Source organism: Pinus tabuliformis, chromosome 1_2 (assembly GCF_031772625.1).
Source record: "Pinus tabuliformis cultivar Carrire ecotype Pingquan chromosome 1_2, CPIR1, whole genome shotgun sequence".
Taxonomy (NCBI): Eukaryota; Viridiplantae; Streptophyta; class Pinopsida; order Pinales; family Pinaceae; genus Pinus; species Pinus tabuliformis.
The window spans coordinates 1,223,902,531-1,223,974,619 of NC_142298.1; positions in this window are offsets into that span (position 1 = coordinate 1,223,902,531).

Below are 72,089 nucleotides of genomic sequence, written 5' to 3' on the forward strand. Positions count from 1 at the left end.
CTATCAAATCAATTTGAACATGAAAAGCCTTTTTAATCATCAACAATGACCTAGGTAACCAAGCAAGATTTTAATCTACCTAGCATAAAATATTTTATGAAGATGTCTAAAAGACATATAACAGAACACAGAGGAGGCCCTGGCACTTGGGTTGGGCCCAACCCCAAGAGCTACAAGCTCCTAAGAAGAAGCTCAGAACTGATGCCAAATGAAATTGATTTCCATTACTAAAAAATAACCATGTCACAAAGAAAGTTTTACAGCAAAAGCTCCAAAATGAGCTGAGAAAACTAAGCAGCACTAAAGTGCGAAAGTACAAATGTTCCAAAATTAAAATACGAAGGCTGGAAGCCTTCCTATTTATGTACTACGAGGACCTCCAATAGTCCTCCTTGATTCAAGGGGCTTGGCTGCTCAAAACTGCTAGTACTCAGCCACTTCACAAAAGCTGTTCGGTTGCCCTTGGGAATCAACATTGGTGGGCTGCTGAACTCCGAGCTGATGATGGAGAACCCGAGGAAGAGGCAATTTAGTGCAGGAGGCACCGTCCCTATGAATCCTCAGCCTTGTCCCCTCGTATTTGGCTGTCAAATGGCTCATAAATGCTTGACCTTGGTCCAAAAGTTGTCCAAAAATCTGCAATAAACATGTATTAGTCTTCATGGTTAAGTGACTATTCTCATCCATTCAATTAACATAAATATACTTCAAAATCATGCATAAACTATGAATAATGGTGTATTAATGGATAACAATAGGCAAAATGAGCCCAATAAGTTACCCATTTTTGGGGCTCATCAAGAACCTCCTGTAGAATTTCCTATGAGTGATTTTTCGAAGTCTGATCGCAATGGAAGTCTTCAGAAGGGTACTAGGGGCTTCTTAGGACCTCTCCACAACTTCCTCACCATCTGAAAAATCCAACTCCATCTTCCTTTGCAAGTAAACATCTGCAAAGTCACAACCAGTCAATGCATAATAATTCCTCATAATGATACTCGAAAGTGCAAAAATATGATTTCTTCTCATTTCTCTTCATAAGTAGCTTGAATAAGTGCAATTGACCTTTTTAGTAGTCAATGGCACCCATTTCATTAGTTTCCATCTCTTTTCTTGCAAAAGTAGGGTTAGTGGGTAAATTAGAGTTTTCTAGGGTTTGCGTTTGATTTCAGTTTTCCTTCTCTTTTTGCAAGTAGAATAGCCCCTATAGAGTTAGTTTCCTTTCATCACAGTCAAAAGCTTCTTTTGAGAACTCATAGAATTTGGCTTAAGCACCTAGCAAAATTGCTCCAGCTGATCAAGTGACAACCTACAGTAAGAGCTACTACTTGTGCATACAACACCATCGCTTCCAAGTTTGTTACGAACTACCGGGTTGATAAAAGTAAAGAAGGAAGCCCTAGGTGTTGCAGCATTATTGCTGCAATACTGGAGCTCACGAAACCTATCCTTTTCAAGTGCTCCCTTCATTCATCCCATTTGTCATCACGCCATGTTTGTTAGTGTACTTATCCCTACTTTCACTCATGACGAGACAACATCAAATCCAAAAATCTCCTAGTCTACCATGAAACATGATCATTTCGGATGCGGGTGACCAGGACAGGAAGAAAAGTTTTGAGGTGGGATGATGGCTATGGGAACTACTAATGAAAACTACAATAGTCACTGGGTGATGGAGATGAGAAATCCATGCCGACAGTGATTGTCCATGAGGTTTGGCTCAATTAGAAGGAAAAATTGTACAAGTTTTGGGAGGGACAGTCTGGGCTATAGGAAGGCAAGGTAGACATAATCTGTGCATTTTTTGGAATGAGTGGGCAACAATAGCTTGCTAACAAAATTTGCGCAATTTTTTGGAGGAACAGGCTGGGCTATATGGGGGATCAACGGGAAGAAATTACACATTTTTTTGGTGGAACTGGCCACGAAACTAGCAGCCAAAGCTATGTGATTCCTGGAGGGAACTGGAAGCTATTTTTTGGGTGATTCGTAGTAAGCTACGCAATTTCCAAGGGGAACTGGCAGTTAGCTTCCGGTAGCTTGGTAGGAGAAACTGCATAATTCCTGGAGGGAACTATCAGTCTGCTTCTGGGAGCTGAGCTGCTGGTGATAGAAACTACACTGAGGCTGGGAGGCCGACCTGCTGATCATCTTTGTGAAATTTCTAAGTTGAGCAGACTGTTGGGCAGCAAAAGGCCTGCTCATGAAAACTTTACAATTTTGTACATGATCAGTTGGTTGACTGTAGGGAGGACTGACTCGGAAAACTGCACAATTTTCTGAGGGAGGCAGGGATGGGCACTAGGTGTCTGTTTGGCATATCTTCATAATTTCCTTAGTCAGTAGAGTGGGCAAGGTCAACAACCTCTACGCAAATTTTGAGGGGAGTCAGTCCTCAGGTGGCTACTGGGTCCAACTCTCCGGGTGTCCAACATGAAGGCTGATTGAATTTCTTGTGAGCAGCACAACTTTAAAAGACTTTCTTGGTGCTTTTGCACTGTTCTAGGTGAGAATCAATCAAGTTGGTGGCGGGGTGATGGTCCAAATGTCAGATAGAATTCTAGTTGTCAAAGCTTCAACAAAATGACTCAGTGTATGAATGAGTGAAAGATGCAAATGTGATCTTACAAACACACACCAACATGACTTGATGACGAGATGACTCAAACCAACCCAACACACATGTTCAACATGACTGATCGATGGTGAAAGCAACAAGCGTGACACTCGTGATTGATTGTTGATCAACCGTGATGAGGCTTGTGCGATAGTGGATGTGACTTTGTGTGTGAGTGTGACAAATGCTTTCATAGAGAACATAACAAATACACACGAAGAGAGGATTTTGGGCATAACCAGAACATGATCGCAAGCATGAATTTGAGATCAACATGAAAGACTTGGTGAAATGAACAAGCAAGGCGAATGCTAAAACTCACATGAGTTCATGGAGTGAACCCAAGTGTGTGTAGTCATCAAGTGAAACTCTTAATGGAGGCTCCGAAATTGAGTGCAAGCCAAAATTTTGGAGGGTGGTTGTAGCCGCTACAACACCAGACAAATAACTTGCAAATCAACCAACTCACCATCAAGGGTAAAGAGTGCCCAAGCTATGGAAGAAAAGTTCTGTGTGTTATGACAGGCACCATCAGCAAAACCAACATAATGATTTGATGACATCTGCAAACCGAGTGGAACACAAGGTAAGCAAAGAAACTAATCACACCAAAAATCAAAAAGTGCACACTAATGAATTCACACAATAATGTACAAAAATAATATTTACATGGATAACCATGTATAAAAATTTCATATGGAGCCCATGTTCAGACTTAGGTAATTGAACAACAGAGAATAAAACCAAAGTTTCACCATTGGCATGACATGTAAGCATCAAATCAACCAAATAATGGAGTAAAAATCATAAAATGCTATGCCGCCATGCCCTCCTGGTGAGTGAGGGTTATGAGTCATAGGATGAAAACCCCATTGCAATAATGGGCAAATAGTAGAGACTCGGTGAAAAAAATATCATGAAAGGAGGCAAGAAACAATTAATCTCATGACAAGGAAAATATGCCCCTAGTTGAAAGATTTTAAAAATTTTAGGTTGAACTAAAATGTCAAAAGGCAAAGTGGTTGTAAGATTCCCCATATTACCTTCAGATAAGACTCCATGCACTAAAACAGGCGTTTTAAGTGGATGCATCGAGTTATGGGAAATGAAATCTTCAAGACATGAATGAATCTCACTTAGGCTTGGAAGAAACAAAGAATGATGATGAATATAGTTCCAAGGAGTTTCGTCAAGAGACATAACCTCAACAATACTCTCGCTGGAGGGGAATGTTTCGTTCAAAGGATCCAGGGAATCCTAAGAACCAAACCAAGGAAATTGCACATAAATATCCACGTTCATACTGAAAACAACATGACTTTTTGAAGTAGCCATTGAATCCGAGACAATATATTGATAAGCTTGTTCCAACGGACATAACGACATAGAATCATCAAACGAATCAATTTGATCCGGAGAAGGAATAATCCTAGGATCTACAAAAACGAAGATCATATTTATCAAAGGGATATTCGGAGGTGGGAGAGAAAAAGTACCCATTAAAGAAAATTCTTTAAAAATACCTGCCCACATGCTCTCATATGGAACTTTGGTATTTCCCACATATGGGACATTGTTTTTTGATGCATCGGAGGAGAAAAAAGTCAATTGGTCAATGGTGACAATTTTTCCTTCATGAGGAAAATGAAGCACCCAGAACAAAGAAGAAACCACAGAGAACATTGCATGGGTCTAACTTTTCCTGAGAAGAAGGTTTTAATTGAGATTCACATCTACAATTTCCACTTCTAGCACAATGGTATTTCCTTCCAATGTGATAGGAAAATTTGTGAGAATACCATATGGATGGGAGCCTTTTCCATCAAAAGCCTCCAAAGTGTTCGGGGACTATTTAAGGGGAGGAGAGCCAATGGCCTTCCAACACGAAACACACATGATTCAGGTGGAAGCACCTTCATCAATGACAGTCCAATGGATCATCTTTCCCTTTATAATAACTTGAATCAGGAAAGCAATATGATGAGGAAGACGAGGAACATGGTTTTCAAGATCGAAAGTAATTAAACTAGAATTAGCAGGATCAATGGCTCCTATAGAAGAAGACAATGATTTTTGCTATGTTGGACATGTTTGGAGAACTTCCAATGTAGACATCACTGAAGGTGCTTGACCTAAATCTTTAACTATATTATAATTCTGTGTAGCTCTTGCATTCACATTATAGGATGATTTCCATAGCACCCCTTTTGGAGGTATTCAGATTGCAGATTCGTTATTAGATTGCTCAATATGGAGCAGACCAGAACTCGCGGGGAGTGGAAGTAGAAGGTGTTATCGTTCTGTGATTTCAAAGATTGGCAAGACAAAAGTCACAAAATATACATCAAACCACTTATAAGGCTAGGACCTAGCCTTCTTGGACTCAAAGAGGGATATCTCTATGTAATTATGATTTAACTTTGTTTTTAGTGCTATAATGTTTTAGGCTAGATATTAAGAGTAAAAAGATTGTTTGTTTGTTTGTTTATTTGGTTGGAGAAAGATCATTTTTTAATATTTTCCATTGGGCTATGGAGTCACAGGTTAGCTGGTAACATAAATCTTACAAAGCGTTTACAGGGCAAGCTAACTGTTCCTACTAAATCTTTAGAACAGAGTGACAAATGGAATGATAGAAAAATGATATCAGTCAGGATTAAAAATCATTTAAGTATTTTTTAATCGTACTTTAGAGGAAAATATATACATTGTAAACACAGATAGCAGTAAGGTGCTCCAACAGAATATCTATAATTTATGCTTTACAATAAGAATTAAAGATGCATGGATGGATAAACAGAAATACATTAAACATAGAAAGAAAAAAATCACCAAGTCAAAACGGATCAAGTATCATGTAAACTGTCCTTTCTATTGATGCTCCAGCTCAAAATTATAATGCTCCAAATAGAAAAATTGTTCCAATGACTAGGGTTCAACCCATAATACTCCCAATGAATGGAGTATTTAAACAAAAAATACAATGATTTGCCTTGTACACTTGGAAATTTATTATTTATTACAATGAAGGGAAAAATTGACTAATGTAGCCAAGGAGTGAACACACTGAGAAAATTAGGCATGTGTCCCTCTCTTCTGGGATGTTGTTGCTTGAAGTATTAATTTGACTAGAGTGGTTCTACTGACATGGTTGGTGTTGATTCATGCCTATATGGTCACTCTAGTCATCGTTGTCTCATTCTTCTTGGTAGTCTAAGTCACTCCACACTTCCCCCTCTGGGATCTTGATCTTGGTTAATGTTCGATAAACCTCATCAGCATCAGTGTATTTGGAAAATGATGGCTTGACAAAAAACACATGCTTCAGCTCATGTTCAATGTAAATTTGATCGTTGATTTCTTCTAGTAAAGCCTTTCCTGTTATGCTACCTTTGATGTTGGACAAAATTGCAGCATCTGTGGCTATGCCCTGTAATTTCTTGACATAATCCCCTTTGTCCATGAGTTTGTAATTTATAACAAGCTGAGAGGGAAGGCATTTTTGATGCAGAGGTTGCATTATGTTGAAAAACCTGTTGACTGTCAGCTCTAGAACTTGGCATATTTCTTGAAGCTAAACATTTAAACTCTTCTTTGTCATCATATTTTTGACTTGTAGTATGGTCTCTATCCTTTCTGCTACTCCCAATTCTTCCAGCTCATATTTGTTTCTTTCATTTAGAAATTTGATAATTCTGTTTGTTGTTGCTCGCATATCTCCCAACTCTATATTGGTGGCTGAAATGGCTTCTTTGGCTTTCTCTACTAACTCTTTTTGCTAAAAAATAATTTAGATTCTAGGCCAAATTTATTCATACCATCTATTATATTGTGCCAAATGATCTCCTTAACCATCCTTAGAGTATTTCCAATGGAGGATTCTTTTTCTAACTTCAGAACCTTCTCTATCAATGCCTTTTCTCTCTACATCTCGACCAAGTGATTGTTTTAAGCTCTTTTAATATGATCTTGTAGCACACCAACTTGGGATTCCATCCTCTTGATTTATTCATTCTGCAGATTCATTCCTTCCATAGATCTTGTCAATTGTTTTTCACTCCTTCCTACTGCTGTGGCTGCACCTGCTAGAGTAGTTATAGGTAGGGTTGTTAGAGGAAGGGTCTCCACTATTGTGCTAGCCATCGGTGCTGCTTTTTTTTCTCCTACACCATCTTTTCCATCTCTACCTCCATCTGTTTTATTTGGATGGACTTCTCCACTATTAGTTTCATCATGTCAACCTTTATGCTCTATGTTTCCTCAATTTCCTTGGTCAGTGGGTCATGTGTAGTAGGCATCTTGAGCTGCTTCTTTAGAGCTCCAATGTCTAACTCTTTCTTCTTTATTACTTCTTCAGCTGCTTTTGTATCTGAGGGATCATATCCAATTTTTATTACTAAGTCTTCCAAAGACTTAATCCTAGTGTCGTTTGAAAATGATGAAAACCTATCCATATTCAATTGAGACTCAACATTTGAGAGGCCACCTGCATTTTGAAAAAAATCATAGAAGTGCTGGTTAAAGTAGATGAAATCATTGCCCCTGTTTTCTTGTGCATATCAAGCTAATTAATTGGATGGACATTCTTGACATCAAACTAAAAGGAAGTTTTCTTGTAGTCTGTTAGAGTTTGGGGCTCTGATGTTTGTGCCTCTGAAAATGCTATATGCATTTTGCCCTTCTCTGAGTCAAAGGTAGAGAGAATTCTACCTTGTACAGTTTCACTCTGCTTCCAAAACCGAGCATAGGTGCTCTTCTTTAGTATTTCATTTTTTATTTTGATTTTTCTTAAGGTATCAAAAATTGTCTCTTATTTCTCTTCAGTCACATTTCAATAGGAGGAAACTTGAAGAGATTGTTGTTGTTCTAAAATCAGAGTAAAAGGAAATGATTGTCCTCTGGCTGGGGAGGAATCTGGAATATCAATTATGTTGATCACCGTCTATTGTGGTGACCCTTTATATATGTCCATGTGTTTTATAGCTTTCTTCTTGTACTTCAACCTGAATTCTTTCATGGAAATATCAGTTCCTCATGACTGATCTTCTTTGGACCTTTTCCCTGTTATCCCTTGCTCTTGTTCTTTTCCATTTTCGGACCTTTCTTCAATAATTTATTTCTCTTGCTACCGTGAAGTTTGTGCACTGGAAGAGGAAATTACTTGCTCCTCGGCCTCTTGAAATGTATCTGGCCTCCAGTCTATTTGATTCTTATATTTATCGATTTCAAGCCTTTGAGTGTGGATATAGGTAGTGGACTTGTTTTCCACCCTCTTCTTAGAAATAATGCCCCATGGTTCATAAGACCATGTGAGGCTATGGGTGCAATTCATCTCTCTTAATCTTTTGTCTACCTCCTCTCCTACAACTCTATTGTTGCAAATGAAGGGACCAATTTGGGACTTGATCCTGAATTGGGATTTCTTATTGGCTAATACAAAATGCATCTCATATGCATTAATCATTTGTCTAATGTACTCCAATGCAAAGATCCTCATGGGGAGGAAAATTGGCAGCTTGTAGGGGGCCAACTCATAGCCATACAATCTTATTTCAGTGTAGTTTTGGTACAAGTACCAATCACTAGTTCTAGCTTGATCAGAAAATTAGATAATTCTATTTATATCTTCATTTATCCTTGGTTCTGTAGTCTCACTGAGGAGGCTCATTGCTGGGTAGAAAAACATTTCCACAAACGTCTTGTAGCTAAAGTATTTTTGATATTTCATTACCAATGTTGTCCAAAATATTTCTGATTGAGGTTGACCTTCCTCATTCATTTTACTTAATGAAAATTGGAACATGTCTGCCTGAAAATACAAAAACATGTAAACCAACACTAGGGAGTAATGCAAAACTTCATTTGTGAAAAAATTGACAAGTTGTTCATGGATTGCATCTACTAGAAACTGTCTAAAGTTGAAAAGGACAGAAGGCTTGGATTCAATTGATAGGATAGATAGGAAAGTTATAATAGCTTCATCAAGCCATTGGTCAGAATACCAAGTAGATAGGAAATAACTGTGGAAATATGTCTAGTTCTGTCAGGGAAAAGAGAGGAGGAATAAGGAGGGTTTTTTCTTGGCAGAGGTGTGTTCTCAGCCATGAAAAGTTCTAATGTTTTAGCTCTCTTGGAATAATCAAGTTTTTGGTATATTTCAATCAGAACTTCATGTGAAAAAGGAACAACTCCTTCAATAACCAGGGCCTGCATCATCTGCATGATGGATTGAGCATAAATTGTGAATAAAATATGTCCTGTTGGGGACATCACTACCCTTTACTGTGGGTTGTAACATGAATGACACTTATTGGTCAGTTCTAGGAAACTATGTGTTTTAGGGAAGATATAAAAAGGTAGATTGGTGTCCCAAAGGCCTATGTCACCCATTTCCTCCATGAATTTGTCCTCCCATCAGCAATATATATTAAACAGATCAAATTCTGAGAGGGTTTCATGGACCTTGATATCCATGTCAGCCAATGGTAAATGATCTAAATCTAGTGGTGGGTGCACCATCGGGTTGAATACTTCTGGTTCTTACTTCTAGTTCTTTCTTCTTTGGTGCCATTGTTTTTTTCTCTGAGCTTTCCTCTGAAAATTATCCTATGCTAAACCTGTAACAGAAAGAGATAAAAGAAGTGCGATTTTAGTGAGGGGGAAAGAATAAGGATTTAAACAGAAATTGGATTCAAGAGTGGGAAATGATGATTGATGCAAGAAATTGAGTAATCCTGCACTGTATTATTGTGCTTTGGCTTCAATGTGCATTCTTGGTAATGGCTGAAAGGAGTGGAAAGATGCCTGCAAGTGAACAAAAACAATTAAAATTCAAAATTGGTGTGAATTGGTGGTTTTATGATTTGTAATTGTGTTGTTGGATTGGCCTGATTTGTCATGAGTCCATTGGCTAACGGCCCAACCTATTTATTGCCCAATGATGAGAATGGAAGTCATTAGGTGTGTTATTCTCCTATACCAATAGGTGTCATATTTCATGATTGACTTGATGAGCTTTGTAATATGTTCATACCTTTCCTTGTTGCAAAAGGTTTTCCATATTGTCAAAAAATCAAAAAATTTTAAAAAAAATGTAAAGAGGGTATACCCTAAAAGAAAAATCAAAGGGTGAAAAGAATAAAATGGTCAAAAAAGTGAAAGAAATGAACCCCAAACAAAGAATAGACCAGGAAAGTGTGCAAGTCTAAATGCAACTACTTTTTCATTTTCTGTAATAATCCGATTGTGTGCAGCTTGTTAACTCATGACGTGATTGATGAAGAGTCAAACTGTTTAAACTTGGCTCATTCATTTTTCAATTTCATGTTGTAGAATAAAGAATAAAATCTGACCAAACTGTTTAATCTTGGTAGATGAGTAGATAGGTAGAGTAAATAAAAAGGAGCTCAACAGTTTAATCTGAGCCCTTGGATGTGATAAGTGCAGACTTAGGTAGGCTTACTATGCAAAGAAAAGGAAAGTTGATAAGGGTTTTCCAGTCTAAGTACACCCAAATAAAGAAGAAAAAATGCTAGGCCAAAGTAGGCAGGGTAGGTAGATGGTGTTGCAGAATGATACTTGTGATATATTGTGTCTCTAAATGTGTTAATCTTTATCTCTTTCACAAGGTGCAAGGCAGACATTATACCTGATGCAGCTCAAGTAGGACAAGATTCACATAACTAAATCCCCTTCATACTTTTCTCTAATCATTCACTAATTTCCTCAAAGTATTAAGATCTGTACTTAATATCCCTCATAAACCACTCATTCTATTTCAGAACATTTGCCTGAGTAAAACCCTATTGTACTTAGGAAAATGTCCACATTTCTCCAAAAAACCCCTTTTTCACCCTTTAGCTTGAGTTTTAATGTAAACTTTTCAAACATTTTTGCTTAGTGTTGTTTACATTACATAGTCATATTAATTTTTTAACATATAGTATATAAATCCCATATAAACGTTAAACCTTCCCCTATTATTTAATTACATAAAAAACCCCAAAAATATTAATATCCCCTCCCCAGTTGAAATACAACCATAGGAGTTTAAAGCGGGTATTAATAAATTTAACCAAAGTTTATTAAAAACCATTTCCCCATCGCACGACGAACTATGGGATTAATTAACCATTGGACTAATTAATAACCAACCCCCTAACCAATGAAAACACCCCCGATGCGATTAAGCACTGTTAATTACATCGGGCCTGCCATGCGTAACTCCCCTCCATCTTCGATACCCATCCACCGTCCGATCATCCCCCGCTCATTCGACGGTCTATATCCATTTCACGACCCCCTGTTGACCGCGCTTTAACTCGCGATCACCAAGCAGCTTTTCGTCGTACCCTTTCCATGTGTCACCCATTCCATATGATCACTCGCCCTTTGCCCGAAACTGCCCAGCCCCAAAAGCGGTGCGAGCAAACCACTTACCGCCCTCTGCTGACATCAGGTCTGGTACTGCTCACGTCATCCGCCCGATAAAGCCAAAAACACCCGCCAACCTTTGTTTTGTCAAATAAATGATAAAAATCCATTTTTGTTGTAATGCTCTGTGCCCCGCACTCTCCTGCAAACAACGATCAGTTCTAGTTCCTCAATCGTTGCCTGACCATGAAGACTTCAGCAATGAGTCCACAGTTTCTCAGTGTACCGTTTTCTTCCTTAATGCAGGTATTTATCCGGTCAACCAATGAACCCTGTAATTTATGTTTCCTGGTGAAGATTCTACAGGAGTCGGCAAAAATTCCGGCCTTTTCCCCCACTATGTCGCCATGAAGAGTTCCAAAGCCAGTAGAGATCGAGGTCAGCTTATGACATTTGGGAAGCCAAAGGTTCAACTACCTCAAAATACAACTGATCAATCAGGACGAATCCAGAAAATCTTGGCAAAGGATATTGCTCCTTTGGATTAAAGTGAGCTTCACAAAGCAGACTGCCGACTGGAGAAATGGTTTATTTTACCCCAACCAGTAAAACATTGACAGCTCACAGGCTACACAATTCTTCAGATAAATCTACTGCCCAGCTAAATGTGGAGAAAGCCTCTTCCTCGGCTAAAGATAACAGAATAAAATCATTTAGAAGAAATTAGTATTGGATTGGGACATGGTCCCAAAGATGTTAGAAGTTTTATAGATTTACCCTTGGAAAAAGGGAAATTTTGAGTTATTTACCATACAAAGGTGGACAGAGGTAAAAGGGTCAAAGTGTATCAAATCAGTATTAAAGAGTATCAGTCAAAACAGGGTAGCTAGCATAGAGTTACTGAAGAATGACAGCTGCAAACCAACTCACCAGGGCCTTCCTCCAGCACAATCAACAAAAACAGGGCCAACACAACATCAGTTTATCTTTTTCCTATTTTTGGGACTAGCTGTTTCTATTTTCTTGTAAACTATTATTAGTCATCCTAGATATTATCTCACTGAGATATTTGTTGTATAATTTTCTACATAAATACCCCCTCAAATGGAGTATTGGGGGGTGGATTCCTAGACTTTGTTGTAATATTGATTATTTGGAATAAAGAGCTGTTGGAATCAATTGTTGCATGGCTTACTAGATGAAGAATTGAAGCAGGGGACTTGTCACAAACTTCATGAATAAACAATCGGATCAATAAGTCCTCTATATCTTGTGTTTTAAAGTTTTCTTGGTTTATTATATCATCTATGTTTCACAATCTGAATGATAAAAAAGAGATTAGTTCAGAATATGCTTGATTGTACTCTGTTTTCAGTCATTATTGTTCTCTGTGCTTTCTTCAGAATTAGGATAAGCAGTGAAATTTGACCATCTTGCTCTGTGAAACCATCCTCTGTTAAGAACCGAATCCATAAAGCCAACTTCTTTGACTCCATTATCCCAATGGCCTGAATTACTCAGTCTTACCTCTTTGCTTTATTGAATCTCACCACCCAAACTCAAACAAACTCCTAAACTTCATAACTGGCCTAACACCTTTCAAAACAAAGCTAAATCATAAAGAGGGAGCCCTTTCTCGATACAGATTGGCTAGATTCTATTTCTAAAAGATTGGTTTGTGGTTACCTCAGCCTCCTTTCCCCTTCTTACAACTTTTGGGAAAACCTAAGTGATAACAGCGTGGATGGGATGGTTTGGCACCATGAGGTGCCAGGTGTCCAACGTCAAATAGGTGAGAGGTTTGGATGGTACCTAATAAAACTTTTCAAGGGGCCTGGGGAGCACTAGTTGGTATGTGGGGGGGGGGGGGGGTGCAAACTCACAAGGACATGACACGTATGGGGACAAAAACCGTCGAATTCAGACCCCACCCCCACGAGCTTAACTTTCGGAGGGTTAGGGAGGGCCAGAAAGGACGTGGGCTGTTAGATCGGGCGGAGTGAGAGGAGATGGGGTGAAAGATGGTAGGTTGATTAGCCATGATATGATGGGTGAGTACAGTAGTGGAGTCGAGAGATAAATGGGGGTGAACTATAGAGACAAATGGGTAAATAAATAAGGTTTAAGGGGGAATGCTTATTAATGGGATATAAGACCCCTTCCTTATAAATTTCCTTATTCGGACCTTAGAAAAGATTGGAATTTTCTTCTAACCTGAGGAAAATAGTGGAAATTGACTTCTAACTTTTAAAAATTTCTTTTGATATCCCTTCTCTTTTCTTTGAATATACTTACCCTTATTCCATATCCTAGCATTTTTTGTTCTCTTCCATTTGCAGGGTGCACTTAGATTTGCAAACCCTTTCATCTCTTTTTTTTCTTTTTCTTTTTTAACATCTTTTTTTTTTTAAATCTAAGCTACTCTATCAATTATTTCTCCCCTTTGGTCCAGATTAAACGGTTGGAACAAATCCAATTTCTACCTAGCTATTGATTTTCCAAGGTTAAACTATTTGGAAGATCTTTATTTTCTAACATATGAACATAAATTGAAATTTGTTCAATCATGCTTAAACTATATGATTTGAACAACATTAGGGGTTCTCTTTTATTCTTTTTCTTTTTCTTCTTTTTATATACCCTCTTTTCATTTCTTTTCTCTTTTTTCTCTTTTTAATGAAATCAATTGAAAATTGAAATCTTATGAACAATTTGAAACCTACAAACTGTATAATGCTTAATCATCTTGAGATCCTATAAATTATAGGACCCTAACAGTGGCTCCAGCTGGGGATGGCACTTCTTAGCTTGAAGTGTTAAGAAACACATGGCCTCCTTCAAATCTGATTTCTTCTTCTTCTTCTTTTTCTTTTTTTATCCACTAACCAACTAAACCTAAAAACTGTGATATTTACGGAGGAGAGGGGAAATCTTTGTGCTTATGAAAAATAATTTTTCAGCATCCTGCCATTGACAAGACCTCATGATAATTCTGTTCCATCCAATTCTTTGATAAAAAATGCATTATTCCCTCTGAAGGCTGAAATGATATATGGACCCTTCTAAAGATTCTCAAATTTGCCATGTTTTCCTTTGTCTTCTCTTCTTGAGTCACACTTTAACACTTTCTCCCCCATTTTGAAATCATCAGCCTTGGTTCTTTTGTCAAAAAAATTCTTTATATTTTCTTGGACAACTTGAGTTCTGTTGTATACTTCTTCTATGGATTACTGCAATTGAATAGTCTAATATATCCTCCTTTGTATATCATTAAGCTCACTTTGTATCTCCTAGATAATCTTCATAACTGGTACTCCCATGGAAGAAGGAAATACTACATCTATACCATAAACCAACTGAAATGGGGACATGCCAATTGATTTCTTTGTAGTCAATCTATCAGCCCATAATGCATAGATCAATTTGTTGTGCCATGACTTCTTATTGTCCTCCAATATATTCTTAATAATGTTTACTAAACTTTTACTGGAAGATTCAACCAACCCATTACCTTGAGGCTAATAAGCTGTTGAATATCCCAAAGAGATATGATATTTGTGACAAAAATCCACCATTTTTTTGACTTGAAAGCTACAGCATTATCAGTGATTAGTTTCCTAGGATAGCCAAATATAGAAAGGATATTGGTTTCAAGGAACTTTATTATGACAGAATGAGTAGTAGCTCTTGAAGGAGTGGCCTCTATCCATTTGGTGAATTAATCTATGGTAGTTAGGATTCATTTATGCTGGGCAGAGGATGGAGGATGAATTTCACCAATGAAATCCAATCCCCATTATTGGAAAGGGCTTTCAATAGAGATGGGTTTCAAGGGTAGGGGTAGTAATTTTCTCTTTCCTTCAAAGGGTTGGCACTTGTGTGTTGTGGGGAAAAGTATCCGACTCGGATGACCCTATCCCTACTCTAAAGGTGACAGTCTTTAGCAACAACTGAAAGTAAAGCTTTGATATTTTCCTTTATGAAAGTACAGAGAGAAGGAAGAAAAGATTAACCAACCGGTGTCTTTCGCTTTTGTCGATCCTTATCCTCTCTCTTCGTCTCTTGTTCCCAGCTCCTTGCTCCCTTTGCCGGTCCAGCTACACACAGATCCTGCACAAACAAGAGAGGAAACTACAAGATACATGTACTCATAACTGATGCATGGATTAGAGTGAATCAAATATACATGTAAATACAATACATCAATGCAATACAAGTATATAGGAGAACATGCAAAGCTTTATTGATAAAAAGTAACAGGGTTCTGAGAAGGTTACAACCATCAATGGCTCCAATCCAGCAGCACCTCCCCAGCAGCAAGAAGTCTCCTCTTCACCTCTAGTAAAACAATCACCCAATAGCTCTAACTGTAAACCAACAGCACCTCCTTGCTTTACACAAAATTCCAGCCTCCTTAGACCTCATAGAAGAGCTCTATATATAGGAGAAATGGAGAAAGGATGAGTCAGCTTGAGGCTGGCATAAAGCTGACTAGTGTCCTCTCCCACTTTAGTTAATCTTCAGTTCTTGTGTCCACTTGGAGATCCTTGCTTACACATGGTGATCAAGTACCTCTTACTCATCACAGGGCGAATCTCATGAACCAAGTGTCAGTTTGGAAGCTTCCTGGGCAATTGACACCTTGCAGAATGACTGTGCCACTTGGCCAATCTCGCCTAGCGCAGGTAGCCTTCATTAGATTTGACTCTCAGCGCAGGTACAAGGAGGAGCAGTTGCATTCCAGCGCAGATGCTCAGTGGAGCAGCTGACATGATCCAAAATTAGCCTGTTTTGAAGTGTTTTCAGGTGGAGAACTGATTGGAAGTGCTGTGGTTTGATGACCTTGTTCTTTTAGGGGTAAGAACAACATGTTTAGGGATTAAGGATCCCTGTGATTATTGACATTTCATGCTCCATGTCACGAGGCACAAAAATGTCTATAACAGTTGCCCCCTAAAGTATGAGGCCGTTTATCGGGTGAAATGCTTTATCTAGAGGGTCCGAAGTTCATTCCAGTGCTGAGGAGGTGCCCTGTAATACAATACAATACAATACATTATTTTTCATTCTATTTTCATGATCTAGCTGAGGCGGGCATTCCCATGCTCAGCTTTTATAAATACATTTTGGTACATATGACAGACGATCGTCTGAAGGTAGACTGATAATTTTCTGCTTGAAATTATCATCCTTTGAATAGGATGATCATCTGCTGCAATGATGTACATGGCAAATGCTTTTATATTTCCTGAATATATATCGCAGCCCGGATGGATGAAACTAGATCCGGGGTCTTCAAACTCGTTCGATCTTCACTCTAAGTACAAGTCGATCCATGTGAGAATTTCCCTGAAGTCGAACATGGAAAGACATCGCTTGATTACCGGTCAATAATGAAAACCGTTAACAAGCACGAGAGGAATCACCAATAATGACAATGACCCTCAAGGTACTGCAGTACAATTCACGTGGCGTGAATAAAGGACTTGGCGTCGAACTCCACGCAAAATCTTCTGGTCGAAGGTCATTGATGTATACCTGTCGCCGGAAGTGAGAAACTTGCCATTGAGGCATGCAAGCTTCAAAGTACTGATGGGGGTGTTCCTAGATCAACTTCTTGGATAATGAGCTGAAGTCGACAAGAAGCGATCCGTCAAAGGAGGGCCTTAATGAATCCCACATCAATGACACGGAACGGAGCTAATGATTTTAGTGGAGGTGAAAACAAACTGTGACATATGATTCAGGGTGGCGATCATGAATGGATGAAGGATAATGTATGGCAGTGGATGGGACACGGTTGACACTTTCAGAATGACCCCTCTTGAACATATAACGACACTGATGCGATGGATCGGTAGCATTACCCCAAATGTGGATGGTTTGGCGAGGACCATGGTGATGAGACCGGTGAATGAAACAACCCAACCCGATGTGGTACGGAGGAAAAGTGTCATGTTCAAGAGTGACTTGCTACCATTAAACTTTGATGTTCTCCCAATTTTTCCCCAGTCATTTCTGACCAGTACCTCTTTATTTTTGTCAAGCTTGAGGAGGATAACATATGCTTGTTCTATAACCTGCCCTTCGGGCAAGCCCATCGCTATGATTTAACGAGCCTAGCGATAGGGAAACTCGTTCTCGTCTAAAGACAAGTTTGTCGCTATTTAATCATTTTAACGAGTCTAACGACAAGGAAAACTCGGTCCTTTTCATTTTTAGAGAGTCTGAAAAGGTACAGAAAGTCAACTCCATAATTCCTTTTTCGTCAGCTAATCCCTTAAGTCCGAAAAAGTATAAAACAATACAGAAGGGATGGCTGTTCGGTGCTTTTAACGAGCCGAACAAGACAAGCGCTCGATCCTTTTGTGCAATAATCCCTCGGGTCCAAAAAGATTAAAATTTAGAGGAGGGATAGCGTTCCGGTCATTTAACGAGCTGGAAGGCCAAAACTCGGCAAACGTTTCATATTTTACGAGTCAGTGAAAAGAGCTCAAAGAAGACTCGTCTTTTGAGGAACGAGTGATAAACAGGGGTAGCAACAGATTCCAGGTACAGGTTGGAATTTTCCAATCACGGCAGTGTCACAAGGATGGCTAGGTGAAATCACTCTTCGCAGCTGTTTCTCAAAAGAGGTAAACACACAAATGGAGGTGAATGATCGGCCAAATGAACAGTGGAGGTGATGGATGAAAACACGACCAAGGCTTTTATGGCTGATTAATTTACGATCTCAAAAGGTTATTTACCGGGATGGGTTCATTTTTTCCATGAGCTTGAACTCTGGTGGAAACTTTTGCTCACACTTTTCTATTTTTTAACGAGCATAAATTCAGTCATAAAACTGCTCGAACTTGCGTTTATTTTTTAACGAGCATGAACTATATGCTAAAACTGCTCGATATACCAGTCATAATAAGAACGCCTCCTATGAGATAACTATTTTTTAAGGAGCTTTATCTCACAAAGCTATGCTCCAATTTTGGAAAATTTTACTTTTGCCCCACAGGCTTTCTTCATGCAAGGTCGGAAACGGCTAATCCTACGAGTCTAAAGGGTTAGACCTACAGGTTTAAAGGGAGGACCTAAAAATTTAAAAAATAAATAGTCGTCCCTTGCTTGCATTCCAAAAGTTTGCATGCCCCCAGGTATAGGATAGAATTTCGAGGCTGCCCCTCCTCTCCCCTACCTTTGCTTTTCTTTGGGTGTTCACAGTTACTTGTCATCTTGCCAATCTAATGTTAACAATACTTGTCTTCTCGTTATTTTAAGGGGTCTTACGCAGTACTCAGGCTTCCCGTCGGCCCACTTTTAACAAACAGCTATTTGTGACAATAGAAGAACACTACTCAAAGATAAAACATTGGTATTATTGAGGGAGGCTTGCCTCTTTCTTATTATCCGAAGAGGGTTCTATTCGCTGCCGCAAATCAATCTCTTTCTTCGGCGATGTCTAACGTTGGGTTACTAAGGATGGTGACCACCTGTTGTAGCAATAGAACCTCTTTGAAGGCTGCCCCTGCTTATCCTTCAAAACATTTGTTTTAATGGGCGAGGCTTGGATTCAAAGACGGTTACTACTTGTTACCGCAAACGGTCTTCATCTTCGGTATCCCTATTACCTAGACAAGGGGAGCGAGAAGCCAATTATCTCACTCACATAACTTTGAAAAAATATTATTATTCCAGAACAACCCTACTTCCTTCCACGGACGGGGTACGGACTAGTCATATTCTTCTGTGGAAATTCTTCCTTATATCCGGGGTTTCTTCTGCCCGAAGCAGACCAGGGTGCATGCCCCCTGGGTCCTAGTCTTTCTTTCCGAATCACTCGCATTCATCGGGAAGGAGGACTGGGGGTGGAGGCGTATCTTGAGTGAACAGACCATTTAGGATTGGTATTTGACTATTTGCGATGCGAGATCCCGAAAATGAAAGTTGGTCTACGAGCTTGACCATTCTTCCTTCGTGTGGAAAACACATTACTCTAAAGAGTGAGGAGACTATCGCTCCCATGCAATAAATATAGTCGCGTCCGAGGAGTAGGTTATAATCCAAGGGTCCTTGGACGACCAACACGTTCATATTAACGGTCTTCCCTTTCAATGTAACAGGTACATTGGGGAGGATCCCTAATGGTCGACTGGTTCCTTTATCAAAACCTGAGAGATTTCTAAACTCAGGTAAAAGCAATGGGGAACCCAGTGCTTTCCAAGCAATAGAGGAAAGGATACTCACAGACGCCCCTTCATCAATGATAGTACCAGCCATAATCATTCTATAGATCTGGACAATGATTCTGAATGGTATACTGGCTGGTAACCGGGGTCTGCCTAGTTGATTCCAATCAAAGGATACAACCAGGTTGCTTGGTGGTGGGACCGAATACACGGACGGATATGACCCTGATGATGTTCCTTCCTGCGATAAAGGAATGGGCGCATTGCCCTGACGCTCATCAGAGTCGGTGCTGATGAAAAGAACCTGGATGGTGTCATCCTTATTCTCTTCAGTGAGGGTGTCGCATGAAGATGACTCTTCGGCGACGGTGTCATTTGAAGACGGATCTTCAATGACGGAGTCATTGGACGATGAATCCTCTGAAGGAAGAACCGGGTCAACTGCCGTTTCGACCTTTAGACTTTCGTCTGGTCTAGATTCAGTAGGTTCATTCTCAATGACCGACACTTCAGCTAACCACTTAATCGGGTCAACTGGATTTTCAACTATCGAGGGATTAGGCGCAAGTTTTTGGTATCCAGGAGGAAGTCGCAACGGTGAAACCGGGCGATATTCCAAAACTCTCTTTGCCTCATCTAAGAATGGACATTTGTGGATAGCATGATTGCCTTCACACAATAGACAGGGTGATCTTGGCCCCCTTCTTCGTCCTTCACTCTCGTTAGTTGACGGACTGCAATCAACATGACAACCAGAGGTTGATGCTACCGGATTGTGCAACCTTGGGGACCAGTCCCTTAGTATCCGGGGAATACAAGGACAATCACGATGGAAGTGGATCCCTTTGCAAATGACACATGGCGATTTAGGCCCGGTCGGTGCAGTGTGTGGGTCTTTGTCAGCTTTCTTCTGCTTGCCCCCAGTCGCCTTCGCCAGAGGCTCCTTCTGCTTCTTTTCTCTCTTCTTCTTTTCCTTCTTCTCCTTGGGAGGCTGACTTTTGCCAGCTCTACCTCGCGAAGATGAAGGATCAGAGGAAGTATCGTAAGAAGTGGAAGGCTGGTGGGTAGTTCTAGATTGTTCTGACTGTTGATTCGACTGCTCAGGATTAGTGGCGATCTGGACTACATTAGTTGAAAAGAGCCATACAGGGAGGCCGATTGTCAATCCTGGAAGTGACAATGTTGCCATATGAGGTGCACCAACATCTCCCCAAGAGGAGAAGGGATTTGGACTTCCGCAAAGGTTACTTCCTTGGTTGGTGGGCTCCATACTTTTCAACTGAAAGATCAACGTGGGAATAACAGGTGATTATGTTCCGCTTAAAATAAATTTTATTAACGACGCTTTTAGACACAAACTTGCTTTTTCATGTTTTAAGAGTCGAGAAAAAGCTAAAGATGACTCTAGTCGCCTTCGATGTATTAACGAGCCCGAAGTGACAAATGCTCGGTTGGACTTTTTCAGTTATAGAGTTTGAAAAAGGCCAAAAGAAACTGCTCTGGAGATCTAGGCAGAGGGTGTGCCAAACCTTTCGCGAAACCACAGAATACGTTTTACGGTACGGGTGGTCGATCTTCGTGAATGCTGTGTTCACTGCATCGCGATCAGTAGGGCGGCCGACACGGTTTCCTAAGGATAAAGGATAAAAGCCTATAGGGGTCTCCCAATATATGCGACGGTACGCGGGAGCACAAGTCCGTGTTAGTGCCACCGACTCTCAGGAGGAATCACCCACCTTCGTAGAGATCGACAGTCACTATGTTTAACGACGCCGGAACACGTCTCTACCTAGACCTCTAGATGTTTGCGTTATGTTACAAAGCGTTGTTATGTAAATTGAGTTTATTTTAATGTTGATCTTGCTTAACAGTTTGCCTTTAAGGATCGCCACGAGATGTATATATACAACTTCCTGAATGCAATCTAAGATGAGAAGCAAATCTTTTCAATCTTTCAACTTTGAAAACCTTAATCTACTGAGGGAAAAGAAAGACACAACTTTTTCCACAGATCATAGAACACACACTAAAATGCACATTTTCCTAAATCGTCAAGCACACAGTCAAATGCAAAATGCACAATGCATGTATTTCTTTTCGTTATCCTTAATGTTGATGTAAGACAGAAAGGAAACTGTTGTATAATTTTGAATCTAATTTCAAGTAGAAATAAACAAGCTTGTCCAAAATCAAAAAGACACCTTATGATCGACTTGTTTAGACACTAGAAATGTATAGATTCAAACCATAAAATGAAAAGCAAACAAACTCAAACAGCCATGAACAGTAATAAAACTAGCTCATAAGATCACAAAAACACTTTTACAGTTCAGGATCTAAGAGGCCACAGCTATACTGGTTCGCTTTTCACAATGGGAAACTGTAACTGAAACAAGAAATACTGAAAGAACATTCACAGTTTCATCACACAACTGAGGCGGAATAATGTCAAGGAGAATGGTTTACAGCAAGTACAATGACCAGCAAGCAATCAGCAAAAAATCAGTGAAAACAGGGCTCAGACACAAAGGGAAACCTCAGCAAGACACTGGCTAACTGGACCAGCGCAGGCTCTGGTCTGTCAGTTTGATTCTCAGCGCAGTTCCCGAAGGGAGAACCTGGGCTGAAATGCAGACTGCCTGTGGACAGCCTGCACTGGGACACGAGAGTTGCGTTTACAAGGAATTCCGGGTCATAAAAAGCTCAAAAATGCACTGTTTTTGCTGAAATAAAAAGCTATAGGTCAAGTACAGGCTAAGGGATGATCAAGAGGATGAAAAGCTATCACAAAGAGTAAAGAGTCTTTTGTAGATCAGCTCTTCAAATCTTGAATTTGCTCAGCAAATGAGCAAGAGTAGCAGTCCCTCTACTTCGCTTTTGATATAGTCAAAAGCTTTTCGATTTGGTACTCTTTTCTTCAAGAAATGAATAGCAAAATACTACAAACACCAACAAGATACTAGGCTCCCCAGCGGAGTCGCCAGTTTGTTGTGGGGAAAAGTATCCGACTCGGATGACCCTATCCCTACTCTAAAGGTGACAGTCTTTAGCAACAATTGAAAGTAAAGCTTTGATATTTTCCTTTATGAAAGTACAGAGAGAAGGAAGAAAAGATTAACCAACCGGTGTCTTTCGCTTTTGTCGATCCTTATCCTCTCTCTTCGTCTCTTGTTCCCAGCTCCTTGCTCCCTTTGCCGGTCCAGCTACACACAGATCCTGCACAAACAAGAGAGGAAACTACAAGATACATGTACTCATAACTGATGCATGGATTAGAGTGAATCAAATATACATGTAAATACAATACATCAATGCAATACAAGTATATAGGAGAACATGCAAAGCTTTATTGATAAAAAGTAACAGGGTTCTGAGAAGGTTACAACCATCAATGGCTCCAATCCAGCAGCACCTCCCCAGCAGCAAGAAGTCTCCTCTTCACCTCTAGTAAAACAATCACCCAATAGCTCTAACTGTAAACCAACAGCACCTCCTTGCTTTACACAAAATTCCAGCCTCCTTAGACCTCATAGAAGAGCTCTATATATAGGAGAAATGGAGAAAGGATGAGTCAGCTTGAGGCTGGCATAAAGCTAACTAGTGTCCTCTCCCACTTTAGTTAATCTTCAGTTCTTGTGTCCACTTGGAGATCCTTGCTTACACATGGTGATCAAGTACCTCTTACTCATCACAGGGCGAATCTCATGAACCAAGTGTCAGTTTGGAAGCTTCCTGGGCAATTGACACCTTGCAGAATGACTGTGCCACTTGGCCAATCTCGCCCAGCGCAGGTAGCCTTCATTAGATTTGACTCTCAGCGCAGGTACAAGGAGGAGCAGTTGCATTCCAGCGCAGATGCTCAGTGGAGCAGCTGACATGATCCAAAATTAGCCTGTTTTGAAGTGTTTTCAGGTGGAGAACTGATTGGAAGTGCTGTGGTTTGATGACCTTGTTCTTTTAGGGGTAAGAACAACATGTTTAGGGACTAAGGATCCCTGTGATTATTGACATTTCATGCTCCATGTCGCGAGGCACAAAAATGTCTATAACATTGTGGCAAGCAGTTACCATCTTATCGATGCCTGGGAATAATGTAGGCCAATAATAACCAACTCTAAGGATTTTATTAGCAATTGTCTTCTAATAAATATGGCCTCCACAGTCACCTTCATGGAATTCCTGCATAACTTTGTCGGCATCATCCTTTAACAAACATCTCAGTAGAACACCTCCAACATCTTTCCAATACAATATACCATCAACAATACAAAATTTGACAGCTTTTAATTTGAGATATCTAACTTTTGTTTTGCATAATATAGGAGGAGAATTTAAATTAAAAATAACATATAAAAGGTCCGCATACCAGGGAGAATTTAAATATGCCTCATCTATTGGTGGAGTCGCCAATTCCTCAAGATCATCCAAAGAAAACACCATGTTGATGTTTAAAGCATTGAAATTTTATTCAACCATCAATTTGGCTAATCCCTGTACTTTGATCAACTTGGTGGGCTTGATTTCTATATCATATTCCAATATCACAACTATCCATTTTCCTCTCTTCCCATCTAGTCCATTTTGAGTAAGAATACCTTTGACCACTACATTGGGCACATAAGAAATGATATGAGAATGTAAAACATAAAACCTGAATTCTTTGATTGCTTTAACTAAAGAAAATGCTTGTTTTTCCATGATATTGTACTTCAAAGAAGCATCTCTCATATCTTTTCTAAAAACTACTATTGGTTGGTCATGTCCATCATTTTTTTTCTGCAATAACACAATAGTAATAGTATGTTCAGATGAAAAAGAAAATATTATGAAATCCTTAGTGAAATTTGGGTTGATTAAAATTGGAGCTTGTGTTAATGCATGTTTGAATAGGTCAAAATATTGCTTGGCTTCTACATTCCATTTGAGTTTTGTGTCCTTTTTTAGCATGTTTGCTATATTCCTTAGTAATTTAGCCAGATTTTGTATGAATCTTCTCAAAAATTTTGATTTTTCCAATAAAAGATTGAAGTTTTTTCATGTTTCTTGGATGACTGATTTTAAGGATGCCTTCAATCCTACTAGGGTCAATCCTGATTCCATCTTTAGAGATGATATGGCCTAAAAGCTTTCCTTCTTCAAGACCAAACAATGATTTCTTAGGATTGAGTGAAATACCAAACTTTCTGCACTTTTCAAATACTTTTCTTAGATGTGCTAAGTGTTCTTCATCAGTTTTTTAAAACAATGTGATGTCATCGAGATAAATCACAATGAAATATCCAATCTCTTCTGAAAAAGAAATGTCCATTTCTCTCTGAAAAGTAGCACCTGCATTCATTAATCCAAAAGGCATTTTAACATACATGAAATTTCCCCAAGGGGTAGTGAAAGTAGTTTTATCTTGATCATCAGGATGTACTAAAACTTGATTGTATCCTGAGAAACCATCTAACAAGGAAATCCTACTAGAACCTACTACCCTTTGCAATATGTGATCCATTTTTGGTAAGGGATAGTTGTCCTTAAGAGAAACCTTGTTTAAACTTCTAAATTCAATGCATATCCTTATGTCAACACTTTTATTTCTTTTAGGCACAATGTTGGATACCCATTTAGAATATATAATTGGGACTATGATCTTAGCATCATACATATTTTTTATTTCTTTTTCTACCAGAGGCATTAGGACAGAGTTTATCCTGCGTAATTTCTGTTTGAATGGATTTTGATCTTCTTTGATTGGAATCTTATGTTGTATAATGCTAGTATCATATGCTTTTAAATCCTCATAACTCCAGGAAAATACATCTATGAATTCTTTGAATAGAGCTATATATTTTCTTTTAGCCATGAGAGGTAGTGATTTTGACAATTTTATGATTTTGGGGTTTTGTTCACTACCTATGTTGCATTCCTCTATGTTTGTTCCTATTGGTTCCATTTTTGGTTTTCTAGCAACATCATTAAAATCAAATAATTCCTCTAAAGGAGCAAGTCCTCTAGCAAGAACATTATCTTTGAGCTGCAATACTTTGAATTCTTCCTTTTCTGGATCTTTAAGTATTTCAGTTTTTTGTACAGTTTTATTTACAGGAAATTTCTCCTCATAAATAGCAGTTTGATCTAAGTTGTTACGGAGGTAAATCCTCTCTGCGGACAGAGACGATCCCTACTAGCCCATACCGGGTCTAGTAACAATCACACAATGCTACTACGCAGGTTCCTAATTGCAAATAAAAGATAGGTACAGAAGACCTACTTGAGTTCCAACGCTTATGTTTGATGAAGAAGCCCTGTCCTCGCTCCTTCGCTTTGGCTGGTCACAATCCTTCACGATCCTGGTGAATGGATACCTGCACACACGAAGAGAGATACAAATACAAGCGTGAAATCTGATAAAAGCAACTATACATCAGTCAGAAAGGATGTAATTCACATTGACCATCATGAGACAAATGAGAATGGAACCATAATAGTAGTCATCTATTATTAATGATAAATAACAAAGAAGAGTACAACCAAATGTTCTGACGTCGAATCCTTCTCAGGAGGGTCCAGCCAGCAAGTCTCTTAAGCATTCACCTTTGGAGATGGATTTCCCAAGACAAACTCTCTCTCACACAAGTTACACTATGCAACCTTCCTCAAGCTTTATAACAATCCACACTTGTCACACCAACTACCTATCAAACGCACACTAGCAGCAATCCAAGCTCTATAAACTCCACATAATCCAAAAAACTCCCTGCTCATGGCAATGGTAGAGGTTTAAATAAGAAGAGGAACCTCCATGGAGGGCAAGAGGATGAGCTCAACTCCAAGGAAAGTGGGGCAAATGACGAACAAACAAGCCATAGAAGGGAGGGCGATACTCACAAGGCCAACAACTAGGTCTGGAGTCATCTGGAAGGTTGGCTGTTAGAACAAATTCGCCCAAACAGGATCAGCGTAGGTACATAACTGGACTGTTGCGCTGACGTCGCAAGGCTATAATAGACAGGTCTGTGTCAGCGCGGCTTAGTACAAGCAGAGTGTGCGCTGTCTCATGAAATTCGACCAGCGCGGGAAACCCGTGTGCTTCCGCGCTGGCAGCGCATCAGATACACTGTAAGCCGCCAGTCAGCGCGTATATTTTAATAACAGTCGCGCTGGTGAAACAAACTTTGGCAAAGTGGGTCATTTGGCCAATTCAGAGAGCATGGGCTTGATTATTTGGAAACCCAGACACAGTAGAGAGACTGACAGGGAGACAGTGACAAATTACTGCGTAACAGATTGCCCCCTAAAGCGTGAGACCCGAGAGAGTGGGAGGGGTGAAATGCTTTACAAAACTCGTTGAACTAGAACACCACCAGGAAGGACCGAATATCTCTGATAATCAAGTACATGCAGTCTAGGCATGGGCGCAGCCATCCAAAAGACATGCGAAGAAGGTCTGTGGTATGGATGCAGCCACCCAGCTAAGAAGACCATGATGATAATAAGGTATGGTCGCAGCCATCCATGAAGACTCAGGTATGGGCACAGCCATCCATCAATGAGTCATGTAATGAGTCATGCAATGATCATCCACAAAATCGCAACCTGGATCATAACAGACAGGGATCCAGGGTCTTGCGCTCCGTCCCGACCTGAACAAAGTACAAGTTCAAGCATGTGAATACATGAGCTGAAGTCGAACATGCATGAACATCGTCTGATTACCAGTCAATGATGAAAATTGTTAACAGACGCGAGAGGTACCACCAATAATGACAATGGCCCTCAAGGTACTATAGGTACAATCCGTAGTGTGTGAATCAATGAACTGGTGTCGAACACCCGCAGAATCATTCGATCGGAGGCCAATAATGTAAACCTCACGTCGAACACGAGGAACCTGCCATTGAGGCATGCAGGCTCCAAGGCACCTGAAGGGAGTCTCTAAGTCACCTTCCTGGATAATGAGCTGAAGTCGACAGGAAGTGACCCTGATCGAAGGTGGGCCATAATGTTTCCCACATCATCGACGCGAGACAGAGGTAAAATATTTTGTGTGAGACATAAGCGGAGGTTGTACAAATACAGAGGTCAACTTCTCTTGAACATATCGGCGGCACGACAGTGGATTTGGCAGTATTTGACATCAAATGAGCAGAGGTCATGGTGACAAGGCAATGAGCAGATGAGAGGTCAAAATAGGGTAACCCAAACCCACGGAGGCTAATGTGAAACGAGATGAGAAATCCCCGCCCAAACACGAAAGCAGACAAGTGCCATGTTCAAGAGCGACATGCTGCCGACGCGACAATTATTACAGTTCCATTTTCCCCACCATTTCTGGTAGGTACCCCGAGTATTTTTTGGATGACAAGCTTGACGGGGATAGCATATGCTTGGAGAGTGTCATTTTGACAATGTCCAATGTCATAAAGGTTTAGCAAGTCTAACAAAAGAATAACTCGACGTCTTTTCCTGTTTAGGGAGTCTGAAAAGACAGCGAAAAGAAAACTCCAGGGGGGTCCTTTTTCGTAGAGTCGTGTCTCTCGAGCCCGAAAAAGTATAAAACGATACTTGAAAGAACCGCCTGACCATTATGATCGAGGAGTACTTTTCGTAAATAGTAACTTCGACCCGAAAAAGTAAAAAAGCGGTCGGAAGTACGTCATTTTGGAACCATTAACGAGTGCGAAACGACAAACACCCGACAATCTTTTTAAGTTAAACGGTCGAAAAAAGAGCTTTAAAAGCGACCGCCTCCCGTTCCTTTTAACGAGCTAGAAGGAAGCTCGGCCATCTTTTCTTGGTTTACGTCGGAAAAGAGCTTAAAGTCGACATTTTTGGGACCAAGTGTACCTAAAAAATTGTCATGACCACGCCAGTTACTGAGACCTGCACAAGAAAATCACCCGCATAAATCCATTCGATATGTTTAAAAAACATAATAAAACATGCATGACAGCATAATCTAGCGATATTAGAGCTAAATCCATGGCAAAAATGTGACAAAAGCCCACATCGATAAGAGATTATGGATAATTATGAATTTTTTACCATAAATAGGGGGGTAAAAGTCATTTTTTACCATTGTTACCATTTTGAGTTGTGAAGAACGTGGTGGAGCTGCAAGGTTGACGGAGCGATTCCCAGCCCGTGCGGACACCATTCATCTGGCAGCTTGTTCCAGGTAGGTTCTCCTTCTCCTGCATTTCATTTTAAGTCCTTTTGAGAGCAATTCCACGGTGGGATTTGGCCATTTGGGCAAATTCTTTGAACGTTGATGCGCTCTCGGTCAGCTCGGGTTCCCAGCACGGGTCCGCGCTGATCGATTTAAATTTACACACACCACCTCTCAGGTCAGCGCAGAAAATGCATGTTCTTCCGCGCTGACCCAAGGAAAAAACAACGGGGCTCCATGACCAGCGCGACTGTTTTAAAAACAAACACGCTGGCGCCATGAAAATTTGTTTTTAATAAAATGAACGTGCAAATTTCCACGGTTAGCATCTTAATATTTTTTCATGGTCTTGCAGGGCAAAATGTCTTTTGTGTGGCAAGAGAGAGCTCACGATGATGAAGATATAGCCGCATATGCACTCCCCGAATGCCGAAATGCAATGCGGGCATGCGGGTTCTTGAAGTTCTTCCTGACTCCGCGCCTGAGGGCGCAACCTGATCTCCTCGAGCTCTTAATCAGAGCTTGGAATCCAGTGGACGGGAAATTCACCATCCGAGGCCGAGATATTGAGTTTGATTCCTCGGACATCTACTTTTTGACTGGATTGTCACGCCGGGGTCAGATGCCCATCCTGGAGGGGCAACGGCCCAGCGGTGAGACTCTTGATCAGCTCATGGCTAGAGTGTGTCCACGAGCTGTCAAGACACGGAGCGGGAAGGTTGGCATCGTTTCGGTGGATGACATAGTTCTTCGCACCATACTCTTCTTGGTGACGCAGGCAGCGGGGTCTTTGGCCAATCATGAGGCCTCAAAGACTCACCTACTACTTGCTCTTAAGTGCTTACAGCCCACCATTTTCAACTGGGTAGCAGCTGTGACGACCAGCATGAAGAGGCAACTAAGCAACTGCCGACGTGGAGAGTCGAAGCAGTTCGCTTATGGGTCGCTCTTACTTCCGCTCATGCTGGAGCAGGTGCCAGCTTTGCAGCTACATACCATGGCTGTGGATCCACCTAGAGGTCCCCGGGAGACGAGGGCCACTTGATGGGCCCGGGTCATGCCACGTGGAGGTGGTGGCCGCCCAGTGGCTTGGGGGGTGTACTTTTGAGAGTGGTTAGATCGGCAAGCTATTCTCATAGAGGACTGGCCATATGCCGGTATGGACTTCCACGGCCATCCCGACATGCCACTGCCTGCGGGAGAGCATTGGGATGATGGAGGTATGACACTTGATCTCTTTTTAATATTTTTTGATGTGTTTGAGTTTTTCATGTACATGTCTTGATGAATGTCATGGTGTGCAGATGTGGGACCTGTGAGACCCATTGACCTAGCCCCAGAGGCTGGGAGGGAGGGGCAAGGAGCTGGAGCCCTGGCCCTAGTCCCTCTAGGCATTGACACGGCAGAGACTATAGCTCGCAACCTTGAGGGGTTGCTGGAGGGGGTGCCAGATTACCAGGGGGTCGAGGAGGTCCCCATAGCTCATCAGATCCACATAGTGGGGGTGGCACCCAGGATGCACCGCCTTTTGAGGCGGGTAGCACGGGCAGCTGTATGCTATAGAGAGCATAACCCAGATCAGTAGCTACCTACGTCTTTTCCACTGATGTTTTTGAGAGACACTCATCTCAGATGTACTGAGAACTTGCGGCTTTATGTTGGACATGTACACTTTATTTTTGAGCGCCTAGTGCGCCACACGATATATATATATATATATACCATTTTTTATGGATCTTTTACATGTGATGATGTTTTATATGCTATGCAAATGTCTAATACAAATGTGATCTTATGTATCAGTTGCACAACACACGACCCATATATTTTAAATTTTTTAATGCAAGCTTAAAAGCACACACAGCACGCATGCAAACTATGCTTGGAAAAAGATTTATTTATATATGCCAATTCCTAGATGGATCTTTTACATATGATGATGTGTTTTATATGCTATGCAATGGTTCGACACCCGTGTGATCTGATGTATCTACTTCATAACAAACGACCCATTGTGGAATGTATTGACACACGCATTTTATTTTTATGAAAGCTTGAAAACATACATGATAATCAAACTATGCTTTGAACATGGATTTTATTTTTGATGCAAGCTTAAAGGCACGTATATACATGTAAACTATGCTTGATGGGAAATTTTATTTTTATACAAGCTTAAAAGCACATGGTAGATATGCAAACTATGCTTGATGGTAAAGGAAACGGGCATGCCCCCCAGCATCGTGTCTCAATTCGAGGTACATGCCCCCCAAGCTTCAGGCCATTGAAAATGGGTTGAAGATTGAGATAATGGTTATTACGCTCGGATTGCACGAGCTCATGTTTCATTGTTTTAACGAGGTTGACACAGGTAAAAGAACTATCCTCGGGACGTCTTGTTTCATTTTTTAGCGAGCTTGACACAAGACAAGGAACTGTGCTCCATCCAGACTTCATCATAATGAACGGGAAGTGGAGGCCCCCAAGAAAGTGGCTCCGGAGGGAAGGCCGACATCTTGGAAATCAGGACCTAATGCCCCCAGGACACTATGCACAATGGTGGCATCACTGGGTACGGGCACGGGGTAGGTGGCCACGAAGTTGATTTGCGGTGAGGCAGATGCAACTTGTGGATGGAAGCCAGGGGGGAAGGACGAGTGCGCTGGAGGGGCTTGTGGGCGAACGAACGATAATTGATCGAACACCACTATTCTTCCATCGTGTGGAAAGCAAACCACACAGAAAAGTGAAGAAACAAGGGCTCCCATGGCATACACATAATCACGACCAAGGAGAAGACTGAAGTCTAAAGAACCTTGGGTAACTGAGACATCTATATAGACAGTCTTGCCCCCCAAAGTAATAGGAAACTTTGGAAGGATCCCTAATGGCTGACTCGTTCCTCCGTCAAACGTGGTGAGATGCGGTGCGACAGGTACAAGCGATGGCGAACCCAAAGCTCGCCAAGTAGTGACGGGCATAAGACTAACCGATGCTCCTTCATCTAACACAGTGCCAGACAGCGCCTTATTTCAAGCATAGGCGGTGACCCAGAAAGGCACATGGGATGGAAGGGGAGGGGTAGTCAAACGACTCCAATCAAAGGAAATGACCGAACTACTTGGTGGGGGAACCATATGGTTGCCCCCCTGCTCGGAAAGAACTGACTCTGAATCTTCTGGAGAGATTGAGGTGGGAACACCATTATCAGGCTCCGGAGGATTTGACGAGATGAGAAGAACATGAGAATTTTGCTCGTCCGAAACAGAGTGCTCGAGAGGAGGTGAACTCGAAACAACACCCTTTCCGACCAACGGTGGGTCTGGAACAGGCTGGGGACAGCCAGGTTTGGGAAGAGGAGCCTGGACAAGAGAGGAATCTGAAGCAATCTCTTTGTCAACAGGGGCGTGATCTACAGCTGTAGAAAGACGTTGATAACCAGCGGGAAATTGGTTTGAAGGAGCTGTAAGACTTTCCAAAACAACGGAGGCTTCATCCATGAGTGGACAAAGGTGAAGGGGATGATTGCCTTCACAAAGCTTACAGGGGATTCGAATCTTCCCTTTCTCCTTACCATTCCCAGCTGATGAGGTAACATTTCCATGATCGTCAGCGGACGATGAAGGGTGGGCCGGATCGTGAGACCAGACTTCTAATACCCGGGGAATACCAGGACAATCACGAAGAAGATGGTCTTCCTTGCATAATCGACAAGGAAACTTAACCTTCCGCAGAGGAGCAGAAGGTGGCCCTATCTCAGGTGTAGCGGAGGGGACAGCTGGATTTGAGGGGGGGACAGCGCGTGTAAGCTCTCCCTTAGGGGACTTCTTTTTCTTGGTCTTCCTCTTCTTCTTCTTAGCCACCTGGGTACTTGTATCGAGAGTTTCACTAGGCGAAGTACAAGAGGAAGACGTAGAAGTAGGCGTCGAAGGGGAGAGATCCACCTTAGGATCAACATGATGTTGTTCAGGTGGAGGGACTGATGGACTAACAGCTGATACGGTAGGGACCAAAGAGGTCGAAAACAACCAAACAGGCAACCCAACAGTTAGCCCTAGTAGGGACAACATTGCCATATACGGAGCACCAACATTCCCAAGAGGAGGGAAATGACCTGGATTCCCATCGGGGGGGGAAACCGGGTTAGTGAACCTCGGGAAAGCTGCCATTGCAAACGAAAAGAAACCTACTCAAGCTAACGCACACGAGATCTAACCAGGTAATGTTATCATAGCGAAATGAATTTTAAGACGCACAAACACAACTTGACCTTTTCATGTTTTAAGAGTCAAGAAAAGGACAAAAGATGACTCTAGTCCCCTTCGAATATTTAATGAGCACGAAGTGACAAGACGCTCACTGGAACCTTTTCATTTAGGGAGTCTAAAAAGGACCAAAAGTGACTGCTCTGGAGATTCTAGGCAAAGGGTTTACCAAGCAATCCATAAAACTGCTTATACACCTTGGCAATCGTATGAGAACCAAGGACTTTCCGTATTGTAGTCAATCTTCCCGAATGCTGTGTTCGGTGCGTTACGGTTCACAAGGCGGCAGAATCGGCTTCCTATGGATCAAGGTCGATAACCTAGTGGGGTCCCCCCTATATACGCGACGGTACGTGGGAGCTCAAATCCGTGCTAGACCACTATCGAGTCACAAGAGGAGGAATCACCCAACCGTAATGTGAAACAACAGTGACTAGGTTTAACGACGCCAGAGCACGTCTCTAGCCTAGACCTCTACAATATGAGCGTTATGTTCCAATGCGTTTTTATGTTCATTCAGTTCATTTTATGGTTGATCTTGAGTTAAGTTTCGGTTTCAAGTCCTACCGTATGATCTCTCACAATTACCTAGATGCAAACTACATGCCAAAGGATACCATTTCGTTCGATGAATTCTAACTATGAGAGGGTTAAGAGTTTTCAATCAAACAAAATGAATTCAATCAATCAAACAATCTAATGAAGCTAATGACAAAGAAATGAAATTTTTCTTTTGAGAACACAAATCAATGAAATGCTCTTATTTTCATTAACTATTGAATGCAAAAGATGCTAGTTTGATTTTCTTTTTCAATGGCACTATGCACTTTAAAACGAATTTTGAGAGACAGCAACACCGAGTAAAGAGAAACAAAAATCACTCAATGAAAAGCACAACAAGCGTGAAAAGAGCTGATTGAACCCAAGCAAATGTGATCTGTGTCTGGGTAGTGAAACAATCCGAGGATCGGTTCAACAGCAGTCACCTCAAGAAACCAAGCAAAGAAAGCAAAAAGAGGAAGGTTTTTGCGATAGCAAAGGCAAGTAGCAACGAACTTTTTGTGAACTAGTGAACAAGTGAATGAAACAAGGTCAATCCAATGACAACAGGATGATGGCACTAGGTCACGGCACACAAAAACGAAATTCGTTCGACAAGACTTCGCAAGCAAGTGTGTAACAGTTCAAACAATAAATATCAAGTCATAAACCAAGTAGAAAAAGCTGAAGATAGTCAAACCAACAGGCTCAGGAGGCAAAATTGAAACAAATTCAATTTTACAGGATCAGCGCGGGTAGCACTCAGCAACTGTGCGCTGACAAGAGGTCATGCGTAGCAACTTGGCGCTGTCAGCGCGGAAGGACACTACTTAAGCGCGCTGGTTCGATTTCAGAACCGTCGCGACTGTTTTACATACAAGCGCGATGACAACAGGTTTAAAGAAACATCTATGCGTTGTCAGCGCAACTGTTTTGATTTACACCACGCTGAGGCTAAAAAAGAGGCAAAAACAAGCCAAAACTCCCAAACCAAGGCCATAACTCTTTAAACAATTAAGACACTTCCCAGGTTGAACCAGGAGGGCTAAAAACAGGGAACTAATCCCCAATTTTGAAAAGAGAGAACAATCAAACTCAAACACAAAAATGAACACAAAGAGACAAAAGGCCAACTCCCCAGTGGAGTCGCCAAATTGTTACGGAGGTAAATCCTCTCTGCGGACAGAGACGATCCCTACTAGCCCATACCGGGTCTAGTAACAATCACACAATGCTACTACGCAGGTTCCTAATTGCAAATAAAAGATAGGTACAGAAGACCTACTTGAGTTCCAACGCTTATGTTTGATGAAGAAGCCCTGTCCTCGCTCCTTCACTTTGGCTGGTCACAATCCTTCACGATCCTGGTGAATGGATACCTGCACACACGAAGAGAGATACAAATACAAGCGTGAAATCTAATAAAAGCAACTATACATCAGTCAGAAAGGATGTAATTCACATTGACCATCATGAGACAAATGAGAATGGAACCATAATAGTAGTCATCTATTATTAATGATAAATAACAAAGAAGAGTACAACCAAATGTTCTAACGTCGAATCCTTCTCAGGAGGGTCCAGCCAGCAAGTCTCTTAAGAATTCACCTTTGGAGATGGATTTCCCAAGACAAACTCTCTCTCACACAAGTCACACTATGCAACCTTCCTCAAGCTTTACAACAATCCACACTTGTCACACCAACTACCTATCAAACGCACACTAGCAGCAATCCAAGCTCTATAAACTCCACATAATCCAAAAAACTCCCTGCTCATGGCAATGGTAGAGGTTTAAATAAGAAGAGGAACCTCCATGGAGGGCAAGAGGATGAGCTCAACTCCAAGGAAAGTGGGGCAAATGACGAACAAACAAGCCATAGAAGGGAGGGCGATACTCACAAGGCCAACAACCAGGTCTGGAGTCATCTGGAAGGTTGGCTGTTAGAACAAATTCGCCCAAACAGGATCAGCGCGGGTACATAACTGGACTATTGCGCTGACGTCGCAAGGCTATAATAGACAAGTCTGTGTCAGCGCGGCTTAGTACAAGCATAGTGTGCGCTGTCTCATGAAATTCGACCAGCGCGGGAAGCCCGTGTGCTTCCGCGCTGGCAGCGCATCAGATACATTGTAAGCCGCCAGTCAGCACGTATATTTTAATAACAGTCGCGCTGGTGAAACAAACTTTGGCAAAGTGGGTCATTTGGCCAATTCAGAGAGCATGGGCTTGATTATTTGGAAACCCAGACACAGTAGAGAGACTGACAGGGAGACAGTGACAAATTACTGCGTAACATAAGTCATTAGTAATTTGATCCAAATCACTATATACAATAGTGTGAGTGTCTATTTCACTTTCCAAATCTATGCTACAGTCTTCAAATTTTTCTTTCGATTGCAAAAGTCTTTCAATTTGTTTTTCAATCCCAAAAAATTTCCAGTTTCTCATGTTATCAAGCACTGTAGGATGATATCTTACTTCAACTGTATATTATTTTTTTGGATGAGGTAATTTGCAAGTGTTGGCTGAAAAAGATATTCCATTGGCCAGAGAATTCTGGAGCCTAGGGATAACAGCAACGTCATACTCTTCAAATGTTTTGAGGAAATCAATTATAACATTTTGATATTCTCTCAATATAGGGTGTTTAGCCGAGCATTGTTCTTTAATTTTTCTAATGATAAGCTTAGAGTCTCCCTGGACAGAAATCCTTTTAGCACCTATCTTTTTAAGCAACTTCAAGCCTAATAATAATGCCTCATATTTTGCTATGTTGTCTGTACACAGAAAATTCAGTTTATAAATGTAACCTTGAGCCTGATTAGTTGTTGGATTATATAACCAGATTCCTGCCCCGGATCCTCTTTTACCACATGAGCCATCAAAAGTCATATTCAAAATAGGGTCTGTTTCAGGGCTTTGTTGCATAATGGGCACTTGAGTATCATGTTTTTCATTGAATTCATTTTCTGCCTGTTTTACCTCTGTATCTATGTCTCCATTATTGTCATTACATAGAATGAAGGAATCAAGATCAGTGTGAACTGAGTAGAGGGGATAATTGGCTAGCCTTTCTTAACTACTCAGCATGTACTTCATTAAAATTTCTCTATATAGTCTTCTTGATTGAACAAATACTGGTATTGTGGCATATGTCATATCCATTTGAAGTGTTTCGTGAAACTTATCCCCCCAAGTCCTTGATAATAGCATACCATACTTAGGAGGAATATCTGCTGCTACAATATCCATCACTAAACTTTTGGTTGGTATCTGGGCTAGTGTGACAAAAATGTCCTTAATTAGACCTAGACATCTAACCTTGCTAAAGTCAAACAAATAGAGATGTTTGTATGGTCTAGTGATTTCCAATCCAAGTTTTTCCATAACAATCTTTGGCATGAGATTATGTGATGCACCTAAATCCAACATGGCATTATGAAGGATTTTATCATGAATATTAAGACTGACATAAAATGGAGGAACACCCCCTTCTCGAGGCTTACCATCCACTTCTAGCCCAAACAAGAGTTCACGCTAGTCATCATTAAAATTCATTGTATCTATGTTCCCTCCTACATTGTGTTCCTTTAGGACTTGGGACCTATAGGTATTCGTGTCCACCAATTCAGTAAGCAGGATAGAGATCTGAGTTTTGCAATTTCATTCTCAATATTGAAGGGTTCTTGGCTCTTTAGCAAGTTTGAGAAATCTATTTTGTCAGCTATGGTCTTTGTTATAAGTTCAACTTTTTTACTTATAGTAGGCATTTTAGTTTGGACAGATTTTGTTGAGACATCAATTATTTTCTTGATAACATTTTTTGTATTTCTCTTTTCTAAGTTGTTGTCATTTCTCTTTGAGCTTTCAGCTATTTTCTTAGGATTAGATTCTAAAGTTTTCTTAGCAGAATTATTCAGATCTTTTCTGTTTGAGTTAGCATTGTTTTTCCTGCACCCGAGATTATATTGTCTATGAACTTCTAGTATAGCATTTTCAAAACCATGTTTATAATCGTCAGATTCTTTAGATTCCAGTTCTGTTTGAGTCAACAAAAACAATTCTTGTTCTTCTTGTGTAAGAAAAATAGAATCATCTTCATTAGTTCCCATTAAATTTATCTGATTATCCTCCACTTCTTCAACTACACTTGTATCATTAGCATAGTTTTCTTGAAATGGTGGCCTAGTTTTTTGATCTGGGCCTCATTGATCCCTTTGTCTGAGTTGTGGATTGTTTCTCCTAGGGTTTGGATTTTGGTTCTATTGGATAGTTGGATTTTCCCTAGGAACATTCCTATCATTTATACTGATTACCTCCATCATACTTTCCATAGTCCTTACTAAAGAATCAATTTTGGCTTTTTGCCGCAGAAGTTGAAGCTTCTTCCTCAAAAGTCACTTGTCTTTCAGTTCTCATCCTGGCTCTTTTAGCTTGTAAATTGGCCTCTACACTCACAGCATCTCTTTGCATTGCTTCTAGTGTTGGAGAATTTCTTTCCCTAAGCTCGTATGACATATCTGCATCAAAACCATTTGGGAACTTTATCAAGGCTAAATCCTACGGTGGTTTGAGATTTACAAGTATTGCATTATAGGTATTGTTGAATCTAGCACAATAATACTATACACTTTCACCTACCTTCCTTTTAATATTTTCACATTTTGGTAGAATTTGTAAAGGGTTCTTCTTGATTTCCCATCTACTGAGAAAAGTTTGGTGAAATGCAAGGAGATCAATTATACTATTTCTAGGCAAAGATTTGAACCACTTTCTGACTTCTCCTCCTAAACTTTGAGTGAACATTCTGAGCTTAATACTTTTTTTGTCTACCTCTTGTAGGTCAAAATAGTCATTCATTTTGTCCACATGTTGTTGGGTTGTTAAAGGATCTGTCCCCTCAAATAGTATGATTTTGGACTGGTAGTCTTGTGGCATATTAGCCAAGGGGGCTAGTAACACCAAAGGAGCATATCTGGCATCCATGATTGGTGGTGGTGTTGGAGGACCACTTGAAGGAAGTTGAATAGTGGATGAAGTAAGGTGAATAGTGGATGAAGTTGGACTAGTGCTAGGTAGGAATGAGAGTAAGGGAATATGAGGAACCTTATGTTAAAGGATGAAAGAAGGGGTGGGGATTATGGAAGTAGTAGGACTTAGTGACTAAATATATGCAGGTTGATATGTGAAGGAGGAAGGCACGAGGTTTAAAGCACATAAATCTACTAACTGTTGAAGGTAAGCATCATTAATTTTTGAGGTGATATATGTCACTAGATCTTGCAATGTATCAAAATGTTGTAAGAGTTGAAGATCTGATTCAGTCTGTGAGGAAAGTTCTCTTACTGGGCTTTTAGGTAATATTGATGGATCAAAGATGATATGACATTTCCAATTCTCTGATTAGTCCTAAATAAGCCTTGTTCAAAGTGTAAATCAAACTGGATATCTTGGAAGGTGACAAAGTCTTTAGGGAGTGAATTGGCTCTATGAAGAAATATACTTCTTGTTTGACTCTTGATTCTAGGAGTTTTCCTTAAGATCTTTTCAGGATTATCTACTATGATAGGAGGATTTGGGATCTGGATGGGATCTAGTAGAGATTCTTTTAGGAGCTAGTGTTCAGGTCTAACACAGAGACAGATTGAATATTCAAAAACAAAATATAAACCAATCTTAGGATTTATAATATCATACAAAGCTATTTAACTAGGTACTCAGAATTTGAATGAAAGGATAAATTTTTCAATGTTTCCCCAATATGGTTGCCACTATGTTATCGTTCTGTGATTTAGAATATTGGCAAGACAAATGTCACAAAAGATACATCAAACCACTTATGAGCCTAGGACCTAGCCTTCCTAGTCTCAGAGAGGGCTCTCTCTATGTAATTATGATTTAACTTTGTTTTTAGTGTTATAATGTTTTAGGCTAGATATTAAGAGAAAATATTGTTTGTTTGTTTGTTCATTTGGTTGGATAAATATCATTTTTTAATATTTTCCATTGGGCTATGGAGTCATAGGCTGGGTGGTAACATCAATATTACAGAGCATTTACAGGGCAAGCTAACTGTTCCTACTAGATATTTAGAGTAGAGTGATAAATGGAATGATAGAAAAATAGAATCAGTTAGGATTAAAAGGCATTTAAGCATTTTGTAATCGTACTTCAGACGAAAATATATAGATTGTAAACACAGATAGTAGTAAGGTGCTCCAACAACATATCTTAAACTATAATTTCTGCTTTACAATAAGAATTAGAGATGCATGGATGGATAAACAGAAATAAATTAAACATAGAAAGAAAAACATCACCAGGTCAAAATAGATCAAGTATCATGTAAACTGCCTTTTTATTGATGCTCCAACTCAAAATTACAATTCTCAAAATAGAAAAATCATTCCAATGACTAGGTTCCAACCCCTAATACTCCTAATGCATGGAGTATTTAAACAAAAACTACAACTATTTGCCTTGTACACTTGGCAATCTATTATTTATTACAATGAATGGAAAAGTTTACTAATGTACCCAAGGAGTAGCCATGCTGAGAAAACTAGGACAAGTGTCCCTCTTTTCTGGGATGTTGTTGCGTGAAGTATTAATTTGACTGCAGTGGTTCTACTGACGTGGTTGGTGTTGACTCATGCCTATGTGGTCAATCTAGTCATCCTTGTCTTGTTCTTCTTGGTAGTCACATAAGTCACTCCACGCTTCCCCCTCAGGGATATTGAACTTGGTTAATCTTCAATAAACGTCATCAACATCCGTGTATTTGGCAAATGATAACTTGACCAAAAACACATCCTTCAGCTCATGTTCAATATAAATTTCATTGTTGATTGCTTCTAGTAAAACCTTTCCTGTTTTGTTGCCTTTGATGTTGGACAAAATTGTAACATTTGTGGCTATGCACTGTAATTTCTTGACATAATCCCCTCTGTCCATGAGTTTTTCATTTATAACAAACAAAGAGGGAAGGCCTTTTTGATGTATAGGTTTCATTCTATTGAAAAACCTATTGACTTTTTAGCTCTAGAACTTGGCATTTTTCTTGAAGCTGCACATTTAAACTCTTCTTTGTCAGCACCTTTTTTACTTGTAGTATGGTCTCTATCTCGTCTGCTACTCCCAAGTCTTCTAGCTCATATTTGTTTCTTTCATTCAAAAATTTGATAATTTTGTTTGTTGTTGCTGGCATATCTCCCAACTCTATATTGGTGGCTGAAATGGCTTCTTTGGCTTTCTCTACTAACTCTTTCTACTCAAAAATAATTTGGATGCTAGGCCAAATTTCATTCATACGATCTATTATATTGTGCCAAAAGATCTCCTTAACCCTACCTAGAGTATTTCCAATGGAGGATTCTTTTTCTAAGTTCTGAAGCTTCTCTATCAATGCCTTTGCTCTCTGCATCTCTACCAAGTGATTTTTTCATCTCTTTTAATCTAATCTTGTAGCACACCAACTTGGGATTCCAACCTCTTGATTCCTTCATTCTACAGATTCATTCCTTCCATAGATCTTGCCAATTGTTCTGCATTGCTTCCTTTTCCTGTGGCTGCATCTACTGGAGTAGTTATGGGTAGGGTTGTTAAAGGAAGGGTCTCCACTATTGTGCTAGCCATCTTTGCTACTTTTTCTTTCTCCCACACCATATTTTCCATCTCTGTCTCGATCTGTTTGATTTGGATGGACTACTCCACTATTAGTTTCATCATGTCAGCCTTTATGCTCTATGTTTCCTCTATTTCCTTGGTCAGTGGGTCATCTGTAGTAGGCAGCTTGAGATGCTTCTTCAAAGCTGCAATGTCTAACTCTTTATTCTTTATTACTTCTTTAGCTTCTTTTGTATCTCAGGGATCATATCCAATTTTTATTACTAAGTCTTCCAAAGACTTAATCCTAGTATCCTTTAACAATGATGAAATCCACTCCATCTTCAACTGAGACTGAGCATTTGAGAGGGCCACGTCCATTTTGAACAAATTCATAGAAGTGTTGGTTAAAGTAGATCAAATCATTTCCCCTGCTTTCTTGTGCATCTCTAACTGATCAATTGGATGGACATTCTTGACATCAAACCCAAAGGAAGTCTTCTTGTAGTCTGTTGGAGTTTTGGGCTCTGATGTTTGTGCCTCCGAAAATTCCATATGCATTTTTCCCTTCTCTGAGTCAAAGGCAGAGAGACATCTACCTTGTGCAGTTGCCCTCTGCCTCCAAAACTCAGAATAGTTGCTCTTCTTTAGTATTTCATTTTTTATTTTGATTTCTTTGAAGGTATCAAGAACTTTCTTCTTTCTCTTCAGTCACCTTTGAAGATGAGGACACTTGAAGAGATTGATGTCTTTCTGAAATCGAAGTAGAAGGAAATGATTGTCCTCTAGCTGGGGAGGAATCTAGAATATCAATTATGTTTATCATCATCTGTTGTGGTGACCCTTTATCTATGTCCATGTGTTCTCTAGCTTTGTTCCTATACTTCAACCTGAATTCTTTCATGAAAATACCAGTTCTTGGTGTCTGATCTTCTTTGGACCTCTTCCCTACTATCCCTTCCTCTTGTTCTTTTCCCTTTTCAGACATTTCTTCAGTAATTTGTTTCTCCTGTTGTCATGAAGTTTGTGCACTAGAAGAGGAAATTACTTTCTCCTTGGCCTCCTGTAATGTATCTGGCCTCCAATTTGTTTGATTCATATATTTCTCAATTTCAGGCCTTTGAGTGTGGATGTAGGCAGTGGACTTATTTTCCACCCTCTTCGTAGAAATAATGCCCCATGGTTCACAATACGATGTGAAGTTATGGGTGAAATTCATCTCTCTTAATCTTATGTCTACCTTCTCTCTTATAGCTCTGCTAGTGCAAATGAAGGGACCAATTTGGGACTTGATCGTGAAATGGGATTTCTTCTTCGCTGATACAAAATGCATCTCATTTGCATTAATCATCTCTCTAATGTACTCCAATGCAAAGATCCTCATGGGGAGGAACTTTGGCAGCTTGTAGGGGGGAACTTACAGCCCTACACCCTTATTTCAGTGTAGTTTTGGTACAAGTACCAATCACCAGTTCTGGCTTGATCAGACAGTTGCATAATTCTCTTTATATCTTCATTTATCCTTGGTTTTGTAGTCCCACTGAGGAGGCTCATTGTTGGGTGGAAAAACATTTCTATAAACGTCTTGTAACAGAAGTCTTTTTGATCTTTCATTACCAATGTTGTCCAAAATATCATTGATTGAGGTTCACCTTCCTCATTGATTTTGGTTAATGAAAATTGGAACCTGTCTACCTAAAAATACAAAAACAAGTAAAACAACACTCAGGAGTAATGAAAACTTCATCTGTGAAAAAATTGACAAGCTATTCAAGGATTGCTTCTGCTAGAAACTGGCTGAAGTTGAAAAGCACAGAAGGCTTGGATTCAGTTGAGAGGATAGATAGGAAAGCTATAATAGCTTCATCAAGCCATTGGTCAGAATAATTGCCAAGTAAATAACAAAGAACTGTGGCAATATGTTTGGTTCTGTTAGGGAAAATAGAGCAGGAATAAGGAGGGTTTTTGCTTGGCAAAGGTGTGTTCTTAGCCATGAAAAGCTCTTATGTTTTGGCTCTCTTGGAAAAGTCAAGTTTTTGGTACATTTCAATGAGAACTTCATGTGAAAAAGGAACAACTCCTTCAATAATCGGGGCCTACATTATCTGTATGATGGATTGAGCATCAATTATGAATAAAATATGTCATGTTGGGTCCATCACTGCCCTTTGATGTGGGTTGTAACATGAATGACACTTCCTGATTAGTTCTGGGCAATTATGCATTTTAAGGAAGATATAAAATGGTAGGTTGGTGTCCCAAAGGCCTATGTGATCCATTTGCTCCATGAATTTGTCCTCCCACCATAAATATATATTAAATAGATCAAATTATGATAGGGTTTCATGGATATTGAAATCCTTGTTGGCCAATGGTAAATGATCTAAATCCAGTGGTGGGTGCACCATTAGGTTGAATACTTCTAGTTCTTTCTTCTTTGGTGCCATTTCTATTTTCTCTAACTCTTTCCTCTGAAAATTGTCTTGTGCTAAGTCTGTAATAGAAAGGGATAAAAGAAGTGGGATTTCTGTGAGGGAGAAAGAATATGGATTTAAACAGAATTGGGATTCAAGAGAGGGAAATGATGATTGCTGCAAGAAAATGAGTAATCTTGCATTGTATTACTGTGTTTTGCCTTCACTGTGCATTCTTGGTAATGGCTGAAAGGAGTGGAAAGATGCCTGCAAGTGAACAATAATAGTTAAAATTTGAAATTGGGGTGAATTGGTGGTTTTATGATTTGTAATCGTGTCATTGGGTTGGCTTGATTTGGCGTGGGTCCATTGGCTAATGGTCCAACCCATTTATTGCCCAACAGCAGGAATGGAAGTGATTGGGTGGATGGGATGGTTTGGCACCGTGAGGTGGTGGGCCTCCAACAGGCGAATAGGTGAGCGATTTGGATGGTATCAAATACAACTTTTTGGGGGTCCTAGGGAGCAGTAGGTGGTATCAGAGGAGGGGTGCGAACTAACGAGGGTAGGACACATATGGGGGAGGAAACTTCTGACTTCGGACTGGCCCCCAGGCTTAACTTTTGGAGGGTGAGGGGGGGCCGGAAAGGGACGTGGGCCGTTAGATCGGGCAAAGTGAGAGGAGATGGGGTGAAAGATGGTAGGTTGATTAGCCATGATGTGACAGGTGAGTACGGTAGTGGGGTCAAGAAATAAATGGGGGCGAACTATAGAGACAAAGGGGTAAATAAATAAAGTTTAAGGAGGAATGGTTATTAATGGGATATAAGGCCCCTTCCTTATAGATTTCCTTATTTTGACCTTACAAAAGATTGGAATTTTCTTCTATCCTTACGAAAATGTTGGAAATTGACTTCCAACTTTTAAAAAGGTCTTTAGATATCCCTTCTCTTTTCTTTGAATCTACTTACCTTTATTCCATAGCCTAGCATTTCTTGTTCTCTTACATTTGCAGGGTGCACTTAGATTTGTAGACCCTTTCATCTTCTTCTTTTTTTACATCTCTTTTTGTTTTAAACATCTAACCTACTCTATCACTTATTTCTCCCCTTTCGGCCAGATTAAACAGTTGGACCAAATTCAATTTCAACCTAGCTATTGATTTTCCAAGGTTAAACTGTTTGGCATATCTTTATTCTCTAACATATGAACATAAATTGAAATTTGTTCAATCATGCTTAACCTGTATGATTTGAACAACATTTGGGGTTCTCTTTTATTTTTTATTTTTTTCTTCTTTTTATATGCCCTCTTTTCATTTCTTTTCACATTTTTCCTTTTTCTTTCTCATTTTAATGAAATCAATTGAAAATTGAAATCTTACAAACAATTTGAAACCTGCAAACTATGAAATTCTTAATCACCTTCAGATCCTATAAATTATAGGATCCTAATAGAAGGTATATCAGTGACTTCTTTTTCGAGTGTCTTCTTTTGAGGGGTTTGATAGTCTTTCGATCAAGTAGCGACATAGAGAAGCAATGAAACTTGCATCATGAAAACTTGATAACCAAAGGAGGCAGAGGATTGTGGTTGGTCTATCAACTCAGTCTGCTGAGATGAAAATGGTTCTCTTTTAGAACATATGGAGTCCCTTTCAATAAACAGTTAACTTCAACACGTCGGGAACAATCCTTGATATAATGCTCTTCCTCACAAATGAGGGAAGGATATTTCGACTTTTGTTTGGAAGCATGATCAATAGATGACTTGGGAGGATCTTGTTTCGGGCTATTGGATTTTGATTTACCTTTACCCTTTTTCTTACCTTTCTAGGCTTTATCTACCGTGGTAGACTAGATGGCATGGACCTCAGATGTTTTACCAGGATTTGACGATTTTTTTGAAGGATGATGGGAACTAGTATCTAAAACATATTTTTGCTTCGAAGAAGTCTTTATGAAAGTCTAAGATACTATTCCAATTATACCATCAACAGGTGGTACATCGAGAGACTTTGAAGATGCTGCATTCGAAGATGATCTTGGAGCATCAGGAAACATTTCATACAATGTGCCAGATTGGGAATATACTAAGTCTAAATACTGGGCATGAGCAATTGCTTGGTCCTTGGTTAACAACTCATCAAGAATCTAGAATTTGATGAGGCGACATCGACGTCTCCATTCATGGATATGATCGTGTTGACAGTGTTGGACCCACCAACATGTCAGGGGATCTCCCCGGTAAGAAGTCCCAATCAGACCTCAAACCGTTTGGTGTAGGAGTCCCAGCAGTGGGTCATATGGTAATGCCTTAACCATGATTTCACATAGAGGCAGGTAAGATAACTCTGCTAGTAGCAAGGGTGTGACAACTATAGTGAGTCAAGGAAGGTGCATGAGAGGTTCTAACACACGGGGTTTGAGATAAGTGTGGTCCTTGGCAACCTGTAATAGTACACAACTTGAAAGGAAACAAATGAGAAAAGATGCATTAGAACATGGAAGGCAATTTAGCAAGCAATCCAAAGTGATGGTTAAACCAAAAACACATTTGAGAAAGACTCATACATACTCATATAGAATAGTCTATACATGCATGCGTAAGCAAACAATACATATATCATTAAGAGTAAACCAGATAGCATAGAATACAATACAACATATGCATGAAACATGCTGGCTCTTGATATATTAAGAAGTGTAAGTTCTAGTCATACAATACATCCATGTCCAACCACTAGTCCCGATAGCGGAATGTTACAGCCACAACCGCCTGCTCCTCCAAAGAGATGTACTATCTCTGCGCATTCGAGAAGCCAAGGCTCATTACAATACTATCCAATCTCTCTCCAAGATAGTCTTATTGGAAGCTTGGCTGAACAAAAACTTATAAAATGAGTTATGAGGGACTATTTATAGCAAAAGGTTGGATGACCCTTGACATTCCCCTTTGTGACAGTTCAACTACCCTCATGACTCTTCATCTACTCTATGACTGTTACATCCAACTATTGACACTTGACTTACACTTGACACGATGTTACATTACAATGCACATGTACCCATCTGAGAAAAAATGGCTTGAGAAAGCCATGTTAGACATCACTTTGAATTAGACAACCATGGAAGTCCAACTCCTCAACATCCTCATGTTGATTGACAATAACATACTGATGCCAAGATCGATAGTCCTTGATGGTGTCCATGTGCTCTATTGTGACATCTGTCTAGAACCTAACCCTTGAATCCATAGCATCTAGGTACACTGGTTGGGATCCTCTATCCAACTCATCTAAAAGCATGCACATCATTGTCTTCAAAGTGGCCAAACCAACAACATACTTGTGCATGATGTCTATAGTGATGAGAAAATCTGGGTTGGTGGCAATGTGCATCAACTCATTGAAGTACGAGTCAAGCTCTAGTCAGACCTATGCCTTTGTCTTTGCCTGGGTGAGAGTCCCAATAGATGGGATCACATGTGTGCACACCAAAACATCCATACTCTTGAATACTCATGCATGGGAAGCGTGTATGCTAGTGATGAGCTGCAGGAGCTCTTCATAATTCCAAATTTCACTCTAAATACATGCCTTTAGCTCGACCACATTGGCCCTCATCATCTTAGGCAAGTGAAGCAGGGCTCCCTTGTATTTCATCGTCCATGTTTTCATGTCATCAACAACAACATGTAGGTTCGTCAAGCTAGGTGATTTTCTATCACATTGTTCTTGCCATCCGTTGAGATGGACGACTGCCTTATGCATGGTACCAAAATTGGGGTACAATGCTCGAATAACTATGTCAAGGGACAATACTTCATCAAGTATTTCCTTCTTTAGTTCAGCTCGAGTGGACACTATCACCAATTCTTCTCCTTGCTTGGCCATTTGTAGTTCCTTTTCCATTCGCTCATTCTCAACTATCAGAAAGTGAACACTTGAGCTAGTGGTTTCGACATACACCTTGGTTGCATCGGCCAAGGTTGTTGGATTTTTGCGCACATTAGTCATGATCACTCATTCTTAAACTTGCTCAGGAGAAGCATGATCCTACGGAGTCGACACTCTCTGATATTGCACAACTCTATGTTGAGATTCACCGAGTGAGATGTTGTGCATCTCTCCTTCTAGCTGATCTCCAAGGATCTCAGTGCCTCCTTGGTATCTTGATATTTTCTCATCATCTAGATGCGATGAAGTGGGTGAGTTGACCTCTTGGTGGTGAGGCATGAGGTTAGTGTCTTGTTCCAACTCCTACTACTCCATGTCTCCATCCAACTATTGAGGTGTTGATTCTATCTCATGAACGGAGTCTTTCCCCTGCGATGGTTCACCCTTTCTGCTTGATGCTAGCTTCTTTGATGAATCCACTACTTGTACGGGTGATGTTTCATTTGTTTTCACATGTTGCACCCCCTGTTGTATCTTCTGCTGCTGCGCTTCCCTCTCATGTTTGTGCAGCTCTTGTTCCTTTCAGATTTTCTCATTCAACTCATGTAACTCCTTCTCTGTCTCTTCCATTCTCTATTTGTCTCTCTGCCTTTGCACGATTCTCTTGTCGTGATGTTGACTCTTCACTTGTATACCCATAGCTTCTATCTCTACTAATGCATCTGCTCGGAACTTGCAGCTTTGCTCCTCCTCCGGGCAATGGACAATCTTCCTCTTGCTAATGTCGTGCATGGGTATGCTTGCTTCTATTGCTACTACTACTGCTAGTGTTGTTGCTGCTCTCTGAGATGCTACTTCATGTTTCTTCGCTAACCACTCCACAGTGAAGGTGACCTGTTCATTGGGTCTGGAGAAACTGTAGCAATATCTCCATGGGTCCTCCACCCACTGGCATTCCCTGTGGCTCTAGTTGAACTATACTCTTGTGCAATGATCTTTCACAATGCAATGTGGGTCATACGGATTGTAACTTCGGAGTTTGAATGGGTACTTCTTCATCTGTTCTACTTCAACATCCGCATGCTTGATACTCTGGATCTCATATAACCCAATCCACAACGGAAGAGCAGGCCAAGGTGCCTTATTCTTCTGGTGCAGTCTAACTGTCAATCCTACCAAGATTTGATATGCTACTTCCTACATGACAAGTAGGTCCAAGGAAAACTTCGATAGAACATGCGGAGGCTGCTCCATACTAAACATTCGGATGAAGGTGTCAGATGGTGAGGCATATAATCAGCAATGTTTATCAATGCCTCCATTTCTTCCTTTGACATGTAGGGTGGATCCTATTCGAATATCATCCTGTAAACTGGGGTAACAAAATGATCAAATGGTCGTGTGATTACTCCTATGAAGCTGCATTCAGACAATGACTTACAATATGTGTTCATAGCAGTTTCCGTCGGTGACCATTCCCACTCCAAGGCAAGGAACTCTTGTAGGGCACAAATTGCATCTAATATGTAGGCGTACATGTATATCTCTGCTCACATACCTCCAGGTGATTGTCGAGCCTTTGCTACGTGTTCCTTCAGCTAATGAGCCAACATGTCGGACCATTTACATGGTTTTCCTTGTCTAGCTAGTTGGTCCAGCGCGATCACCCAACTATGTGGGAAGGTTTCTGTGCTTTCTTAGCCATAAAGTCAACATGAAAATATGACCAAGTATTCATACGCCTTCTGAAGTATCTTTGTCTTGTAGATTTGGCTGGGTGTTAACCTGAATCAAGCCGACTCCTTTACCTAGTTCTTCAAAATGTCTCTGGAGTTAGCATTGCTGTTGGGTAAGTTGAAGGGAGTGTTCATGATAGTCACGGGCTCTGACATCTAATACATCTCATCATAATCTTATGCCTCAAAGGTTGCAAGCTTTTTCCCACTGACACTACTCAATGTCATCGTGTCAAGATCAGCGTGGGATACGATCCAGTGAATCATGCTTGTGCATGGGAACACGGTTTCTCTGCATGCAATCTAGTACAAGCTGGACTTGTGAATGTTCACATACACCTGACGGTCTTCGAGGTCTTCCTCAAAAGTGCCTGCAAATTCTTCATTTACCTCTTAGCACTTCAATTTGATGCCCTTGTCTAGAAACAACTATGTATCTTCATAGATCGGTAGACATGCAGTAACTCGCTCAACTGTTGTACCAATTGCACTTCCATCAATGTCCTTTGATCCCGCTACCTTGGAGGCCATTGATCCTGTACTGCTGAGAGGCATATGAACACGTGAAATATCTAGAGAAAAAGTGATATGCATGGAAATAAATCTGTCAGCGAAAACCAAAGCAAATTTGGGGAATGACATAGCACATACTTGGGGAACTGATAGGAAAGATTATACAATTTCTTTTGGGATGCTGTGTGACTGGCTACTAGAACTGTGCAAAAGGTAGTCTGGGTTGTCTGGGAGGTTGGTTGTTGGATCTGCACAATGCGCAATCCAGACTGGCTGCTAGTTGTTGGAATTGTGCAATGCAAAATTCCTACTGGGTGTGACTGCAGGCTCAGGGACTACATTGTGCAATTTTTTGGGCCAGCAATGATTGTCCCTCAGTAATGAGAAAAATAGTCATGGGGGATAGTGCCCAGGTAGAAATGCACATTTCTGGAGAGGAAGATAGAGCCATCTTTCCCCAAATTTCCCAATGTTGTCTCGGTGAGGAGGAGTCTGGTCCAAGTTTCGCCAGACTTGCTGATGGGAAACTGAAAGAAAATGTACAAGTGAATGCATGGAAGCATTAAGTGAAAGAAAAAGTGATTGATCATGCATGAAAACATCGATTGAAATATTCAACAAACATATCAACATGCATGTGGGTGAGGCGAGTCGCCGAATCAGCGACTGTTCGTGCAAAATACTTTCATGCATGCGACAATAATGAGATAAAAATGAAAATTGAAAAAATTCTAGTACAATCTAGTATACATGTAAGCGATGGCAAGCATTCAAAAAATCAAGAAAACAACACTCACATAGTCGAAAACAAAAAAAGTGACATAAATTTTGAAAAAGAGAAGTTGAGGCCACTTACCTGTGAATAGATGAGTTGGATGTGTCGAAGAGTCCTAGATGTGATGTGGGATGTGAGAGCTCCAAGATCGATGTGAAATAAAGAGCTTTGATGTGTCAAATAAATAAGTTTGGGCTCATGACACGCATGCCACAAATCTAGGAAAAAGCGACACTTGGAAGAAAATTTCTAAAAAAACTTTGCATGTAACCTCCAACTGCTAAAAATAGCTCCCTAAATCATGGGATGCCTTTTGCATGTCGCCTTTTTCTATTCCGGGAAAAAGAAAGCCATGCATGAAATCAAGTTTCCTTGGTCCCGGGTGGAACTGGTCAACCCAACTGCTCATGCATGAAGTTGCTTACCTACTGGAAGGAAATGCACATTTCTGGCTGAGAACTGGGCTGGTGCCTAGGAGATTTGGACAATTTTCGAGCAGAGCAGCTAACTGTTGCCCAGATTTACAAAAATTCTGAGCCGAGCAGCCCTGCTGGGGAAAATTGAGCAATTTTGACTTTGAGGGTTGATTGATAGAATTGCACAATTCTGGAGCCCAATAGGCTGCGAGACAGGATTGCACAATTTCTGGAGGGTTGTTTGGTTTCTGTCCAAAATTGCACAATTTCTTGGGGGAATTGCTTAGTCTACAGCTAGACCAAGTCTGGATGAACAACGTGTGAGGGGAATGGATCAAGCTTTGATCGACAGACTATCTTTGTGCAGGAAGAACACTGAAGCTTATGTACTCGACGAAGCAAGGCAAGGTGTTGTGAAAGGTTGGTAGGGAAGCTCCAAAATGAAGCTAAGGAAAAAAATTTGGAGGGTGGTTGTAGCTGCTACAACAGATCATAAATATGCGTCGCAGTATCTTGCTTCAAAGATGTTAGAAAATGAGTACCAGTTTCATAATGAACTAGAAATTGGAAGTGGGTGGAGAAAGCCATAGCTAAAGAGTTAAAGTCGATATAAGTACCTCGAGGTAACTCGATATACCATTTTTCCGTAGCACGTGTCAAGGTTATCTGAAAGAGGTGAAGATGAACTTAATTGTCAACATAATAATTGGAAGAACACCATAAGTGATATGTCATCACATGGACTTGAGGGTCCTCTTTAGTTTTTCCTTTGAACTTAGGGTAATTGCTTGGAATTTAAGTAGGAAGTGGAGGCCAATAAGGTGAATGAAGAATGGGATCATTAGTGAGCCTTGAGACATCAGGCAATTCTAACGTAGCTAAAAATGGAAATTTTGGATTAAAGGGCATGTAAGGCCTTTGAGGAGGCCAAACCTATGGATTCCAACCTTTCTAGTAAGGCTTTTTCCCCCACAGTAGAGGATTTTGAGCATAGGGGACTTGATTTTTCCCCCACTGAAAGGTACCTTGACCATAAGGTGGATTTTGTCCAGGGTAAGGTTGATATTGACCTACCATTGGTCGTTGATAAGCATTATATGTGGCATATGGATTATAAGGTTTCTGCACCTATTAACCCTAGATATGAAGAGATTGGTCATGTTGCTACAGGGGTTGACTTGGTGTCTGCAAGATTTTACCTTGTTGATACACAAATTTAGCGTGTTGTTGTAGAGGTTGACCTTGCCACTGTAAAGGTTAACATTGTTGCTGCAAAGGTTGTCCTTGCGGATACAAGGGTTGGGTGGGTTTTTGAACAAACTATGTTTGTTGTTACAAAGGCTATTGATATTGCTACAAAGGTTGCTCCTATTGTTGCAAACGTTTCCCTTGTTGCTGTAACAGTTGTTAGACAATTCCTTGAGGCATACCTTCTGGGTCTTGGTAAGTTTCGTATGGGTTGGGACCATAAGCACCAGGAATAACAACTTGACCATGCTGTACATAGGGTCTTTCTTATGGAATATAAGATGGATTTTGCAAGGCTTATGAACCATATGGGACATAATCCTGTTGGTGTGGACTATGATCCATGTAAGGTTGTTGATACTGGATATTACCTGCCTCGGATGGACAACCAGGGTTAGGAATATCACAAGAATAAGGTTGATTGACTCCAACCATGTGAGGTTGTGATCCACTCACATGGGTTCCACCTGACACAAGAGGAATGGTTGGATTCCCCCCCCAGGCAGTGGTACATTCTATCCACCTTACGGAGGAGTGGAGGAACTTACAGAGGCATGACCTGAAATGGTCGGTTGTACCAAAATGGAAGGTTGAAACGATGGTACAAGTTGCGATGGAATCATTGTTTGAATGAAACTGACGTGACAATAATTTTTACAAGAATTTGAGAGGTAGCGTTTGGGATAAACAGACCAGTAGTGGGAATGGCATTTGACGACCAAATAGGATTTCAATAGAAAGATGAAGCACTTAGAGTTCTTGAAACAAATTGAGCTAAGTTTTCATAACCATGTGGAAGCATAGGCCCACTGTTTCAGGAAGTGTGTGAGATGGGACTCTTCCTAGAAAAGGAAAGCCTTCTAGAGGAAAGTCATATTCTTTCTCTTCATCAACATGAGGAGCGTGAGTAGCGGAAACTTTTGGATGACCTTCAGGAGAGGTTGGGATCTCACCTTTTGAATCCATGGGTGGAAACAACTAGCGAGGAGGAATCCAAGATGTACGAGGAGATAACTCCAAAGGAACACCAAGTTGATCGTAGGGAGTGTTGTGGGGAAAAGCATCCGATGCGGATGACCCTATCCCTACTCTAAAGGTGACAGTATTTAGCAACAACTGAAAGTAAAGCTTTGATGATTTCCTTTATGAAAGTACAGAGAGAGGGAAGAACAGATTAACCAACCTGGTGTCTTTCGCTTGGTCGATCCTTATCCTCTCTCCTTGTCTCTTGTTCCCACCTCCTAGCTCTCTTTGTCGGTCCAGCTACACACAGATCCTGCACAAAACAAGAGAGGAAACTACAAGATACAAGTACTCATAACTGATGCATGGATTAGAGTGAATCAAATATACATGTAAATACAATACATCAATGCAATACAAGTATATAGGAGAACATGCAAAACTTTATTGATAGAAGTAACAGGGTTCTGAGAAGGTTACAACCATAGATGGCTCCAATCCAGCAGCACCTCCCCAACAGCAAGAACTCTCCTCTTCACCTCTAGTAAAACAATCACCCAATAGCTCTAACTGTAAACCAACAGCACCTCCTTGCTTTACACAAAATTCCAGCCTCCTTACACCTCATAGAAGAGCTCTATATATAGGAGAGAAGAGGAAAGGATGAGTCAGCTTGAGGTTGGCATAGAGCTGACTAGTGTCCTCTCCCTCTTCAGTTAAACTTCAGTCCTTGAGTCCACTTGGAGATCCTTGCTTACACATGGTGATCAAGTACCTCTTACTCATCACAGGGCGAATCTCAGGAACCAAGTGTCAGTTTGGAAGCTTTCTGGGCAGTTGACACCTTGCAGAATGACTGTGCCACTTGGCCAATCTCGCCCAGCGCAGGTAGCCTTCATTAGTTTTGACTTCCAGCGCAGGTACAAGGAGGAACAGTTGCATTCCAGCGCAGAAGCTCAGTGGAGCAGCTGACATGATCCAAAATAAGCCTGTTTTGAAGTGTTTTCAGGTGGAGAACTGATTGGAAGTGCTGTTGCTTGATGACCTTGTTCTTTTAGGGGTAAGAACAACATGTTTAGGGACTGAGGATCCTTGTAATTATTGACATTCCGTGCTCCATGACGCGAGGCACAAAAATGTCTATAACAGTTTCCCCCTAAAGTATGAGGCCGTTTATCGGGTGAAATGCTTTATCTAGAGGGTCCGAAGTTCATTCCAGTGCTGAGGAGGCGCCCTGTAATACAATACAATACAATACATTATTTTTCATTCTATTTTCATGATCTAGCTGAGGCGGGCATTCCCATGCTCAGCTTTTATAAATACATTTTGGTACATATGACAGACGATCGTCTGAAGGCAGACTGATAATTTTCTGCTGAAATTATCATCCTTTGAATAGGATGATCATCTACTGCAATGATGTACATGGCAAATGCTTTTATATTTCCTGAATATATATCGCAGCCCGGATGGATGAAACTAGATCCGGGGTCTTCAAACTCGTTCGATCTTCACTCTAAGTACAAGTCGATCCATGTGAGAATTTCGCTGAAGTCGAACATGGAAAGACATCGCTTGATTACCAGTCAATGATGAAAACCGTTAACAAGCGCGAGAGGAATCACCAATAATGACGATGATCCTCGAGGTACGACAGTACAATTCACGTGGCGTGAATAAAGGACTTGGCGTCGAACGCCGCGCAAAATCTTCTGGTCGAAGGTCATTGATGTATACCTGTCGCCGGAAGTGAGAAACTTGCCATTGAGGCATGCAAGCTTCAAAGTACTGATGGGGTTGTTCCTAGATCAACTTCTTGGATAATGAGCTGAAGTCGACAAGAAGCGATCCGTCAAAGGAGGGCCTTAATGAATCCCACATCAATGACACGGAACGGAGCTAATGATTTTAGTGGAGGTGAAAACAAACTGTGACATATGATTCAGGGTGGCGATCATGAATGGATGAAGGATAATGTATGGCAGTGGATGGGACACGGTTGACACTTTCAGAATGACCCCTCTTGAACATATAACGACACTGATGCGATGGATCGGTAGCATTACCCCAAATGTGGATGGTTTGGCAAGGACCATGGTGATGAGACCGGTGAATGAAACAACCCAACCCGATGTGGTACGGAGGAAAAGTGTCATGTTCAAGAGTGACTTGCTACCATTAAACTTTGATGTTCTCCCAATTTTTCCCCAGTCATTTCTGACCAGTACCTCTTTATTTTTGTCAAGCTTGAGGAGGATAACATATGCTTGTTCTATAACCTGCCCTTCGGGCAAGCCCATCGCTACGATTTAACGAGCCTAGCGATAGGGAAACTCGTTCTCGTCTAAAGACAAGTTTGTCGCTATTTAATCATTTTAACGAGTCTAACGACAAAGAAAACTCGGTCCTTTTCATTTTTAGAGAGTCTGAAAAGGTACAGAAAGTCAACTCCATAATTCCTTTTTCGTCATCTAATCCCTTAAGTCCGAAAAAGTATAAAACAATACAGAAGGGATGGTTGTTCGGTACTTTTACGAGATGAACAAGACAAGCGCTCGATCTTTTTGTGCAATAATCCCTCAGGTCCAAAAAGATTAAAATCTAGAGGAGGGATAGCGTTCCGGTCGTTTAACGAGCTGGAAGGCCAAAACTCGGCAAACTTTTCATATTTTACGAGTCAGTGAAAAGAGCTCAAAGAAGACTCGTCTTTTGAGGAACGAGTGATAAACAGAGATAGCTACAGATTCCAGGTACAAATTGGAATTTTCCAATCACGGTAGTGTCACAAGGATGGCTAGGTGAAATCACTCTTTGCAGATGTTCCTCAAAATGGGTAAACACACATATGGGGGTGGACGATCGGCCAAATGACAGTGGAGGCGATGGATGAAAACACGACCAAGGTTTTAAGGCTGATAACTTTACGATCGCAATGGTTGTCTACTAGGATAGGTTCATTTTTTAATGAGCTTGGACTCTGCCAGAAACCACACTTTTCTATTTTTTAACGAGCATGAATTCCGTGGTAAAACTGCTCGATTCATGGTCAAATTTAATTTTTTTTTACTTTTAGTAGCTTTTTCTCTTTTCAAATGTAGTACTTCATCTTCAATTGCTGCAACAAATTTTGTTAGAAATGGACAATATTTGCATGAAAACGAGATTATAACCCTAATATTTAACTTTAAACTGTGTAAAAAGTCATAAAAAGGGGTTTTTACCTCTCATTTACCATTTCATTTGCATTTTTCTTGTTGGAGCTCTGGAGGTGCCTCTTCTTCCTTGATTTTCACCAGCTGATTCCGGGAGATTCTGTGGACGATTTTCGGCGCCGTTTGGACCAGGTAGGAGCTAAACCTTAGCCCTTCACTTTCATGGTTTCCTTTTTCAGTTTCATGCATGTTTTTCAGGGTTTCTGGGCCCCAGGGGTTTCATTAGGGCGCCCTGGCATCAGCGCAGGTTCCCCTTTCGAAACTTGCACTGTATTTCAGGCAGCCTTAAGGCAGACTGCGTTCCAGAGCAAGGGGGAGACTCTCTGCCTGTGCTGGGCCTAGAAAAGCTGATTTTGCATGAGTTTTTTGATGATTTTTCGCCAGATTTTCATCAAAATCAGGAACTTACTCCTTCTCTTGTTTGATTGCAGGGAACCTTTACCAAAATGTCCCTTACATGGCGAGAACGAGAACATGAAGCAGAGGACATGGTTGCGCTCCATGACCCAGTCACGGTGAACGCGCTTCGGAACTGTGGCCTGCTGAAGTTCTTCCATATCTCTAGCATGAGAGCACAGATTTCTTTACTGCAGTATATGCTTGATGCTTGGGATCCTGTTAACCAAGTATTCCAGATTAGGGGGAAAACCATCCCCTTGACCAGAGAGGACATGTACTTCTTGACTGGGTTGTCAAGGCGGGGTGCTCCCATTTCTTTGTCAGGTACGGTCCGAGGGACTAATTCCATCAGAGATTACATTCGTCAGTATTGCAGGGAAGGTTCACAGCCGAGCAAAGATGGCAAGATCAATATCTGTGACATCACTGACAGGTCTCTCAGGTCCATTCTGTTTACCATTGGTAGGATGGCCGGTAGCGCAGCTTTGCATGTTGCCAACAGATCTTACATGCAGCACGCCTTGGAGTGTCTCCAACCGAAAGTGTTTAACTGGTGTGATGGAGTACTTGTTCAGATGAAAAGTCAATTGACCAAGGTAAAGGATGGGGGGCTGAAGAACTTTGGATTTGGTTCTATTCTGACTTCCTTTGTCTTGGAGAAAGTCCCATTGATGCAACCTCAGTACATCATGCTTGATTTGCCTTCTCCGACCGAGCCACGCATGCAGAGGTGGGTTGACCATATGTCCCGGCATGCTGGTCAACCTCATATTACTTTCACTGAGTCCTTCTTTAGGTGGTTCGAGCGTCAGGAGATGGCATTTTCTGAGTATCCATATGTGGGTATGGACTACCGAGGTGATCCGGACTTGGTGCTTCCGGATGGCGAGCAATGGGGCGCTATTGGTAAAATCTCTGACCATATCACTGTTTATTGTTTTATTCATGATGTTACTGTTTAAAACTGATTAAACTCTTGGGTGCATGCAGATGTTGGTCCTGTTCGCCCAGTAGCTCGTCCACGATCGCCAGTTGCTGCCCCAGCAGCAGAGCCTGCTAGGAGAGTTGTTATTCGCGACCTTGGTGATACTGAGATACTTGCAGCTGTGCAGGAGCAGGTTGAGAGCCTTACTCGTGGTCTTCCGGATGTACAGATTGACGAGTTAACTTTACAGTTGCAGCGGCACACCATTGGCGTGCCTAGACGATGGACTCATCTCTTGCGCATGATTGCACAGACCGTGATGTACTTTCATGAGCACCACTAGGCTAGGGTGCCCCCTAGCATCTTTTGAGTTCTAGGTCATATGACCAATTTTGTTTTGATTACAGCACATTATGTACAAACTATAAACAGCTTTATATATTTTGATTTTCGGAGTTTATTTCGGTTTATTTGTGATCCACTTGCATATCACCGATGCATCTCTTTTATATATGTCGTAAATGTCTATCTAATACATAGTTTGCTAATGAATCTGTTAATGTGTTCAAGTTTCTGGAAATATGTTGGTATTGAATTGAATCAAACTCTCTTTCCAAAATCTTAACCCTTAGAAACATTCGATAAATAGCTGGATTGCGGACTGAATATATACCAGTGAGTTGTAGTATCACAAGTTGTGAGTCTAGCCTAACAATTAGTTGGCGTATACCATGAGCAATGGTATCAGAGAGGAGTTCAATCAACGCACTATACTCAGCGATATTGTTCGTTGATCGTCCAATACACACACCTCTGAAACTCACTAACTCGCCGCTTGGATCAAAAATGGCCCAGGCTACGGAGGACAAATTCCGCGTACTACGACTCGCTCTGTCAGCATATCCCACATATGTCTCAGAATAATTCGACATCTGCAACAAACGAGAAGGGTGGATTACCTAACCGAAACAAACATTTTAGCGAAAACAAAATACAACAAAAGCACTCAGGTTACTATTTAGGCATAGTAACGCTTGAGGTACAACCCGTTGCGGGGTTGCGCCAGTGGTATTCCGTCATAATCCATTAACTCGTAGGCTCCTTTTGCTAACACCCTTTTAACAATATAGGGACCCATCCATAAGGACTGAAATTTTCCTGCTCCTAATTTATCGGATTCTTGGTCGTAAAGCAGAACCAAGTCACCCTCAGAGAAGATGCGAGGTTTGACATTCTTGTCGAACTGTGCTTTGACTCGTTTCTTATGGGCTTCGTTTGCCAAAGCGGCGTCACGACGGTTTTCATCCAATTGGATCAATTCCAAGAAACGAGCCTCTTCTTCTGAGGTTCCGGGGAGGAGGTCAATTGCGAGTTTAAGAGACGAAATTTCGCACTGGATCGGTAATACTGCCTCTAGGCCATACACCAATTGGAATGGTGTGAACCCAGTGGCGTTTTTTACCGAGGTTCGGTAAGCCCATAATGCTGAGTACAGGATTAGATGCCATCTTCTCTTGTGAACCCCGATCATCCTTTGCAACATACGCTTCAGGACCTTGTTGATTGCTTCAACTTGTCCGTTGGCTTGTGGATAATATGGGGTAGAGCTGTCGTGAGATAGCCCTAGTTTGGCAGCTAATTCAACCATCATGTGATTGCGAAAATGCGATCCATGATCTGTCACTATAGCTTGCGGAACGCCGAACCTGGCGACTACATGATTGAAAAAGAAAAGGGCAGCTGTTTCACCAGTTTTATCCAATGTAGGCATCGCCTCGGCCCATTTGGTAAAATAGTCAACAGCGACTATAATATACCCATGCCCCCCGGTCGAGGTGGGGTTACATTGCATGAAATCGATGCCCCACTTGGCGAAGGGCCCAACAACAACTATCGGCTGTAAGGGTGCGGGCGGTCTTCTGGTTTTGCTATCAAAGATCTGACATGCATGGCAACTTCTGACAGCTATTATGCAATCTTTAAACATAGTTGGCCAGAAATATCCTGCTCGTAAGATTCTTTGTGCTGTTGCATATCCAGATTGATGCCCCCCGCACGCGCCTGAATGACAATGATTCAGGGCTTTTTCAGCCTCCTCATGGGTAAGGCACCTCCTCAGAACTATATCGACACCACGACGGTAAAGTGTATCACCGACGATCATGTAGTCTTTTGATTGGTATCGTATACGTTTCCGTTCTGAGTGTGAGGTATTAGACCTAAATTTTTGGGTTTGGAGATAAACAATGATGTCTCCATACCACTCATCGCTTACTGATATCAGAAACAAATTTTCATCCACGATTGACTCTTCTGATGTTTCATCGTTGGACGACGATGGGAGATCGCATAATAATTCCGCGAAAACTAGAGCTTTCTTCGATTTGGATTTTACAAAATCTAAATCAAACTCTTGAAGGATTGCTATCCATTTTGAATATTTTCCCCCAAGCAACTGTCGCGACAGTATATATGTCATGGGATTGCAATCTGACAAAACGGTAGTTTTCCTAAAGAGGACATAATGTCGAAACCTTTGAATCGCTTGAACAGCAGCGAGCGCTAGTTTTTCAACATAGGAATATTTACTTTCTGTATCATTTAATTTTTTACTTAAATAATAAATAGGATGTTCGATTCCATCGACTTCTTGCACTAAGACCATCGCAATGGTCGTATCTGCTGCAGCTAGATACAGGTTAAAATCTCTTTGATAGTCTGGGGCGTACATTAATGATGCTCTTACTAGACAATCTTTCAGAGCGTCAAAGGAAGCTTGCGCAACCTGGTCCCAGACAAAAGGTACATCCTTTTTCAAAAGACGAGTATAACCTTTGGCAAGTTCTGCGTAATTTGGAATGAACCTCCTCAGAAAGTTTGCTTTTCCTTGGAGTTTCTAAATCTGAAGCAAATTTGAAGGTGGAGGCAAATTAATGATTGCCTGAACCTTACAGGGGTCGAGACAAATCCCGTCCTTAGAGACCACAAAGCCAAGTAAATGACCAGAACCGACGCAAAACACACATTTGTGCGGATTGAGTCTTATCTTTTAATGTCGGCAACGTAGAAATATTGCTCTCAAATGTCGCGGATGATCAGTCCGCTTCCGCGAATGAGCCGGAAGATCGTCGAGGTAAGGTTGAACAATGTTCTTGATGTCATGGAAGGCATAATTCATTGCCCTCTGAAACGTCGCCCCTGCGTTCTTTAAACCAAAGGGTAATTTTTGATAAGTGAATGTGCCCCACGGACAAATAAATGCAGTCTTAGACTGGTCCTGTGGGCAGATATTTATTTGATTATACCCGGAAAATCCATCCATAAAGGAAAAGATTTCACATCCGGCGCATTCATCAATTATCTGGTCGATGAAGGGTGTAGGGTAGTTGTCCTTTGGACAAGCTTTGTTTACATCCCTATAGTCGACGCACACTCTTATCGTCCCTTGTTTTTTCATAACAGGGACAATATTCGATACCCAATCGGTTAGAGGAACCGGGTAGATGAATCCAGCATGGAGAAGTTTTTCAACTTCTACCTTAATGGCAGCGGCTTTCTTCGGATGTACCTGTCGAAGCCGTTGTCTTACTGGTTTGACATCAGGATACATTTTAATCTCATGTTCAACTATGCTCGAGTCAATGCCTGGCATTTCATCATATGACCATGCAAAGACATCTCTAAATTCGCGAAAGAGAGCACTATATATTTCCAGTTCTGAAGGGGAACAACTTTTGCCGACATGCATATTCTCTACAACATCAGATTTTGTCGAGATGTTTACGGCTACGGTCTCTTCAATATTGGATAGGTTTCTCTCTGAATCCACCGTATTTACAGTATTTGTTAGGAATTCAAACACTGAAGGGTGGTATAGGTCGTGATGAGTTTCTTCTTCACATTCTGGAAGAAGGGAACGATGGTGGTGATCATTCCATGGTGCCCCCTCAATCATCATTGATTGTAAGATTCCTTCGTCAGTCCCATGAACTTTTGACCATGGATCTAATGGGGTACCATATTCTTCGGACCTATCTACCCAAACGCTTGACGAGCGTTCATTTGGGCTCGCCTCCCATGCCTGAAACATTGATTGCTACAATATTTCAATAGGGCTAGGTGGCAACACCACTTGATAATCCATGACGACTTTGTCTTCTGCGACCTTCGATGAAGATACCATGTTGCATGTTGCTACAAATGGGATATTCCCTACATGGAAAGGAAGTGGCAACGCGAAAGTTCCCATCATTGTGGGATCTTTTAACAAGCCTACTCCGATATCTTGTATTGAATGGTCGCTCCCATGGATTAGGGGAATGCTTCCAGTAACTTGTGAACCATTAGGGAGGAAATTCTGTTGGTCGACGATCGTAATCCCTCCTTCAAACGGGAATGCGATCTTCCTAAAATATGTCGACACTACAGCTACCATGGCATATATCCATGGTCTTCCCAGTAGAATGTTATAGTCAAGATTGCCATCAATGACTTCAACATCAATTTCCACTGTTTTTCCTCCTAGTTCAACTTTAAAGTTATTTAGGATACCGTACGGAGTGTACGACCTACCGTCAAATGCTTTCAATGTCGTCGAAGATCGCGACAAGGTTGGAGATCCAAGAGTTTTCCAGCAACTCATCGACATGATACATGTCGATGCTCCCTCATCAATAATCGTTCTATGAACGGTTTTGTTGAGCGCTTTCACTTGAATAAGGAAAGCTAATTGTGCTGGTAACTGAGGATCATATCCTTTGTGATCAAAGGATACAAGATTGGAATCTTTAGGATCCACTCCACCAATTGCTGATAACAATGCCTGTCTTTGGGATGGACAATTTTGTAGTACCTCAAGAGTCGACATAGCAGATGGCGATTGGGCCAAATCCTCCACTATATTATAGTGTTGCGCCACTCTGGCGCGAGGGTTGAATGTCAACTTGTGGACTACTCCCTTAGGCGGATTTATTGTTAATTCATGCGTGAGGGGGGGTACAACTTCTGCCGAAGTTGTTGTCGAACTACTGGGTTGATCTTTCCCTTTGTCGTTCGACACCGGCGGATTCCCATAATCTTTATTCCTAGTCGAGATCAAAGCATCATTTTGCTTAGAAACCGACAACATAAGCACTTGAGACGGGGAAGCATTTCCACTATCAACCATATTTTGACCTGGGGTAGGAAATGGATCAGTCAACACAGCTGAAGTTTGGGAACTTTTAAAGAACCTCTTTAACTCAGCTTTGAACGGACAGTTCTTTGTCGAATGATTTTCATCGCATATTTGACATGGAGGAAATTGTTTCCTTTGCCCAGGAGGGTTTGAAGAAGTTTTTTGAGGGGATGACCCACCTTGTTTCTTCTTCTTCCCTTTGTTTTGTTTCTTCTTGCTTCCTGGTTGATTGGAGTTTTTGTCTTTATCCGTAGATACAACATTTACCTCCGAAGCAAGAATCTCTTGATTTTCTTTTTGATTCGAAGTCTTACAGGCTTTCTTATTCGAATCCCTTGTCGACTTAGCGTTTGCAACTCCAATCACGCCATCACTGGCATGAGAGTCACTATTCGATCCGGGAGGAGGAGGGATTGAAAATTCCGGTCTGGGGGCGTCAGGTATCTTATCATAGAGCGTGCCCGACTGAGTATATACTAAGTCCAAATATTGAGCACGAGCAATAACCTGCTCCTCTGTTACGACGCCTCCCTTGGCCACATCTTCTGTTATTGCCGGCAGAAGCGACTTTATAAACCACTCAGCTAATAGCTGATCTGGAACATAGGTTTTTACCATTCTGCGACGACGATGCCACTCATGTATATGATCTGATATATGTGTGGCCGTTGTCTGCTTGAAATTGGTCAAGATCTCTGTTCCAGTTTCGTACCTTATAGGTAATTGAAAGTGTGTTAAGAAAGTCGTGGCTAGGGAACTAAAATTGTCGAACGAGGCTCTAGGTAATTCAATATACCATTTAGCCGCCGGACCAGTCAATGTCCTCTGGAAAAGGCGAAGTCTTATCGAATCATCATTCAAGGTATTCGACGAACACCACAGATGGAATGTCATCACATGATTCGACGGGTCTTCGCCCGGATTTCCATTGAATTTAGGAATGTCCGAAGGAAGTTTGTGAGGAATCGCTGGCCACCAATGGGCATAGGCAATTGGATCGTTCGTCAATCGATGTAAATATGGTAATTCTAAGGTCGCCACGAATGGCAACTGCTGATTCAGGTTTGGCGAGGCGTACCCAGGATACGATGGAATCGCCTGAGCAGTAGGTCTTTGCACACCAGCATAATGCAACTGATGTTGATATGACTGATATGGTTGGTGGGCTTGGCCACTGTAAAGTGGTTGGTTTAACCCATTCTGAATATAGGGTTGCCCACTATTTGCAAAGATCTATTGCTCAGACCCCTGGTACACCTGTTGAAACTGAGGTTGTTGGTATTGCACCATCCATGGTTGTGAAGCCATGTTTTGCTGTGCGACACTAACCAACGGACCAAGATGCGGGGTTATGGTTCCCGTTTGTATCTGTGTCGTCCCGGCAGTTGGCGACTGTGGTTGTGTTGCAGGGTCAATTGGCTGTTGCATTACAACTTGTGGTTGACATACAACAGGCATCGATTGAACTTGTGACACGGTTACAATTGCTGGCGTCGTCGGGATACTAGACATAGGTACACATTGTTGCATGGAATATACAACTCTTGGTTGTTGGGGTAACATAGGTACCCAACTACTCGTCGTTACTTCAGCTAAACTTGAATGTGGTTGAAAACTGCCGTATGGGTATCCTCCCGGAAGAGGAAGTGAAAGGGCATATTGCCCCCCATACGGTAACAATCCGGAGCTCAAGGGTATAGCTTGCCTTTGAGGACTGGATGGCCTAAACTGATTCCCAAAGGGATCAATTTGTCTAGTTTCAACATAAGAATTACCGGGTATTATACCGGAAGAACAAACTGGAACAGACCAAGTTGTCATAATAGTCCCTGGGTGGACTCCTTCTAGTTGATGAGAACTAGTTGGGACAAATGGTATGCCGGCAAACATCGTTGGAGTGACAGCAGGAGCTTCCGCTATCGCGGTGTCCTTTGGCACAGTCCTAGATGTCGACGGTTGTTCAGACATTTTAAGTCTATCCAATAAACTTCCTAACGATTCTTCAGGAACTTCCAGTGGTGATAGACAAACTTCTGATGCAGAAGGAAAAAGAGTGGAGCCTACTCCAAAATGAAATGGAGTATTTGCTTGCTGGTCCTCTACGATTTCCTCTATTGCAATCAGACCAGGAGGAAGAGGAAGACCGTCAGGTCCGTAAAAGATTTCTGGTGCCGAAGAAGGGGTTGCTTCGATAGCGACAGTTGTTTGAACAACAAGACTCTATGGACCGGTTTCAGATGGAACTGGTTCAGTTATGCAAGTACTTGTTTTCAGACTAGGATCAGTACAACTGTCCTTCTGTCACTGTTGGACTTCTTCAATAGCGGCAGGGATTCCAGAAATATCGGGAGTGACCAGAATCTCAGATGTTGTTGGAACTTCCGTTCTAACTTTAAAAGGAGATTTTGACCTGGTCCAGCGAGATCGCTTCGCCCGTACTACTTTCGGTTCCGGAGACAAAGACGGTTGACTCGCAAGTCTCCCCGAACGACGGAGTTTTAATTGACTTTCCTCCACGGTTGCGGATTACTTGATCAACTAAAATACAAAAAGGGGAATTATGTTTCCGTATTGAATGAATTTTATTAGATGCTTTTAGACACAACTTTTCTTTTTCATGTTTTAAGAGTCGAGAAAAAGCTAAAGATGACTCTAGTCGCCTTCGATGTATTAACGAGCCCGAAGTGACAAATGCTCGATTGGACCTTTTCAATATAGAGTTTGAAAAGGGCCAAAAGAAACTGCTCTGGAGATCTAGGCAGAGGGTGTGCCAAACCTTTCGCGAAACCACAGAATACGTTTTACGGTACGGGTGGTCGATCTTCGTGAATGCTGTGTTCACTGCATCGCGATCAGTAGGGCGGTCGACACGGCTTCCTAAGGATAAAGGATAATTGCCTATAGGGGTCTCCCAATATACGCGACGGTACGCGGGAGCTCAAATCCGTATTAGTGCTATCGTCCCTCAGGAGGAATCACCCACCTTCGTAGAGATCGACAGTCACTACGTTTAACGACGCCGGAACACGTCTCTACCTAGACCTCTATTGTGAGCGTTATGTTACAATGCGTTTTTAGATTCATTCATTATATTTTAAGTTGATCTTGTTTATCAGTTTGTCTTTCAGGATCACCACGAGATGTATTGGTACAAATTCCTAAATGCAGCTAAAATGATAAGCAAGCTTTTACAATCTTTTTAGCTTTGAAAATCCTAGCTACTGAGGGGAGAGAAAAAATAATATCTTTCCACACAGAGCACAAAGCACAAACTAATGCACTTTCTCCTAGATCAGACACCCAAACTTATCAAAAATGCAAATGCAAGATGCATGTATTTCTTTTCTTTTCCTTTAATGTTGATGCAGACAAAAGGAAATTGTTGTATAATTTTCGAATTCAATTTGAAGCGTAAACAAACAAGTTTCGTCTAAAATGAAAAGACACCTTACAGGTACTTGTTTCAACACTAAAAATATATGAATTCAAACCATAATATGAAAAACAAACAAACTCAAACAGCCATGAACAGTAATACAACTAGCTCATAAGATCACAAAGACACTTTTACAGTTCAGGATCTAAGAGGCCACAACTATACTGGTTCGTTTTTCACAATGGGAAACTGTAACTGAAACAAGAAATACTGAAAGAACATTCACAGTTTCATCACACAACTGAGGCGGAATAATGTCAAGGAAAGTGGTCTACAGCAAGTACAATGACCAGCAAGCAATCAGCAAGAAAATCAGTGAAAACAGGGCCAAGACACAATGGGAAAGCTGAGCAAGACAATGGCTAACTGGACCAGCGCAGGTTCTACTCTGCCAGTTTGACTCTCAGCGCAGTTCCCGAAGGGCGCACCTACGCTGTAATGCAGACTGCCTGTGGACAGCTTGCACTGACACACGAGAGTTGCGTCTACAAAGTTTTCCGGGTCATAAAAAGCTCAAAAATGCACTGTTTTTGCTGAAATAAAAAGCTATAGGTCAAGTACAGGCTAAGGGATGATCAAGAGGATGAAGATCTATCACAAAGAGTAAAGAGTCTTTTGTAGATCAGCTCTTCAAATCTTGAATTTGCTCAGCAAATGAGCAAGAGTAACAGCCCCTCTACTTCGCTTTTGATATAGTCAAAAGCTTTTCGATTTGGTACTCTTTTCTTCAAGAAATGAATAGCAAAATACTACAAAAACCAACAAGATACTAGGCTTCCCCAGCGGAGTCGCCAGTTTTTTGTGGGGAAAAGTATCCGATGCGGATGACCCTATCCCTACTCTAAAGGTGACAATCTTTAGCAACAACTGAAAGTAAAGCTTTGATGATTTCCTTTATGAAAGTACAGAGAGAAGGAAGAACAGATTAACCAACCTGGTGTCTTTCGCTTGGTCGATCCTTATCCTCTCTCCTTGTCTCTTGTTCCCAGCTCCTAGCTCTCTTTGCCGGTCCAGCTACACACAGATCCTGCACAAAACAAGAGAGGAAACTACAAGATACAAGTACTCATAACTGATGCATGGATTAGAGTGAATCAAATATACATGTAAATACAATACATCAATGCAATACAAGTATATAGGAGAACATGCAAAACTTTATTGATAGAAGTAACAGGGTTCTGAGAAGGTTACAACCATGGCTCCAATCCAGCAGCACCTCCCCAGCAGCAAGAACTCTCCTCTTCACCTCTAGTAAAACAATCACCCAATAGCTCTAACTGTAAACCAACAGCACCTCCTTGCTTTACACAAAATTCCAGCCTCCTTAGACCTCATAGAAGAGCTCTATATATAGGAGAGAAGAGGAAAGGATGAGTCAGCTTGAGGCTGGCATAGAGATGACTAGTGTCCTCTCCCTCTTCAGTTAAACTTCAGTCCTTGAGTCCACTTGGAGATCCTTGCTTACACATGGTGATCAAGTACCTCTTACTCATCACAGGGCAAATCTCAGGAACCAAGTGTCAGTTTGGAAGCTTCCTGGGCAGTTGACACCTTGCAGAATGACTGTGCCACTTGGCCAATCTCGCCCAGCGCAGGTAGCCTTCATTAGTTTTGACTTCCAGCGCAGGTACAAGGAGGAAAAGTTGCATTCCAGTGCAGAAGCTCAGTGGAGCAGCTGACATGATCCAAAATAAGCCTGTTTTGAAGTGTTTTCAGGTGGAGAACTGATTGGAAGTGCTGTTGCTTGATGACCTTGTTCTTTTAGGGGTAAGAACAACATGTTTAGGGACTGAGGATCCCTGTAATTATTGACATTCCGTGCTCCATGACGCGAGGCACAAAAATGTCTATAACAGGGAGTGTAAGGACACTGAGGAGATATCACAACATGATCAAATAATGGATTCGGCAGATATAATACAAACTTGTGCAGAATCTCAGGGGTTTCGAGATCATATTCTTGAGGTGACAAGGAATTCAAAGATGGTGGATGAGAAGCAGAGGTTGGATGCTTGGGAAAATCCGAAGTTCAAATCCTTGAGCTTCAAGTCACGCAAGAAGTTCTAGATGAACTCGTTGTGAAGACCCTTCAGTATCAGGCAACGAAGGGGAACTTTGGAGTGAACTCAATGGTTCATCCAATGACTTTCTCTCAAGAGAAGAAGAAGGAGAGATGATTCGTTGAGGGTTGATTAAAATTAAAATTTACAAGGGTTTACTCAATATTGTGCCAAGAAGAAAATGCATGGGTTCAACATGTTATCGTTGGTAGTTAATTTTATTGACAAAAAATGACAAATAAATAAAAATGGGTAAAAACTAGGCAAGAGGGTTTACCAAGTATCTGTGAACCGTAACATACACCCCAAATGAATCTAAGGACTTAACGTACAGTGGCCAATCTCCCCGAATGTTGTGTTTAGTGTATCATGTTTACAAGGCTACTGAATTAGTTACCTGTGGCTAAAGGATGAAAACCTAATTGGGTCTCCCAATATATACACGACGGTACGAGGAGCACAAGTCTATGTCAGCGATGTCTAATGCAGAACTATTCGATGAGAGCATATTCATATACTTTTCATACTGAAGTGCATCTAATATAATCGAAAGTACTGGAGAACCTTCTATATACTTCCATACTGGGACAATATTTCACCCCCAGGATACACTGTAGGAAGTTAACGACAATTGTTATGTTTTAAGACATCAAAACATGTCTCTAGCCTAGACCTCTAAGTATTTTAGTTAAGTGACAAATGATCCTTAGGCTAATTGAGATAAATTTTAGGTTAATCTTGAATTAATTTTCAATTTTGATCACTTAACATGTCACCTTTTCCTAGAATGAAACTAAATGATGAAATGAAACCTTTTCATTCGATGAAGGCTAAGCTAACAAATGAAGAGAAACAACCAAGCAATGCATCAAGAAAATTCTTTCCAATGCAATATGTAAAAGTGAAATCTAATAGTTCATTCCATTAACAAATGCGATGCCAACATGCAATCCTTAGAAATGAAAATATCTTTCCTTTCACTAAGATGCAATAATTATTTTCCTTTCTCTTTGATTCAATCAATGTAAATGAATGCACAAAGTAAAGGGAAATGCAAACAACTCACTGAACATGAAAATATATTTCACTTTATGATTTTGAATGCAAAAAATGTTTCGAAAATACTTAAATGACAAATACTTTCACTTTCTAAATCATAAGAATGATAACAAGCATGTCCTTTTAGTTCAACCAAAGAAAAAAATTGTGATCTATGCTTGAAAATGGAAGTAAAGTGATCTTCAAAGCACCAATATGATTCGACACTAATGAAAACAATTTCACACCAAAGAACCAAAAACAACTTGTAAAAGATGTGCTGATGCAAAAGACTCTTGAAGAGGAGTAATTGATCTCTAAGAAGCAGACCAATCGATGAGTAGAGGGTGACCTAGAATGTTAGTTTCCCGAGCAGGTTTCATAACATAGAAACCCTAGAAAGAAAACAAGCTTCAAACACACATAAACCAAATAAAGAGATAATTGTAGTCAGTCAAGCATGAAACTTAGGACAAATACACCATAGACACACTAGAAATTACTAACTGAGGGAAAAAAGAATGAGAACAAGAAGAAAACCCCTAATTTCTCTTATCCTCTGTTTTCATCACGCATGTTTTAGGAAAAAGCGCAATGAAAGAGTAATAATCATGACTGTAATTAAAAAATCAATGATGATATCATGATTATGAAGGCCAAAACTACAATGGGCGAGAAAAATGAGGGAAAAATAAAAATCTTCAAGACCAGACAACATTGAGTGTCCTCAAGGAATCACCAACAAGTGAAAATAGTTACATAGAAGCAAACAAGCCAGAAAACTCACAGTTGGTCAAACTCATCACAAAATCAGGGTGAAGGATTGGATGGAAAGGGTTTAGATTCCCCAGCAGAGTCACCATTTTGTTGTCTAGGTAATCCTATCCGCAGACAAAGAGGATACCTCTAGCCCAATTAGTGGAACTAGAAACCTACGTGACAATGTATTGGACACTTTCATAAGTTACAATTGAAATGAGAGATGAAGAAGATGGCCTACCTCATTTTGATGCTATCTCGTCTTCCTTTGTTGAAGATCTTGAATCACTTGCGTCACAAGCTCAGTCCTGCTACTCACAATGTTTAAACACCTGCAAAAGAGATCAAGACACAACAAGGCATGCAAATACAAATAACATAATCAAAAGTAACATGCTTATCAGATCAAGGAGTGTTAAGACAAATGATACATAAGAATACACATTTATGGATAATGAACCAATAGTTGTATATTAATAGAATAAAGGAGGAAGCATACAACCAAGCCTTGATGTCAATACGCTCTCCTTGAATGAATATCCAATTCCAAGCTTAAGCTCTCTAAGCACTCGTTCTCCAAGCCAAATGAGTAGCATATAGGCACAATATTAGCATAAGGGAGCAAATAGATAAAGACCAACCATTTGGGAATGGGAGAGGATGAATATATAGGTAGGGAAAGGGAGTTAGGATCTCTCCAAAGATAGGAGAAGGCCATCATCTCAAGGAGGTAGCTCATAGGGATAAGACCAAAAGGCCAAGTTGAGAGAATTCGACCTCATCCACGCCAAACAACCTCCATCTCGTCACTCGGGAAGCTTCTAGATCGTGAACCATCTCATTCTCTTTAGGAAAATTTCCTTTTAGGGATCATCATAGGTACACAAGCAAACAAAGTGATGGCATCATTAGGCTAGTATAGTGCAGCTAGCGACCATCGTGTTTTTCAGTATCATAAGAGCGATGATTCTAAAATTAGGGTTTTAGAGCCATTTCTTTCAAGGGAAACTCAAGGAATTTTCCAATCAATGTTTTAGGGAGGATCTGAGTGCATATCTGAATGAGTACAATACATGATGGTCCTGCTTTAGGCACTTCGAGGTATGTCATAGAGAATAGAGGGAGGTGTGAAAAAATATTGTGTAACAAGGGTTTGCATTCCTAGATCTAAGTATTCCTTCTCTTTCAAAAATCTACTGATAAGATCACTATCTCAAGAGATGATTGAAGTAAGGAAAATTTTAAGGATGGAAAATTCTCTTGAAGTTTAAAAACATTGGTGAATCTCACTAACCCTAAAATGGAAACTATAAAATATTTATTGATATATTTGTAAAATTATTCAAATTTTAATGATTTCATATATAGTCTCTATATAATGTTGGTGATTTTTAAGGTAAAATAATTTTATATTCTAAAATTTGGGCAAATCATTTTTTATAAAAATTGGAAATTGGCGAATATTTTTTGTGGAAAAATCATGGAAAATTAGCCCACTAGGTGAACATTAGCCCCTAAAAGTTTACATGGATTTAAGGGTTTTCATTTGTAGCTTCAACGATTTCTTCTCTTTTAAGAGTATTATGAGTGATCTACTTGTTCCAAACTATTAGTTTGGACTTTTGAGATGTTGGAGTTTCTTTTGCATGATAAACATTTTGGATCCCACCAGTTGATAATCTTGCCACAACTTCTAAATTTTAGTAAGGAAGTCAGAGTGAGAGGGCCACATAAGCTCTAATTTCAAGGGGTTGTGATGTGGTTTGTCATCATTTTTCTATGATTAGAAGATCACCCAAAGACCTAAGAGGGCTTGAACTGCCAATGATTTGAGAGGGTTCCTCTATGGATGAGAGAAGCTAAGACAAAATCACACTCTATCCAGTCTTTGTTAAGAAGAAATATGTGTAATCTTTTCATAAAAAACCCTTCATATTTATCTTTTTATTCCAAGTGAAATATCCATTTATATGGGTAATGTCAATGTGGGAATTATTTTGGATAAAATCATACAAAATTGAAGTTGGATTTCCATACAAGATGCAACCAACCTTTCTTCCCATGCACCCCTAGAATTATGTTCAACTCCCCACCAACTCCCCACCAACAATCCATCATAAGTTATTCAAGACTTTCTCTCTCTAGATAATAGATTGTAGCAATTAGGCTTGAGGATTGTTAAAACAAGACCATAAACTAATAAACATTAGTGAGGTAGAAATGTTTTTCCTTTATTTTTGAGGGCACCTTAAGGTTACCTAGAATCTGGGTTTATTGCCACCCAGAACATCCAATTGTTTGATGTTCATCCATGTAGCTATCCCTCCACTTTTGCCTGCTGGCCCTTATAGAGATTTCTTCAGCATTCTTT